Here is a 72,089-nt window from a genome sequence, read left to right on the forward strand (position 1 = left end):
GGGATGCGGTACGAGTCTGATAAGAGGGCGACATCTGTCCTCGACTCCGAGACCGACTGCCACAACAGCTGTTGGGCTGCTGCACAATGGTTAAGATTTAGCTGTGTAACGTTCACGGCTTCTTCTTATTTGCCTCACCGAAGGGACACGAAGGTCCGCCCATAGCATGTTTATGGGCTTGCTTCTTAGTGGTCTAGATAAGGCACTTGTACGCCTTAGTGCAGCCCCGCTCCTTATGCCCCTCCTCGCCGCAGCGACGACATAGTTTGCTCCTGTCTATGTTCTTGCACTCGTAGGCTTTGTGGCCGGACTCAAGGCACCGATAGCACCTATCCACTGAAGGCGGCTGGGGTATACTAATAGGGCATACCGACCAGCCGATCTTCAGCTTCCCTTTCTCGGTTACCTTTTTGGCATCCGCCTTCAGTAGCCTGAGGTAGGCTACTTGGGTGCCAGAGGGTCCATCTCTCAATCGCACAGAGGCCCGCTCGATTGTGACGTCGCAATGCTCCTTAACGGCTGCGACGACGTGTTCTGCGGTCGTGAACTCGTCCAAGTGCTTGCACTGGAGAGTCATTTCCGCCCCCAGCGACCTGATTTGGGCGCCCTCACCAAGGACCTCTTGGGCCAAGGCCTTATATACTGCACTTGATTGTGCGCCTCGCTTCAGCACCAGGAGCATCTCTCCCGTGTTGGTGCGTCTTACGCTACGCACATCCTTCCCAAGGGCCGAGAGACTTTCGGCCGCCTTCATCGATTTAAGGACATCGGCGTATTTGTCCTTGTCGGTTTTTAACCACAAGGCTTCGCCTCTGTCCTTGGCCTTCCTCGCAGGCCGCGGTACCTCCGGTTTCGGTGCCGGCTTTTTCTTGGTAACCAGCGTCCAGGGGTTTGAGCCCCCCTGCCCCGGTCGTGCCGGGTTGCTGGTACCATCGCTTGTGTGTATGTGTGTGTGTGTATGTGTGTGTGTGTGTATGTATGTGCGTATGTGTCAAATAATGTCACTCATTTTTCTCAGAGATGGCTGGACCGATTTGCCCAAACTTAGTCTCAAATGAAAGGTGCAACCTTCCCATCGGCTGCTATTGAATTTTGGATCGATCGGAATTCTGGTTCCGGAACTACGGGTTTCAGAGTGCGGCCACACAGAAATTTCTCATAAAAACTATAGGAAAAATTAAAAATAGAATTTTTATTTTTGATGCTAAATGTATTCAAGGTGCATAAAACGTCGATAATTAATGCAAACACGAAAAAAATTTGACGAAGATTCACTTTTTTGGATTTTGCACATTTTTGCCTTTCTCATATAGAAAGGTTATGCAATCACTCTGAAAAACGTCAACCTAATCCCGCTTATAATTTTTTTTTTGACTCGCATAAGGTTTCTGGATTTTAACAGGGGCGTAGTTGATGGTTTACAGAGAGGGGTTACACCCCCTCTACTGTTCACTCCCCTCCTTTAAAAATCTCCTTAAATCACCCCTCAGACCACCACATCATACCCCTCCCTTTCAACCCCGTCATCTTTAAACCACCACTATATTACAAAGCATACCAATTTAAGCTGGGGAGTCGTTCGTTCATGGGACTTTCGCCCTCCTCACATACCCATCCCCGCATGACAAAATGAGTTAGCAAGCAGATAACATTGATCTAATGCTGATTAGGCTAATGGAGTATGATATTTTTTTGTTTCAAGTGTTTCACTGTCGACACGTAGCTCATCAAGTTCGTGGCTGGCATGCCATTGTGTATAAGTGCCAAGTGTCCTAAGAATGTAATGGACATTTCCACAATTATGTTGAACATAAAAAGCCTCCGTGCCATAGTTTAGAGAAATGAGAAAGGCACAATTGCACCGCTAGGTGGATTAAAACAGGTTTTTTAGCACAAATGGGATGATCCAACACCCGTTCGGGGAAAATCCTAAGTACCGACGGGATACAACCTTAATCGTTTAGCCTGTTTAGCGGCCCCTGAATTTTGCTAGGGAAAAGTCTTATTTGTCACATTTCAAATAACTTGTTTGCAAAAATATTGTTGACAGTTAACAGAATGTAATATGATTTATCCTTTTGAACCTTGTATGTCGGTGACTTTTCACAAACTTGAATATCGTAGACAAAATTTTACAATTTTGTAACAATTTGTGACATGGGGGGGGGGGGAGGCAATGTATGCTAAAACATTACGTAGCATCAGGGAAAATAAATTTGACAATGAAAACTATAAATCTCTAAAGTTACATTGAAGCACAATAACAATTTTATATTAAACTATTTAAGTTCCTTCTATTCATTTCCAATTTAAAAATATCAGTGAATAAAAATGTCTATCCAAGCGTTTGAAAATGGTAAACCATCATCCACATCTTTTCATTTTCCCTGCTACACAAACAAACTGTTTCTCATTGTACATACGCCTATGTTTGCTAGAATTATTCATCAAAATAGTACATGAATAAATTTTCTAAAGGACACATAATTTTTCGATGAAAACGCAATACGAAACCAATCGCATTTCAATAAGTTTCAATAAGTATCGTTTGGATTGAATATTAATTTGTATTAATTGCTTTGTGCCTGAGCGTGGTGAATGATTTACGGATTTTTTCGTAAGAGTTGATCAGCTTATGTATAATGTACGTGCACCTTTGATTAATTTTTACAGTTTGCATACATAACGTATGTATACGAGTGAAAAATTTCTCATTTCTTTTGAGTTCTCTCAAAGAATTAAAGCCGGTGAAGAACCTCAAACAGCCTTTAACGGATATTGAGGATATTGTTATACCAGCAACAAGTACAGATCAAACTTGAAAAGAATCTAGAAATTAAGGAAGATGGGCAACAGCGACTGCAGAAAGATCGCTAGAAAACGGAGCACAATAAAAATTATGCTTTTTTATGAGTAAACGCCCCCTTAAATAAAAAATAATCTCAGGGATTAGGTTTCAACATAGAATGTGTATGCAAAGTTTGAAAGAAATCAGTTAAGCAGTTTTGGAATGGCTGGTAACACCGCTAATCATGATTTTCCAGAGACGCTCTACAAAAAGCTTCGTCACCGAGTCGTTTGTAGATATTTTTGCATAGAAAAATTGTTATACTATAATGTACACAAGTTTTGATAAATTTGCTTCACGCAATGTTCTGAAAAAATCGTAAAACGTGTGTTTTTTCACGCTGAAACCTTTACCCCTCCCCCTTAACCCTCGAGCACTCGCGCTGTTGTACTTTGTGTAACACTTTGGGATTTTTCGTTATCATTTAGTTGCAAAGACAATTATCAATGCCAAACCACTCTGTATTCCTCAGAAATCATGTTTTAGACAAGATACACTCATTTTAGTGCATTGATATACCTCAAGTGCAACAATACAATCTGAAATTGTTTGATGAAACCAGACCAATAGAACGCGCTATGTGGCAAGTTCGACCAAACAATATTCTGTTCAATATATCTCGTGATCTCGATCATGTGGAGGGTTATTTCCTTCGGCAAACTTGTTCAGAAGACCAAGAGCTAGTCACTGGAAGATAAAATAGTTTGATATTAAATTCTGCCGCTAGGTGACGCCAGTGAGCAAGTTATTTTTTCAGCTTACTGTATCTCAAGATCTAGATTTTTTAGAAAGTCAGTATCTTCGATGAAGTTGCTAAGCAGATCAAAACCTATGAGGTGGTATAACGGATGCTTCAGAAAACTACCGTTAGGCGGCGCTAGTGAGCTTGTCAGTTGTTCAACCAAATGTATATCAATTTCCTGATATTTTTAGCGAGTATGTGCATTCGGCAAAGTTGCTCACGAGATTAAAACCTTCGAGGTTGTACATCGAATAATATGGGATTCTTCCACTAGGAGGCGCTAGTGAACTTGAGCATGTAATTTTTTCGACCCACTGTATCTCAGTTTCCTGTCTCTTTGGAAGGTCGTTGTTCTATTTTTTCTTCGAACTAAAACCAAAAATGGTGAATATCACCAAGGGAAAGAATAAATCAATGATATTTTGAAAATAAGTTCACTAAATTGTCAGATGACGTTGCTCTAACTCAACTAAACTAATTTATTCATTTATAATTTTGGAATATGTACGCAAGAAATTAAGATTTGGAAGTCGTAAAACTCATGTGTACCATTTCTGTAACACCAATCAAACACTCACGGTGGTAATCTGTAAAATGGGTTGCTTATAACATGCACAGAAATAATGACACTACCTTCCTAAGTATAGAAAAATGCTAAACAAGCACAATTGATAGGTGATGTTACGACTGTCGTTGGTACAGAGGGGTATATTCGGCTTTTCAGTCAATAAATAATATCTAACCCTACTTTTTTATAATGTCTAGACGTTTCGACCGTTGGTTTCGGCCTTCTTCAGTGGAAATCTGTAATAGTTTTATTTTTCGAAAAGATTTTACACGGTATTCTTGGATTTCACATTTTAGGTATGACCAGAAATAGGTTGAAGACCAGAATATACGGTCCAACATCAACAAATTGGACGAGCTGATAAATTCTAGTCACGCATACACCGATCCAGAAATAGTTCAACTCAGTCAAAAAACTGCCCTCGTAGAACACTGCTTGAATCGCGAACACAGTTTGGATCAAGTCAAAATTATAGATCAAAACTTTCATCAACCCACATTCTCCATGCTAGAGTGCTTCCACATTTACAATACTTCAAACACTGTTAAAGCTCAAGCACAGATAACAGACGTTTAGGCTAGAGCAAAATTTCTTGAAAAACCTGTGTAAATTGATTTACGTTGAAAATCCGTGTTTTACTATTGCCATCTACGCAACTGTTTGCTACACTTGTTTGACAACTGCACTCCAGCTGCATTGCGTCGATTACTGCGCCATCTACAAACGTTTGTCAAACGTGTTTCAGAATCTGTTTTATTCGGAATTTCAGTAGCGGGTATTTACACACGTTTCGAATCGAGCCTAAACGTCTGTTATCTGTGGCTCAAGTTACCTCAAGGCTTAGTAGTGTGCGTAAGAAAAATTGTGTTCAGCGTTGCCACCAGATTATCCATTTAAACCTTTTCAAAACTCTAAAAGAAGAATATCAGTCGATTTATTAGATCATCACGATGCAATTCATGCAAAATACCTGCTGGAAAACCCATCGGCTTAGCTGAATGGTGCTATTGAAAAAGTGGCTGTGGTGTTTTCATTGCGCAGTTGTGTTGCGTACCCCAGTATGGTGTGGTAGTGTGACAAAAAATCACAGCCACTTTTTCAAAAGCACCATTTAGCGAAACCGATAGTTTTTCCAGCAGCTATTTTGTATGATTTGAATCGTTGTGATCTAATAAATCGGCTGATATTCTTCTTTTAGAGTTTTGAAAAAGTTTAAATAGATAATCTGGTGGCAAAGCTGAACACAATTTTTCCTACCCATACTACCCAGCGTTCAAATCTAGCACATGCTCAAAAAAGGTAACTTGAACCTTAATAGAAGGAATGATGTAGAAGGTATAAGTGCGACCTACGCTGGAGTACTTCATACAGTACGAAACAACATGGCAAAAACGAGCCCGACCAAATGTCCCACCACCCCGCTCTTCGACGACAGCACACAACTCAAGTCATTCAATTAACATTCAGTGATCATCCAAAATCTCTTCCCCAGTTTCTCTCTTCCTCTCTCTGAGCTACCAACCATAAGGAACCCCCTTTCGCTACTAACAGCCATTCGAATGATTTAGGAACTTTCCTTGTGCCCAAAAGTTAATAGTGCTTTAAAAAGAATTTCCGTGGTTTTTCCGATTAGAAGCAAATTAATGAAGCAAATGCGCAATATACTCTCACCGCTAAAACATTGGAAGCAAATATTTCCGACGATAGATCGCTTGTATGAAGCGAAGAACAAAAACGCTACCTATAGTGAGTTGACTGTGAAATCCAAGAATACCGTGTAAAATCTTTTCGTAAAATAAAACTATTACAGATTTCCACTGAAGAAGGCCGAAACCAACGGTCGACATTATAAAAAAGTAGTGTTAGATATTACTTATTGACTGAGAAGCCGAATATACCCCTCCCCGCAAGCACAATTGTTCTTCAATTTCTTCAACGTACTGATTTGATTCGAAAATAGTATAGCGCACTTATGACATGATTTATACTATCATACTTCTAAATAGTCGCAATATTGAGATTCAGAAATCATGAATATGCATGCGCTACCTAGTGGCAGAGTCCCAAACTAATCAGTGTTTCGCTTCGTAGGTATTTATCTCTTGTGCAACTATATCGAAGATACCATCCTGCTAACAAACCAAGGATTCGAGATACAGTAGGCCAAAAATGGTATGGCCACTAGCGCCACGTAGTAGCACAATATCAAACTATTTTGCATACCACCTCGTAGGCTTTGATCACCAGAACAACATTGCCGAAGACACATATCAGCGGAAAAATCAGACACTTTAGATACAGCAGATCAAAAGAAAAAAAAAATTAATGCTCACTAGCGTCGCCTGGCGGTAGAATTCCATCATGATAATTCGCCCATCCGAAAGCTCATTATCTACTGCCCAAGTTTGCAGAAGAAAGTAGTGCTCCAAATGATACGGATCACGAAGTATTCTAAAGACTATCTGTGTTGTACAAAGAACAACGCGCGAGTGCTCGTGTTACAAAATTTGCCGCAGGGTTAAAGCATAAATGTCGAATTTCAGAAAATTATCTTTCTTTTCGAAAATTTTCTAGGACGCCCACGCATCGAAGAGCAGCAACCGGAATTACTTAAAGCTATATGTGATATTGCACTCTATGGTTCTGCTGCCCACGAAAAACGCCGCGGTGAAAGCGTGAGAAACGTTAAAACTTTAAATTAACTTCAGCACAGCAAGGGAAAGAATTTTTCATAAAAAAGGCCAGCAACATACTTGCGATTGATTCCAAAACGAGCCGATTCTAACGAAGGTAAACGTCACGTGAATACCGTACCTGTGAAAGTGTTGTGTGCAAGCAATGCAAGTCATAAAGATCTTTCCGATGGTTGATTCTGTACTGTGACCATAAGGGCATTAGAAAAACTAGCTTCTTTATTAGGACCAAATGAAGTTGGAATTAACAGTCAGGATGATAAAGCGAGAGTGTCAATAGGCCTAACGGCTGCTAACAACCAGTCTCCCATGTTTGTTTATTTATTTATTTATCGCCCACATCAACACTCGGCCCCAATGATGGAAACTTAAACTAATTACATCTAAAAAAAAACTTCAGGAATCGCATTCTTAAAGATATCCGAGACAAATGAAAGTCGAACAGGTGCGACACACGATTGAAGAGGCGTTGTAGTCCCGTGATAGCGGCATTAGCTGTTTGGATAGTTCGTCGAAACGGCACTCTCATAGCCGTAAGCTGAAACGCGTACTAACTATTTTTAAACCGGACTAACTTTTAAACCGGCCTAAACTATTTGGTAAGCTTTAAACGATGCTGTCATTTATATGGCTGCGCTCTGATCTGCGATACACGACAATGTTAAAAAACAACAAATTCATGTTAAAGAAAATGAGTAAATTAGACAACATGGAGAATTGTTATTAATTCCGATATTTTCTTGCAGTAAAATAGCTTTTCTTCGTCATATGTCTCGTTCCATAGCGTGTGAGAACAATTTTATCAACATGTAACTGATATGTTTCTGAACTTAGAACGTTAACTTGGTGGATAGTTTATAGTTGGGCGATGATGTACTGCATTTTGTAGTGACATAATATTTAATGCACAAAAGAAAATAAGTTTAAAGTGGTTGAAACCTCGTTTGTAACTGGTGCCATGATAGTTATTTTAAACTTTGATTAAAAAATTGGTAGAAATATTTCAATTTGAATTAAAAATGAACTGTGAATATCATTCTAATTGAACACGATTCCTGTCGACACGGGAGGAGAATATTTATATTTGTTTCAAGCTAATTTTCACAAGTTTGGAATAAATATCAATTATAAATAAAGGTTAGATCACACTCTGCGAATTAAAATTGTACATGTTTTTTCAGCGAAGCTTGAATAAAAAGTAAACAAAGGTCAAACAAAAAATTACACTTTGACAGAATGATCAAAAGTGTTATATTTCATATTGTTGATTACATATTTCTGTAATGCATCAATGCAGATTGGAACGATTTTATTTGCTAACAAACTTTCTACGATTTTATAAATAAACAGAAATGAAAGTTTTGAGCATCCTAGTAATATATTTTTACGAAGAAATATATTGATCGCCATTGCGTTCGCAATCAATTTTAAAATATTTGGAAATATTTTATTTGGATATTTTATGTGAGGTTATTCATATAGGAAAAATGTGTATATTTAAAATCTTTTATTTAATCTTTGCTTAGGGTATTTATGGAGTTACTTTGTAAGCAGTTAACATTCTGATTCAATTTGTAAACTGGGAGTGAAAATAAGGAAATTTATAAAATAGTGCATTTTACGATCTACATCCGATTGTCATTTATTTGGATCTATCCAATGAAAAAAACTATTTTTTTCGTTATTCACTTTCTTTGATGTAAGATACGAAAGATGTATGGGTAATAATTCGTGATATGTTATTTATATTAAGGAATAAAAAGATCCCACTTATTCTCACAGCGATATGTAAAAGAAAATAATCAAACCAATTCTTATTGCAGTTTTGATTCTAATTCGCAAAAACAACTTTGATCTGAATATGCGATAATCGATTCGATGTATCCAAATGCTCTCCTGTAACTCTTCGATGAGCAATTGGAATCAAGCGTATAGAGAGAAGGAAAGAACAGAGAAATCAAAAATACAGGTAAATATAGTTCGACGGTGCTTGTCTTTCCTACCTGTTAAAACTGGCTTATTTATTGCAACCTTTATTGCGAGCAAAGAGAGCCATATTGATCCAGAAGAAAGCCGAAGAGAAGATTGAAAATAACGAAGTATGCGCAAGAGGAGCATGTCATATTTTTGTCTTTTCCGGTACCATGATGCTGCCATTTGCATTACTGCGTTCTGATCGGCAATATACGGCAATGTTAAAAACCGTACAATGAGGTTAAATGAAAATTTACTGTTTATGCCCTATATTAATATTTTTAAAATAATTTTGGAATCCTCGATTTAGCTTAAACAAAGTAGCATTACAATTATTTAAGATTCAAGTGGCTAATGCTACGTTCACACAACAAGTACAAACGTGTTTTAACGCTATCTCGATGACATTTTTCTTGTTGCTATTTATTATAACATGTTTTAACTCTGTAGTGTGAACATAGTATACAACGTTATTTCGCTATTTTGCTAATAATGGTGCATACTATCGTGAACGTTATAGAATTGTATTGTTAGTGTCTAGCCACTCCAAGAATTGAAAAAGCTTCTCTAACATTATATTTAGTAGTCAGACTGACTATTTCAAATTAAATCAAATGCTTACAGAACAATAATGGAAGCTTGCCTTTTTTGGAAACGTTTGTATTAGTTGCTGTTCTGTAGCACATGAAAAAGCCAAAAACAATGATTTATTTGCTTCAGATAATTATGTGGTGTTTGGAAAAGGAATCTGACATTTTAGCCTGGTAGGGCTTATTATACCATCCTACCCAACTACTCCACTAACCATGCATATAGAATTTGGCAGACCTACTTTGCTGAAAATGAAGTAATTCAAATTATCAGTACGAGCTGAGAATTTGACAACTCCAAAAACTGATTTTCAGCGAAGTAAATTTGTCAAATGGGTTATATCCAAATTGCTGAGCTTTCAACATCTTGGATTTCTAAAACGTTCTATTCAACGAAATTTTGCGACGTCATGCGAAAATTGAGAAAGCTTCAAATCCCGATTACAAAATAATAAATTACAATTAATTACTTCCTATAGTCTGCAATCTGTCTGATAATCAATTGACAGTTATAACTTAACAAATTAAACCTGACACTTGATGCAGACAGTGAATCTTCAGGAGGCACCTCGACAAAATGCGGTGTAAACCGTAACTCAAAATTTCCTCGACCAATCGTACTGAATTTTGCACAGTTTTTCTTCTTCACATCATTGCCCAGGTAACTACAAAAGCTTGCAAAATGCTTGATACTATTATTTTTTCAATAGCATTTTCATCGTTTTTTAGCAATAATCGGACTTGGGATTCAAAGTGCTAGGAAAAGTTCGAAAATCGACCAAGAAATTAAAGCTCCATTTGTTACTTGTGGAGTGATGTTAAAAACGGTAATTGTTTACTTTAGCTACTTTTCCCCCTGTAAGTGCAAAACATGTTTTTCTTTCGTGAATATGCTAGTTTAGTGTTGTAGATTCATCAAAATGGGGCGGAAAGCGAAAATTTTTAATAATTCATTAATTAGCTTTAGAGTAAGTTGCACCTAATAACTTTGTTCATAGGGTTATTGTGCTCCCGAAAGTGAGGTTTTTGGCGAAGCTAGTTTAATGCGGCTATGCCGCATAGCCGTAGTCCTCGTACTCGTCATCGGAAACGTAAGCGAACCTGTGATCCACTCGTTTGCCCGGTATACTCAAACATAGGGGCTATCCCTAGTTTAAGTCCCACTGAGCGGTAGCGAAGTCGGACAGCATGAGAAAAAAATCGATGTGGCGTAGCCACATTAGGCATTAACAATGTTTTATTTAGTAACAATAGGATTGTATTCATCAGCCTCCTGTCAAGGACGACGTCTCTGTACAGCCAGCATCACTACCATGAAAGGCAAAACATTGATTTTGAACCGAATGATTAGAAGCTGTATTTAGTTACAAAATGTCGATTTTCTGAATGATATGATATTAAATCATCCCACAAGATGCAAAACGTCGTGTGGAATGCTTGAATATCGAGCATAGTGCCGAACATAATTCTTTGTTTGGGGTTTTATAGCTATAACGCCCCATATATGTCGGTCGCTGTCAAACTCCATATGATGGTATAAGGTTGCCAGGGGGCTGGTATTCATCGACAAAAATTAAATTATTGTCACTGCCTAATGTGGCTACGCCACATCGTTTCAAGTGGGTGCTATCCGACTTCGCTGCCGCTCAGTCGGACTTAAACTAGGCATAGCCCCTATGTTTGAGTATACCGGGCAAACGAGTGGATCACAGGTTTGCTTGCGTTTCTGATGACAAGTACAAGGAAGGCTCGTCCAGCGTTAGTAGGTAGAACTTATTTTTAGTCTCATTAATAAATTATTAAAAAAAATTCGCTTTCCGCCTCTTTTTTATGAATCTGCAACACTAATCTAGCATATTCACGAAAGAAAAACATGTTTTCCACTTACAGGGGGAAAAGTAGCTAAAGTAAACAATTACCTTAAAAACAACTATGCAAATGTATCAACGATTGGTCCAGCAGATTTTGAGTTATGGTGTACACCGCAAAACCAGTTTTCGACGTGGTACCTGACTGAATAAACAATCTTTGCATCGAAAAAAATTAAGGAATCCATTTTTTTGCCGATAATACTTTACACAACCCCCTCAAGTTCCGACACGATTTAGGCGATTCTTCCGCATTCAACTTTTTGTGTCATTTTTCCAAGTCATCTGTCCAGTCTCAACTTTCACAACTTCTTTCAAACCCTGTGCATTTCTGTTCTGCCACTAAGAATTAAACGACAATTTGTTCTACAGTGGAAATGCTAATCGTCCAAGATCTGATAGAAAATTATAAATAGTGAAACAATATAAGCAAGTTTCGATATTATTTAAATAACGATCAAAATGAGAATATTTGTAGCAGATTGTTTGCCGTCATAGTGTTACATAGGTTGCATGGCATAGCTTTATTTACAATCTTTTAAATAATCTTAGTTTGGATTCTTTCGAAAGCAGTAAAAATATAAAAAAAAACTTCCACTTGCTTATTGTGGTCTTTGTGAGAAGATATAAGTAGACAAGGGTACACATTGTGATTATATATTCTTTTCTTTTCCTCTAGTTAAACTAACTAAAAAAATGTGGGTAAATTAAACAGCTTCACTCATTTTGATAGCCATAAGTAAACTAACAAACGCAAACAATTTTTATTTACTGCAGCTCTGCATCTAATTATAAAATTTTGTTCTACGGTTTGTTTCAAAATGATTCGACTTCTGCTAACCTGCAATATAACTCTTCGGCATGGCATTTTCAAATGAGCGTGCAGCACCTTATGGATAGGACGATAAAGAATATCAAAAAAATGACATTTAAAACTCGATTATACATGTTTTTCGCACGGAATAAAACTTGCTTACTTGCCCTCATATGGTTTGTGTGCAACATGGGCCATAATATTGCACATAAAGGTCGAAAAGTTGATTCAAATTATTGAGATGTATGCAAGAGGAATATGGCGCCCCTTTACACTGTTTTCATTTGGCTTCAGGATGCAGCCATTTCTGCGATGACAGGTACTAACATCTTAGACCGGACTAAACTCAGGCCTAAAATAAAAGATAGTACCGTGCGGCGGTACCAACTAGCTTCAAGCTTACCGCTATCAGAAGAACGTTTTCGCCAAACGTTCTGGACCTTGCTTGGATGTTGATTCGCTCTAGTAAATCTGGAGAATGGATGCGTCCTGACAGAAGATCAGAGATGAATAAGGCTCTTGCAGTTTCTCTACGACGCTGAAGGGTATCGAGCTGGATGAGTTGACACCGACTCTCGTAGCTTGGTAGATGAACAGGATCGCGCCAAGGCAGGCGTCGAAGAGCATACCGTATAAATTTTCGTTGAACGCCTTCAATTCGATTGCTGCTGTTCATATAATTCGGGTTCCAGACTGCCGAAAAATACTCCAGCGTGGAGCGCACTAAAGAGCAGTAGAGGCTTTTGAGACAATAAATGTCTGTGAAGGATTTAGCCGTACGGAAAATGAGGCCCAGGCTTCGCGATGCTTTACCAACAACATACGAAATGTGATTCTTAAATGTAAGTTTGTAATCTAACAGCACTACAACATCCTTAACGCAGCTCACCCGGGAAACAAGTGCCCAGACAAGTTATATTCAAACTCAATGGGATCTTTATTTCTGGAGAACGATATCATAGAACATTTCGCCGGATTCAGAATCATTTGGTTGTTTTCACACCATCTGCTGAAAGTGTCAAATTGCTGTTAGTTCTGTTGAAAATTTTTTAGGTCATCTGCATTCGACAACCGTGGCCCTTTCAGCTGATAGTTTACATCGTTGAAATAGAGAGTGAATATGAATGGTCCGAGATGACTTCCTTGCGGAATACCAGACGTTCCGGAGAACAGTTTGGAGTATGCTTCACCTATGTTCACACTGAGTTGACGGCCAACGAGATAGGATTGGAACCATCGCAGGAGTGATCCACTGAAGCCAAGTTTTTCCAATTTAGCGATTGCGATATCGTGATTGATGTTGTCGAAAGCTGCAGATAAGTCAGTATATATAACATCAGTTTGTTGATTCGCATCGAACCCTTCGGACACAAAAAAGGTTAAAGATAGTTGACGTCGATCGATTCGGCATGAATCCGTGTTGTTCTTTAAAAATATATTCCTTACAGTGAAAAAGCACTGACCCCACCACGACTAACTCAATGAGCTTAGAAATGGCACAGAGCGCAGAAATTCCTCGATAATTGTCAATGTTCCTCTTAACACCTTTTTTGTGGACAGGAAAGATGAAAGCTGCTTTCCACAATTGAGGAAAAATCGCGGTTGTCATTTTGAATAGTTGACAGAGTGGTTCCACCAAACCAGATATACACTTTTTCAAAAACACAGCAAGGACATCCTCTGGCCCGGGAGATGACGAAGCTTTAAGTTTGGATGCTACTGATACAATATCCGAGTGCTCCACACGAATCTCACTCACTGACCGTTCGAGTTGGACCACGCCGCTAGCTGCAACGTCAATCTGCTGCGAGGACAGTGTCTCACTGACGAACATACTCGCAAATTTAGAGGCGAACAATTTGCATATGGCTTGTGAATAATGCCCAGCTTCACCATTCAAAAACATTTGTAGAAGGCAAGCCGGTTTCTTTCCGCTGCTCATTGACGTATCTCCAAAACAATTTAGGATCCGACTTCAGCTTACGTTGCATTTTTCGTTGATAGTTTGAAAAACAAAAACTTTTCAGTTTTGCCTTTCTCATATAGAATGGTTATGCAATCACTCTGAAAAACGTCAACCTAATCCCGGGCCGGAGGGCCGAGTGTCATATCCCATTCGACTCAGTTCGTCGAGATCGGAAAAAGTCTGTATGTGTGTGTATGTGTGTGTATGTGTGTGTGTATGTATGTGCGTATGTGTCAAATAATGTCACTCATTTTTCTCAGAGATGGCTGGACCGATTTGCCCAAACTTAGTCTCAAATGAAAGGTGCAACCTTTCCATCGGCTACTATTGAATTTTGGATCGATCGGAATTCTGGTTCCGGAATTACGGGTTTCAGAGTGCGGCCACACTGAAATTTCTCATATAAACTATAGGAAAAATTAAAAATAGAATTTTTATTTTTGATGCTAAATGTGTTCAAGGTGCATGAAACATCGAGATTTGATGCAAACTGGAAAAAAAATTTGACGACGGTTCACTTTTTTGGATTTTGGCACATTTTTGCCTTTCTCATATAGAAAGGTTATGCAATCACTCTGAAAAACGTCAACCTAATCCCGGCCAAATTTTTTTTTTCGACTCGCATAAGGTTTCTGGATTTTAACAAGGGCGTAGTTGATGGTTTACGGAGAGGGGTTACACCCCCCCCCCCCCCTCTACTGTTCACTCCCATCCTTTAAAAATCTCTTTAAATCACCCCTCAGACCACCACCCCATCCAGCCCTCATACCAATTTAAGCTGGGGAGTCGTTCGTTCATGGGACTTTCGCCCTCCTCAAATACCCACCCCCGCATGACAAAATGAGTTAGCAAGCAGATAACATTGATCTAATGCTGATTAGGCTAATGGAGTATGATATTTTTTTGTTTCAAGTGTTTCACCGTCGTAATGTAGCTCATCAAGTTCGTGGCTGGCATGCCATTGTATATAAGTGCAAAGTGTACTAAGAATGTAATGGACATTTGCACAATTATGTTGAACATAAAAAGCCTCCGTGCCATAGTTTAGAGAAATGAGAAAGGCACAATTGCACCGCTAGGTGGATTAGAACAGGTTTTTTAAAATCTTTATTGAACCTTACATAATAAGTTCTCAGTGACAAGATACGGCGTTTGGAAAACTTTCGTAATGGTGCTCTTTTCGCAGTTTTTAGCTGACGTAACTCGGCTGTCTGCCAGGGGGATTGATCACTTCGTTGATTATGCTTTGGGACATGACGATCGATAAGGTAGCTCATATATAATGAGATTTTCAGCGGCGGAGTCCACGTCATCCTTGCTTAGCACAGAATCCCAGTTATGCATGTGGAATATAAAATCACGCTGTCTGACTATGATAGGATAGATAGGATAGTTGCAAACAAATACAAATTAATCCCATTCGTTTTCGCCGGTATTGCAATCAAACCAAATGGTCTTGAAAACCCGGATGCTGTTGGATATTCTGGCCTCACTTATATTGCCATTCGATCAGGCAAACATGCTTCCTCAACTGCATATTCTCATAGTCATGTTTTGATTTTCACCGTAGACGGTGGATCTGATGAAAATCCTCGGTACCGCAAGCTTATTCAGATAGCACTACATCATTTCAAAGAATATAATCTTGATGCAGTATTCATTGCAACGAACGTTCCAGGACGAAGTGCTTTTAACAGAGTGGAGCGACGTATGGCACCATTGAGTAAGGAACTTTCTGGTTAATTGGTAATACCACACGATCATTTCGGAAGTCATTTGGATAGTTGCAAACTACTGAGTCAACTTTGGAGAGGAAAAATTTTCAGTATGCTGGTGAAGTTGTAACGCATGTTTGGAACGATGTGATTATTGACGATCATCTGACATTTGCAGAATACATTGATCCTGATGCTTCAGAGGTAGATATAAGGTCTCTCCATGACTACGACCAAGATTGGTTATAGCTGTACATGTGAGAACAAGTTCGTATTTACTTCAGATAATGAAATACACAGATAGGTACAATATAATGATATATTTCTGGTTCTGATAAGGTAATAATTTTATGGTTTCAGAAACTTGTTCACCACTACGAAGTAGTATCGATCACGTGATCCTCAATGGTTTTTTACCTCCACCAGTCTCTCTGGCTGATGATCGGATCATCAAAGTACGAGAAGCCGAATTTCCTTTCAATATTTGTATTGAATTCGTTACAACTTGAAGAATCATTCGTTTTCGAGACACAAGTGTTTTGTTGCCAGTCCGTGCAGTGTATAGCGACAATGAATAGTGCTAATCCGTGTTCAAGGTGCGCACTCTCCGCCTCATCGAGGTTTCAGTATTTTTTCCATTGTTTTGTGTTTCTGTTTCTGAGTACCGATAGCCGGCCAGTGACCAGTGCAGCAGTGTTCTTCTAGAAAGCCGTTTGGATACCGTTGCATACACAAGTTAAGTATTATTTTACGTTTCCCCGCTTTTGTTCTCCTACTAACGTGCGATACGGGCGATAGATCCGTGCAAAGATGACTTCCCCTGACCGCGGTTCATCTCAAGGTGAGATGGACGTCGAAACAAAATCGGCTCTCCGGCTCAAAGTATACCCAAGCTCGGCCACCGGGCCCTTCGTGATCTTCTTACGGACCAAAGACAAAAACCTGTTTTTATCCACCTAGTGATACAATTGTGCCTTTCTCATTCGTCCAAACTACGATTCCATAGTTATGTGTTATGGTTATGTTCAGTACAATGGTGGAAATGTATATTACATATTCAGTACGATGCGCACATAGTACATACAACGGATCGACTGCCACGATTTTGCGATACTAAGTGTCGACACTGAAACATCGCTTGAAACCAACGGCGGATCAAGGAGGAAGATCCGTTAAGAAATTTAAACTAGTTATTATTTTAAAGTAGCAACCCCTTACTGCATACTCCTACCTAAGCCAATACAAACCAAAAAATTAGATGAGCCGGGATTAGGTTGACGATTTTTAGAGCGATTGCATAACATTTCTATATGAGAAAGGCAAAAATGTTTGAATCTGTTGCAGATTTCTCGAGTTCTGACGGATCGGTATTCAGCCGTAAGAGAAATATCGAAAACTCGCCCTGATAAGCTTCGGGTGATTGTAACCAGTTTAAATCAGGCAAATAATATTGTTGGTTACGGGCCTTTTACGAAGGAGTACAGGGTGTATATTCCAACTAACAGAGTTGAAGTCAGTGGAGTCGTTTCCGATTCGAGTCTGAGTTGCGTGGACCTGCTGAAACATGGCACTGACTGTTTTAAAGACGCTATGCTTAAGCCAGTGACGATACTGGAGTGCAAACGTTTGTATGCAGCATCAGGCGCAACTGATGGGTTCTACGTCAACTCAAACTCTTATCGGGTGACCTTCGCCGGTTCTGCTCGTCTCAACTACCTCCTCTTTGATAAGGTTCTTCTACCTGTTCATCTCTTTGTGCCGCGGGTCATGAACTGTACTAATTGCAAACAATCAGGACATACAGCCTCCCATTGTAGCAATAAGGCCCGTTGTGGGAAATGCAGTGGGAATCATGAGGATGATTTCTGTGCAAGTGATGTCGAAAAGTGTCTCTACTGTGGGGAAACCCACATGATCTCACTGCATGTCCCGCGTACAAACAGCGAGAGGAGAAGCGATCTTTTTCAGAAATGCTAAGATAGCTACGTCACCGGCCTCTACGAACGTCTACACCAACTTGTCTACTGACGAAAGCGACTGTGATAGGGGCATATCTTCTACTGTGCCAGAAGCAATAGAAAAAGGAGAAACATTTCCTCTCCCAAGCTTCCTCGTAAAGGCCAGAAGCTCTCCATGGCCCCCCTAAAATAAATACTCATGGAAGTACTGGTGCAAAACCGAAGCAAATCTCAGAAACCTGAGCTCAGGAAAGGAGTTCCCAGCACTTCCAGGAACATCGAAAACCCCAAGTGCTCCCATATCTCAGCAAGAGAAAGAAACCAGCGCTGGCTAAATTTCTCTGATATTGTGGACCGTATTTTTACAGCACTAAATATTTCTGATCCTCTTAAAAGCATCTTGATAAGCTTTCTCACCGCAGTAAAAAGATTTTTGATGCAGTTCACTGCGAAATGGCCCCTTCTTTCAGCGATTGTACCCTTATACTATGTTCACACCACAGAGTTAAAACATGTTATAATAATTGGCAACAAGAAAAACATCATCCAGATGGCGTTAAAACACGTTTTGTGAACGTAGTATTAGATGGCTAATTCATCGGACGCGATCACTGTTCTACAGTGAAATTGTAGAATCATTACATACTAAATGCACAAAAATGGCATATGCGTGCCAAACTGGAGGCGATATATGTACAAAGCTATTGAAATTGACGATGTCTGACAACAAGCGTTAAGCGCGATAATTCATTAAACGGATTCTACGATTGCATAAGCGACACAATCTCACATTATACACGATATCTGTAGTATACGATTCAATAACACTACATACGATTAACTCTGATTCGTCGGTAAAGAAGATCGAATTATAAGAAACTGTAATCGTTATATGAGATATGAGATACGTCGTACACAGTAAACTGGATGTACCTAGAGAATAGGTACTAGCGCTGTACCCAAACAGAAGGTATGATTTACCAACTAATAGATGGAAATTTCTATACTATGTATTCTTTTTCATGTATAAGGTAGTTGTAATAGATTCGTAATTACCTAATTTAGATAGAGTGAATATACCCACTTCTAAGTTCGTGCACTTTTCTGGACATCTAAGTAAATTGTACCTATATTCCATAAAACTGCATATACTCAGCAGTAGGTAACTTGGATCCACCTAAAATTTGGTAATTGGTTATCAAATCTCAGTGGATGTTACTTAAAAGTAGATAAATGTTATAGGGCTTGGAACCTATTCGTAGGTAATTTGTATCCATTTTATGGGTACTACCCCATTACCAATTTTCTAGGTATATCCAATTTATCGTGTAAGTAATTTCGCGAAATCGGTTTACTTATATGTTGTGATATATTAAGTCGTATTCAACTATTTGAAGTCATTGTGATGTACATCGAAGTCGTACATAAGTTTGTGTTGTATAATGACTACACACAGATTGAAAAACTATAAATCCGAAATCGTACACCGTACAAAACGATGAAATGTGAAAAAATACGATTTTGGTGAATTTGAATGTTTGTAGCTATATGAATGTAAGTTGCCAACGACCTACGACCAGTTCCGATTGAACTCGTTGTAATTTATACATCAATGAGATTCTGATCGAACTGTCGTTAAACAATCGCGTGTCTTTCAATAAACGATAATATAGACCTATTTTTAAATTTAAAGCATTTCTAAAACATGAAAGAATGATATTAATCGAAGAAGAAAGAAGGAATAGAAATTAGGAATTCGTAGGTGAAATTGTTGGTTCGAATCGTACTCTATCATCAATTCGAAAGCACAGAAAGCATCTGGCGTGATGTTGAATTTTGGAATTAAATTGTTTACTATGCTATGTCAGGATGACGAAAATCTTCCCGTATACAGCCAGCACCACTTAGGGAAGCAATCCACAAACGACATTCCTATATTTACTCTATACGGTACACTTTACCGATAATTGACAGAATCAACGTTCAGACAATGTTCTATTTGATAAGTCTTGCAGCAATCTCCAAAGCTGCCAGTCAGTCATCTTCTTACTGAATTAGAACTAGGGTGGTTCTGAAATGCTTATCGATATTACTACCTATCCATTACTTAGCACGTCTTAACGTCAACTCTGAAGTAGAGAGCTGTTGAACAGAAAATGGCGTGTTTAATCTGTACGACCGAATCGAACCGGGGGAGCACCAGCACCAGCTTATTCAAGCAGGCGAGTGCAAACATTTTCGGCTTCCGGCCGGAAGTTGCCACCAGCAAACAAACGTTGGCTAATATGCTTGAAGCTCTGTTTCTGCACGCAGCAGACCCCGTTCCTTTCTAGAACGCACAGCAAAAAGGCTTACCAAGCCCGAATGCCGGCAATGCCAACAACTTTAACCACATTAGGAGGTTTTCCTGTTTGTATGTCTTACAAATGAGAAGCTCTTTCCGAACGGTTCGGAACAACCCAGCAAAAGCTTCCTAAGCTGACAGTCCGAGTGAAATAAATACCGTCGGAGAAGTTTAGCTTTCGTTTCTGTGCGGGTTTGGGTAGGAAGCTGGTCCGTTGTCGTTTGCGCATTCCAAAGTGTGTGGTGTTAAAGTTCAGTGATATTTTGGGAGTAGGAGGTATAATACATGGAACACAGTGAAAAGCTCCGAAAAAGAAATCCAAAGTAAAATTAGCTGGAAAATGGTCAGCTGTAACTTCGAAATGCACTCAACCGCATCTTACAAGTGATATTATTTTCAAGAACAAGGATTTGCGCTCTCAACACAACACTGAACACATGCTGCAGATTACATTGATGAGTCGGTTTATAGACTTTACAGCAGCCGGGCAACATTGCCATAGCGGATGGTAGCCATGAAGAGCGAGAGAAATATAGAGAGTGCAACCGTATGTTTCCCGTACCCCCCGAACAATAACATGGCCGCGCCATTTACAAATCCTGACCAACATCCGTACCAGCTAGTAGCTGTACGAGCATCAAGCGAACGATTTAGCCATTTCAGCTTGGCACAATGTTTATTGAGGTGGCAAAAGCAAATCCGCCATCCTGTGTCGTGTGTCTACACGGGACACTACAGCGACAGCCTGCACCCAACAGCCAGCGCCACCCATTTCCTTCGTCTCGTTTCCGATGCAACTGCAAAGTGAAGTGTAATCCCCGATTCATGTTGACAACATTTTGCTTTCAATTGTTTTGCTCTTCAAATTTCTCTCTTCCATCATCGTCAGCGCCGTCATCGAATCGGCCAGCACTCCTAGCAGCCAGCACTATGGCAACCATCCAGCATCATCATCCACCCGCAGAGTAGGCTGTGAACTGAACAAACTGTAACTATGTTCCGGATTGTTCGATTCTGTTTAATGGCGGCCCTACCCTACCAATACTACACCGGGGCTTAGTCGTCGTCCTCGGATTCTGATGCCACTAAATCGCTTTGCTATGGAATGGAATGGGAGCCGACCGTTGGATGGCGTAGTAGAGCACTGCTAACACTGCTGGCGCCTGTGTATTAAGCGAGAGGCAGGAAACTACTGGCTGGTGCAGGTCTTTCAAAGTGAACATGTTCATGCCTCAGCTCTGCTAATCGCCCTCAAATGGTTACCAGAGTTCCGTTCATCGTATCCAATTGGAAGGTTGATCCTTGCTGTAGTGTACCATTGTGCTATGGGGATAGAGCGTGGTAGTGAGAAAAATGGGGGCTGCGTAATGCAATCTCCGTCAACATGGGTAAGTATTGAGTACGAACCAAAAAAAAAACGAACTATTCGAACGAAGAGAAATTAACAAAGGTGCTTTTAGGAATTCGGACAATAACTCTCTGCATTGACCCTAGAGTCTTTTAAAATGTTACTAAGTGATCCTATTAATTCTGGATGATGGAGATGGGTATGTTACACTCCCGTCAATATTCCATAGAATTTGAATGTTTTAGTTAGTGGGTGGTAAACTTATTACATAAGAACATTTTTGACGTACGACTACGACTTTGTAAACAAAAATTACATGTAGCGAAAATTTGCTAGGTTTTGTACGATTATTATTCAGTCAGTTCGCGACAAATTTGCGAAATGTTTGCACATATCGTTCGAAAATACTTTTAACCCTAGAACGTTGCACTGGGGTAAAAATGTACCCCACGCCTTCTTTGGAACCGTGTGAAAACGAGAATTCGGCATTTACCGACCTGGGACCCTAACCATAATTCAATTTAGAGTTCCTAGTAAGAGTAGGAAAAGGTGGTATAGCCAGTTTGCTTATAGCCTTTGTGGAAGCAGGTGTCCAAGTTGGCGTGGGGTACATTTGTACCCCAGTGTACGGTTGCCGTCAGTGTTTCGTCAGGTTTCGTGCTGTCAGTGGAAATGTGATTCGTGACAATATCAGTTTAAATACTGGTTGTTTTACTACGTTTGTAACAATTAGTATTATATAATCGGTTTTAATCATTTATTTAATTTAGGGGAACATGGGGAGACTTGACCAAGCGCAAAATTCTATTTTTGGCTATGGTGTTTTCTATTCGATTCTGAAAATTTTTTCAAAAATATTTTTATACTTGTTTCGATCCCTTAAGGTAACTTTAAAAGTTTGGAATGAAAAATCCTTTCCTTACAGAAAATATTACGTGATTAATAAATTTGCATTAAATGATGTAATTTTTTATCAAACTTTGTATGGACATATCTACTCGACTACTAACTACTAATAATGTACTAATATATCATCTTAATCTTTGTGAAGCAGTGAAATGATTATACATAAATTGGAACATTGGAATAGTTATTACTAGAATTTGAATGAAATTGAACGTAATAACTAATGTTGGGGAGACTTGACCAAGATTTTATGGGGAGACTTGACCAAGTGGCAATTAGCTGAAGAAAGATACAAAATTCCTGATATTTATTATGCTTTGGGTATCTACTGTTAATGTTAATCACGCCATAAAAAATCCCACCTCAAACATAAGTCTTTATATTTTAGTATTAGTAAACAAAGTTAGTAATAGTAGGACTGATTTCGTGATGTGTGAACATGCAATGCAAGCAGTACAGTTAATGCTTAAAAAGAAATGCATTATAAAAAATCTAAATTTATCAAATGCAACCCTTTTATATTTTTTACTGCTACCTAAAGATCTCGACAATATGGAAAAAAATAATTAGAGTATGTTTTATGTCATTATTTTTTGTTATGATTTTTAAAAAATCTCTTGGTCAAGTCTCCCCACGCCTTGGTCAAGTCTCCCCGCAGTGGGGAGACTTGACCAAAAAAACGATCTCTGAAAAACTTTTGTAACTTTTCAAAAATTAAATTAAAAATTCTGCAAAAAATCATGAAGACGCACAATAACTTTGCGCATTATATCTCAATGACTTTTAATGGATTGAAGACCTTTTAGAGATTTATGCAGTTTTAGCTGAAAACCTGGTCAAGTCTCCCCATGTTCCCCTATTTAGTTTAATATTGAAGCGGAACAAAAAATTGTTCTCATTTTTGCTGATTTTTATTATTTTATTGTTTATTTTTATAGTTTTTCAAAGCAATGGCTCGCAAGTATAATTTGCGCACAATAACTGCTGTAACAGTAACGTTGCGTGTTACCAACGTATTACTGGTCAGAAATATTTTTTCATTTCAATTTCCACCCCATTTCGTGGTATTTTCCAAAACACGATTTTTAAACTTTCACTCCTCAAAATAGTTGCACTTTTTCAAAAATGTCGAAATTCGATTTCATACCGTTTGAAGACCATTCTTTCAACTTTTGGAATCATTTGATTTTTTCAAATCGGTTGAAAATTCGCAAAGGTATAGTAATTTTTGTAAAAAAAAGTCCAAACCGCGAGTTTTTTTTCACTTTTTTGGTTCAAACCAATTTATGTATCATTGATACAATAAACTACTTACTTTCACTTACACAGCTGTTTTCGCCATTAAAAAACGAAGAAAATGATGTATTATACATTTCTTTTGTTTGCATTTTTACCTGTGAAAATTGCGATCAAATGCGTGGGGTACATTTATACCCCAGTGCAACGTTCTAGGGTGGAAAATTGTCCCAACCTATTTTTCGAAGAAAAAAAAATCCAATGAAGCAAACGCAAAACCCTGATCGGTAATAACATTTTAGTTACTTCTTAAATGTTTAAAATTATTTACGTTGCAATTTCGATGAAAACGATTCAATTTAAGATGGCCCAAAAATCTGCACAACAAAAGAATTTTCGCTCGTTTTTTGACACTGCTCAGTGCAGATATGGCAAGAATGAACTATAGCTTCAACTTGGCATAAAAAGTGAGCTACGATGGCAACACTGCATAGAAACGAAAATATCGATCTGTCCCAACCTTTACGACAATCCCTTACATTTTGCACCTATACACAATGGCTCTCCGGCCACGAACTTGATTGGCTACGTGTCGACAGGGAAACATTAATTAGCTCAATCGGCATTAGTGCAAAGCTATTTTCCTACTAACTAATTTTCACATGCGTTGGATGATATGTAAGGGATTGGGTGTGAATAACCCACAACCGAACCATCCCCAGCATATTTTGGTATGCCTGGTGATATTGGTCGTATAAAGATGATAGAGTTGAGAGGTACGGGTTATGATGGATGAATGGGGTGATGTTGATCTGAGGGGCGCTTAAAGCTATGGGAGAGTGTCAATCCCTCTCCGTATACCTCTAGCTACAACCCTGTGAAAATCCAGAAACCCTGCTCACTTAATTCTGCCCAATCTCAGCTTTTTTCGCATCTCTTGCCGAAATCTCAACAGCTGAGATCTCAGCTAACAATTTTTTTGCTGAGATCTCAGTAAAAGTGACGTTTCATAGCTGAGGCTCGGAAAATATTTCACTGAAAATCAGCAAACAAATTTCTCTTTACTGAGATATCAGTTTCTAAATTTTTCTGACTACACGGCTGTTCGGAAATTGCCGAACCGAATTGAGTGTGTATCTCAGTCGAACAAAAAATGGCCTAGATTAGGTTGACGATTTTCGGAGTGATTGCATAACCTTCTTAATAGGAAAAGCAAACAAGCCCCAAAATCCAAAAAAGGCAATTTTCGTCAAAAATTTTTTTGCGATATTTCATTCAATTTAATCGTTTTATGCATTTTAAAGACATTTGGAATCAAAAATGCAAATTCGATTTTTTAATTTTACTTTGCTCCCCTTTTTGAACATTATTCAGTTCCTGCTTCTATGGACTCAGGAAACGTCATAGAAGGCCAAAGCGACTTTGGTTTGTCATTGGTGATCTAGATTGGCAAATCCAAGTAATATTGTACTCGTTTTAATAAGTTATGCATCATTTTGATATCATAGTGGTACCCGTTTATATGGAAAAAACTTTGTGTGGCCGCACTGTTCAACCCGTAACTTCGGAACCGGAATTCCGATCGACACAAAATTCAATGGAAGGTTGTTCATTTGAGGCAACGTTTGTGCAAAAATCTTTGTGAAAAATGAGTGACATATACGGATTTTTTCCGATCTCGACGAATTGAGTCGAATAGTATATGACACTCGGCCCTCCGGCTCAGTATTAGGTTGACGATTTTCAAATTAACCTTTCTATTTGCGAAAACCAAAAAAGTGCAAAATCCGAGATGTTTTTGACTAAGTCCCAAAAGTCGATTTTCGTCCAAAAATTTATTTTCGAGTTAGCATCAAATCTCGACGTTTCTCGTTTCATGCATTTGGCATCAAAAATACGAATTCGATTTCTTAAATTTCATGTTCCGACATATATGAGAGTTTCATATGTGACCGGATGATGCAGTCTATATTTCCGGAACCATACCCCACACGAACGAAATTTTATAGCAGTCCATACAGATAATATCGCTTTCATTTGGGATAAATTTTGTTAAAATCGGCCCAACTATCTTCGAAAAATTGATGTGAGTTTATTAATTTTGATGGATGGCTATTTTTGCGGGACTACCGGATCCTTTTATGGAACACTGGGACAATGGGACAATGGAAGGGAAGGGGGAAGGAGTGTTTCATAGGGGGTGCAACCAATCGGTTCAGTCAACACCGAATAACCGATGTGACTTCAATTCTGGAATATGTCCGAGCCCCGGTGCTTCCGGAATTGTCGATAGTGGACAATAACTTTAAAGAATCTTCAATTGACCATCAGTGATCTAGATCTACGAAGTGAAGTAATTTGATGTGCATTTCAGTTGATTTTTAACCTCTGCGGTATTACAATTATAACGGTTTATATGGGAAATACCTTTGTGGCCCGTATTTAATAAACTATAACTCCGGAACCAAAACTCGGATCTGAATGAAATTCAGTAGCAGTTAACGGGAGTGTCAATCTTTCATTTGAAATTTAGCTTGTAAAAATCGCTGAATAATTCGCTGAGAAACAGATTGGGAATTCGCTTTTGATAATAAAGCATAATAAAAATAAACATTTACGATAAATTAGGGTGTCTCAAAAATATATATTTTATCGAAACTGTTAAATTTTTTTGCACATTAACTTTCATGTGCTAAATCGTTTTTGATATTAACACTTGTTAAAAAAAACTTTCAGTTTACATTAGGGTGGCTCAAAAATAATTATTTTGGATCATGTTTTTTTTCAAGATATTTTCGTGCGCTGAATTCATTTTTTGGCTATCAAAATATTAGAAATTAATTTTACTGCTTAATAGGGTGACTCAAAAGTAAATATTTTGCCTTTAATAATGATTTTTTCAATTGTAATTATGTTAAGCTAAATTTATTTTTCATATTGAAACGAATTGATTTACTTCTCATTATGGTGCTTCAGAAATGATTATTTAGTTTTTACGGATCAAATAAGATGTTTTTGACTAATTTTGGAACGTTAAATTTATCATTGGGTTACTTGAAATAAAAACTACATTTTCTTTAATTTTTAAAAATTTTATGGATAGTTAACGATTTTTTTTTCGCAGGTGTGTTTTTGAGTTACTTATCTTATATAAAAAATATGTCAAAAATCATTTTTCGCCCATGTGATCCATTTTAAAAGTGTCTTATTTTATTTGGTTAATAGGTATCGCTTCCCAGACAACCATTTCACACTTATATCACAATATATGATCGCATTGTGCGTACATTAATGCGTGAACATTAAATCGCACAAGGTGCTTCAAATGCGCCATATGCGTGCAAAAGTGGAGGCGATATATATGCATTATGAAAAAAAGTTCTACCACATGAGATGTAAAACATAAGTTTATGCGAATTATGTACTACATGTCGAGTAATTCAAATACTCATTGCGACATTAAAATCTCATATTTGCGATACAAAGGAATATTATAAACGAATTACTTTAGCAATATACGCGATGTGTGTCAGTTATAATTACGATGTTTTTCGATGTTTTATACGATTTACACAGTATTTCTTTTCAGTGCCAAAAAACAAAAAAAAAACTGAATTAGTTCCAAAACCAATATTGCTGTCCATGGCGTGGTGTTCTTGTCATTACCTTGGAAGCTGTGCACACATTATTTTTGTATTTGTTCCTCTTATATCCGACATATTTAGTCTTCCATCCAGACTCGAACTTTGAACTTCTTAGTCGTCCAGCGGCACCTCTTCTCTGATGTATCTCCTACTTATCGGAAATGTCGATTTTTGGCGATGGCATTCTTCTTTCATCATATATTTAACCAAATTATTTCGTATAACGGCAATATACTTGAGGATGTCATTACGTGATATAATTCGCTACTTTGTACGAGGAAAATATTGCACATATTGCATATATAATATGCATATGTTTGGTCATGATATATCGCTTAATTCCAATTTCATTGTATCTCATATCGCGAGTTAATTTGAATTTTTTTACAGGCAGATACATTACCTACATACCAACCATGCTGTGATTACCAACTCTTTTTAGGCTGAATATTGCAAAATCAAGACTAAGTTAAGAGTTAACATAAACTTTAAAACTATTTATGAAATATTTGCATGTGGTTTTTTTTTGTTTTGTTTCGATTATAGAGGTTTGAACCTTAAGGTCATTCGCCTCTTCGGGTTAGGAAAATTTCCTTTGAAAAATTTGTAACCCTATGTGCGGGGTCGGGGCTCGAACCCAGGTGCGCTGCGTACAAGGCAATCGATTTACCAACTACGCTAAGCCCACCCTTGCATGTGGTATCTTAAAGGGTTATACGCAATATTCTCTCACAAAATTTGTTGAAATCAATATATTCTCACGATAGGGCACGACATTAACTGAACTAACTCGTGTACTTGGTAAGTTGTGCTTTAGAAATTACATTATTTATACATCTGACGTAGTAAAAGGATTTTTCCTTTATATCTAATGAACTTATGAAAGTATATCTGTGCAGATATTTCTGGGACAATGGCAACTCTGCATTAATATATCAAAGAGGCCAAATCAAACAAAGGCCTGAAAAATTGTTGCTTCAATTTTCAAGAAAATCTAACAGTGGCAGATCCAGGGGGAGGACTACGTGTTCTTGCTGATCCGGTTTCGTGAGTTCGTGACGGATTTTTGATGTGACCGAAACTTTCTTCCAATGAAAAGCTGGACAAGCAAAGAACGGAAGTGTGCTACAAATAAAAATTTGGTTATAGTGGGTAGAAAATATAAAAGCCTGCAAGCCGCAGAAGACCTACCAAAGCAAGAAGTGTCCGACATCGAAAACAAACGAAATTCGTAAAGCTTAAACTACTGATTCGCGGATATACCACTGTACTAGCGATATGATCGTTTATAACTTTCGTCGTGGATTCTAGACAACCATGTTTACCATTAAAATTTATCACACGTATATTGATCAGTTTGAGGAATTCTGACGAGTTTCAGCATACATAACATGAATTCATGTGCATGGTTATGGGATTCTGTGATAATCGCAATAAGTTCATGTACAGTAATGTTTCGATTATATCACTATGCGTTTATATCAATACTCGTTTATATCACCCTCGATTATATCACGGTTTTATCTCGATTATATCACGCTTTTTGAAAAACAGACAAGGCACACTACGTTTTGATCCAATTAAGCCACAGGTTGTGTCCTGGCACTTTTAAGATATTTTTACAATTGATTTGCTGATTTACATGTAGGGTAATGAGCCTATTTTTGGGTTTCGGACTATTGCATTAAGGGTTTATATATGATGAGGTCGGTCAAAAAGTCAAACTTTTTTTATTCTTTTATCTTAAAGTATAGATTCTTTAGAATATATCTTAAATTTTTATAGAGGCCTAAGTAGTAGAAGCAAAATTATGGCGCTGTTCACCGTGGGCAGAGGGCGTGTCGCGAAGCTTTAAACGTGAATAATCTCAAAATCATGTTTTACTAAAAGCGTTGTTGCAATGACTAGGATAGGCCGAACATCTTTCGGCTGATTCCAATTTTTGTTTTGAATTCTTCGTAACTTATTTGCCGTGTCCTTAAGGAGGCGTCCGGTGCAGCGGGTAAAAAAATCAACTTCTTTTTTATTCGCTTAATTGTTAGTTATCCGCAGGAAAATCTAACAAAATAATGAAAAAACAAGTTACGCAAGATATGGTAGGAATGCCGAGATATGCGTTTTGTCTTGATTTGATGTGAATACTTTTCTTTTGCAAGAACAACATCAACGATTGGATACGGGACTATTTCTATGGATGTTGAAACAACGAGAACTGAATCGTAAGCCCTCCGAATACACTGATTTAATAGTCAAGATATTTGCCCAAAACCTTAACGTGCCAGATTTTTTCAAGTTTATTTTTGGGTGGTTCAACAATTTTAATAAACAGTACGGGATACGGAAAGTGAAACTGTGTGGGAAAAAATATCCATTTGACCCAATGCGTTGAACAAAGATGGCGGACGCTGCTCTAACCAACGACTTCAAATGGGTAGTGTGATAATAGAAACATGGCAAAAATAGGCTCATTACCCTACTATGATTTATTCTTTTTGACTAACTTTAACTTTTTAATACTTTTTGTTAATATAATTACATGGATTAATGCTTGAATGTATTTTTTTGTTTTGTTTTGAATATATCACGCTTCAAATATATCACGCTAAAATACAGACCGACCATGATATAATCGAAACATTACTGTAATATCATTATATGCGACAAAATATATACATGACCCATACAGATATACGATGATGATTTTAAACAGTTCTTTGTACGATGTACTCTATGCAACTTTATGCGACTTCTGGTTGCTTGGGTTACCCTTAAGAAAAATCACAAGTACAAATTCTCATCAAAATAGTTATACCAAATGACTAGAACTCAACTGTGTTCACTCAATTTGATAGTTACTGCGTATGTTAACAGGAAATAGTTCCAGAAACATTTAATAACATATTTCAATAGGTTGAAAATGTTTACTGAATTTTAAACATTCTGAATACCTTTACCATCTAAAAACATACTTTCCACTCGGCTCTTCCCGGCTGATCACTAGTGAAATTCTCGTAGATCGTGCTCTTGATGCTATTTGAACGTTATGCATGTTTTCGTGTCATTATTCTAGCTATGAAATTATTATTTAAATTTAATATTAACAATAACCATGCGTCTCCATTCACAGTTTTTTTGAAATTTTGACTGTTTTTTGCAAGTTTTATGCATATCTAACATAGACTCATTTTAAAGAGAAAATTAAAAGCTTCCCAATGAGAATAGTGTGATTGCGGGCATTCACGGGTGTCGTTGTTGTTATCGAATTAGAAGTTCGAATTTAAAAGAAATTTCTGATAGTTATCCAAAGAATAACTAAACCAACTAGTGAATTATTTTTGGTGATTTTACTATGTAATTTAATCACATGGATAATTTTGGTGAAGTAATGCAATGCACAAAATCAACCGTTTCCTCGAAAAACGAAAATAACCAGATGTAGTTCCTATGATCAAATCACGCAAAAAACACCTGAGTTATATTATATTTATATTATTGTATTTCCTGATTATACTAACAATGATTTAATCTGTTCCACAATATTCCGCCACGTCACTCGGTCAGTTGCTGCTTGTCTGCAACCTCTCAGGTCCCCGATACTCGCCAGGTTCTGCTTCACTAGGTCCAGCCACCGGGAACACTGCGCTCCTCTCCGTCTTGTACCTGCCGGGTTGGAGGTGGAAACCAACTTGGTGGGGTTGTTGTCTGGCATCCTCACATGCGCTGCCCACCGCATTCTTCCAGCTTGAGCTACTTTCCGGATGCTTGGCTCACCATAGAGTCGCGCAAGTTCGTGGTTCATCCTTCTTCTTCGAGTGCTTGCATATCCTCCTCAAGCATTGTCCACGTTTTGTGCCCGTAGAGAACCACCGGTCTAATCAGTGTGTAGTACGTGGCGTATTTCGTGCGGTGGTGAAGCTTCCCGGATCTCAAAGTTTTGTGGAGCCCATAGTAAGAACGACTTCCAGAGATAATACGCCTTCTGATCTCCCGGCTGGTGTTATTGTCCGTAGTCACCAATGAGCCTAGCTAGATGAACTCGTCAACCACCTCGAACTCGTCGCCGTCGGTCGTAATGCTACTGCCCAAGCGTTCCCTATCGCGATCGGTTCCGTAAGCCACCATGTACTTCGTCTTAGACACTTTTATCTTCAGTCCTACTCGTGCTGCTTCGCGCTTCAGTCGGGTATACAGATCTGCTATCGTCTCTTTGTTTCTACCGATTATGTGCACGTCGTCAGCGAAGCACACGAACTGTCTGGACCTCGTGAAAATCGTGCCCTGCCTGTTGAACCCCGCTCTTCGCATTACACCTGAGTTATGCCCTTCAAAAAGCTGTCCAAAATTCAGTTTACGTTCAAATCACCTAAAATCTCGCAAAAATGTCTCTGATAGCTCAGCTGATACGAGAAAAATACAAAAATATACAAGAATATCGCGCAACCTTCACATTCATATAAGTCCGGGCTCGTCCCACTGTGCATTGGCGTCGGCTAAGGTTACTATCTTCCTAGTCTCTCCGAAGCAGAGTAAGGCTAGAACACACTAGAGTTTCCGTGACTCAAAAGAGGACAAGAACCTCGCCAGGAGACGGAAGACCAGGCGGCCCCAAGAAACAGACGCTTGAGGATGATGTTACTATTGTCGAAGAAAAGGACGAAACCCAACAGGGAGAAGGTTGGAGTGGTAGGTAGCAGAAGGACGAGCAAAAAGAAGAAGAAAGGAAAATCTTCGGCTTGTCAGAAGACGCCAAAGGGAGATGCACTGATCATCGAAGCGCTCCTCAAGAAAGGGAGAGAGGACTCAGAGCTAAAGGAGTTTCGGAGAGAACGTTGTTAGAACGAGGCGCACTCAGAAGGGCGAGATGATCTTCGAGCTGAAGAGCGATCCTTCCGTCAAGAGCTCAACCTACCGCGAGCTTGTTGCTAAATTCTTGGGCAGCGAAGCGAACGTGAGAGCTCTGTTACAGGAGGCCGTAGTCGAGTGCAAGGGTCTAGACGAGATAATACCGGAGAAGAACTGAAGGGTGCAATGATCGAGCAATGTAAACTGGATGTATCGATAACTGTTCGGATTTGGAAATCGTATGGAGGAACTCAAACGGCGGCGATTCGATTACCGGTGGCCGCTGCCAACAAGCTGGCGGAGACCGGCAAGATAAAACTCACATGTTCGGTGTGATCGCTGAGAGTCACTCCGCGAGTTTCCAAGCAGATGGAGCGATGCTTCAGATGCTTTGACCTCGGAAACCTGGCGAGGAACTGCAAGGGCCCGGATAGGTGTAGAAAATGCGGAGGAAAGTTGCTAGAGACTGCACGAAAGCAGCCAAGGTGCATGATCTGCAAAACAGAGGACAGAAACGGCAACACGACGGGAGGCTTCAAATGCCCTGCGAACATAAAGACGAAGGCAGGCCAATGATGATGGAGATAACTCAGCCTAATCTCAATCATTGTGACAACTGTTGTGGCAGTCGACAACAGAAACTAAGTGTGTCGTTGCAATTATTGCAGAGCCGTATCGTTTTCCCCCCGATAACGTTAACTGGGTGGTGGATTGAGCAGGGATGGCCGCTATCCAAGTGTTGGGCGGTTTCCCTGTCCAAGAGTTGGTGGATAACACACACGAAGGCTTCGTGATCGCCAGGATCAACGGTGTATTCATCTGTAGCTACTATGCTCCCCCGAGATGGACACCAAAGCAGTAAAATCGGATGCTGGACATACTAACCGACTCGTTAGTTGGATGAACGCCGGTTGTCGTAGGGTAAGATTTTAACGCTTTGGCCGTGGAGTGGTGTAGTAAGCTGACCAACGTAAGAGGTTACAACTTGTTGCAATCCTTGGCGAAGCTGGATGTGAAACTGCAACGAAGGTTCCGCTACCACATTCCGTAAAGACGGTCGGGAATACATCACCGACAAAACATTCTGCATTCCTTCGTTGATGGATAACATGAATTGGTGAGTTAGTGAGCAGTACACACATAGTGACCACCAAGCGATCCACTAAATCATTAGTCGGCGAAATTGTACGGTAACACCGAGAGTGAGGACTGGCGAGCGGAAGTGGAAAATAAAGGACTTCGACAAGGACCTTTTTGTGGAAGCACTTCATGCTGACAGCGTCCCTCCAATTTCGAGTGGCGTGCGGCGTACTGGTAGAACGAAAGGTTCAGCATCCTCCGGGGTGCCTGCCTAAGAGCCAAAAGACGCGTTCAGAGAGCAAGACATTGCGGGAGGCTAGGGCCGTTTTTAAACGCTAGATAGTGCTAAGCAAGTCCATCTGCTACAAGGAGCTGTGCAGAGAAGTAGAAGACAACCCCTGGGGCAATGCTTACCGTGTCGTTATGGCCAGGATCAAGGTTCCAATGACGCCAGTCGAAATGTGCGCTCACAAACTGAAAATTATCGTGGAAGGTCTTTTCTCGAAGCACGACCCAACCGCTTGGCCGCCTATACCGTTCGTTGATACAGACGGTGGAAATGCTGGTGACAATGGAGTCTCCAACGGCGTGCTCCTTATTGTGGCAAAGGGGCTGAAAGCGAAGAAAGCTCCCGGACCGGATGGTATCCCAAACGTGGCACTGAAGACTACGATCGTGGCGTTTCCGGACATGTTCAGTATAGTCCTACAGAAATGCTTGGACGATGGCTATTTCCCGGATAGATGAAAGATCCAGCAGCTGGTGTTTCTGCCAAAACCAGGGAAACCACCAGGAAATTCAGCTTTGTATAGGTCTATATGCCTGCTGGATACTCTTGGTAAGCTCCTGAAAAGAGTCATCCTCAACAGGCTGACGACCTACGGTGAAAGTGAGAACGGATTATCGCAGAGGCAGTTCGGGTTCCGGAAAGGGATATCGACGGTGGACGCCATCCGCACAATCATCGCGAGCGCGAAGAAAGAATTGTAGCAAAATACCATCGACGTGAAGAACGCGAACAGTGCTAGTTGGAGGGACTAACGCCGTAGCGCTGCACTGAATGCGGGCTCCGGACTGTCTGTGCAAGGTTCTGAAAAGTTACTTCCAGAACCAAGTACTGGTCTACGAAACGAACGTGGGGCAGAAGTCGATTAGGGTTGCGGCGGGAGGACCTCAGGGCTTCATACTCGGCCCAACGCTCTGGAATATAATGTACAACGGTGTGTTAACACTGGAGCTGTCCAGAGAGGAGTTGAGATCGTCGGCTTTGCAGATGATGTTGTCCTGGCGATAACCGGCGAGACCCTTGAAGACGTGGAGATGTTGACGGCAGAGACTATAGGCATCGTGGAAACCTGGATAGCTGACGTAAAATTGCAGCTGGCTCACCATAACACAGGGGTAGTGCTGGTCCGCAACCGTAAAAAAATCCAGCGTGTCGTGATCAGTGTCGGTGGAGCAGCTGGGTTTGATGGTCGACGATCAGTTAAATTACAACAGTCATGTCGAATATGTATGTGAGAACGCCGCGAGGACAACTAATGCATTGGCTAGGATCATACCGAATCATGGAGGAGCAAGAAGCAGCACGAGACGTCTCTTGGCAGGTGTCTCACCCTCAATACTGAGGTATGGCGTACCAGCTTAAGTACGTTTCGCCTAATGGCTGTTCGTGCCGCGAGTGCGTACAGAACGATATCGTCGAAGGCGGTATGTGTAATTGCACATAATGCCGAGAGACTGGTCCGAGCGGACTCGTTAGCTAAGTGGCAGCTAGAGTGAACTTCCATTTGACGCAGTTTCTGTCCGGACACAGATGCTTCTGGAAGTATCTGCATCGGTTTGGACAAGCTTTGTCCGGAGTGTGTGAACGTGCAAGAGACACCGCAACACGTGGTTTCCGAATGCCCTAGGTTCGAAGAAGTTCGTAGGGGTATGTCTAGCGTGACAGTGGACAATATCGTCGAAGAGATGTGCCACGACGAGCATACCTGGGACGCTGTCAACAAAGTGGTTACGAGTATACTCTCTGAGCTGCAGATGAAGTGGCGAAGTGACATCGGAATCGGGAGCCATCTACCGCCGGCGAATTCATGGTAGGGTAGATTCGCCGCCGTGGACTATCCGACACAAACTCCGATACCGAGAGAAATTCCGCTGCCAGGGAACTCTCAGTCGGAGTAGAGTAGTTCACCGTCGGATAATATCCAAGTAGATCTCGATAAAGCTGGGATCTAAACGGCTCAAGGAAGCGGGTATCGTTGTTGGGAGAAATTCATCCGTCGGGGAACTACCGGTAGGAGTAGGGTGAGTTCACCGTCGGGGACTATCCGAGTAGATCGCATTAAGGCCGGGAGCTGAATGACTCACGGAAACAGGAGTTAAATGGCTCAAAAAATCAGCAAATAAACGGCTAACGGAGACGAGAGTTAAAAAGTGACATAATAGAAGGAGACAAGAGAAGAGTGGAGAGTTAAATCAAAGTTCAAAGGTACTTCGTAAATGAAGTGAGGCTCCGAGATAGAGCATAAGAAAGAGGTGCGACGAAAGCACAACGAGCCCTCCACGAAGTAATACCTTGATGTAGTTCCGTGAGGAAGAAGGGCGAAAAAAGCGTAAGGAATATTTTTTAGTAGTTAGGCACGAACGTGAGTCGTAAGTCCCACACAGTGCCAATACACTACAGGCCAGGTTTTTGAAGATTTTTAAACTTTACTATAAAAAAACGCACATACAAATATTTTCCGATCTCGACGATTTGAGTCGATTGGTATAAGATACTCGGCCCTCCGGGCCTAGGACCTTTCTATATGCGAAAGTCAAAAACTATACACAGTTTCCATTTTATGTTTCAGATTGGCTGGAGCGTGTCCGTTTGGGGACTGCAAAACGCTGCCTACTGCGTTAGATACTACGTCCCAGCTTCGTAAAATATAATCATTAAAACATTCATATCAATAATTTTAATTTAATAAATCGAACGCGTGTACATTCATATCTTAGTTGTAAAGAGTTGTGTATTTTACAAAAAATACGAAAAAAGCGGTTCCACTATAAATAGCTATAAATGACGTAAAAAACTATCGACGTTCAATACGATGCCCTGTTGTACATCAACAACAACATAAAATAGATAGCAAAATGATCTTGCTTCGATGTACGATGCCATTTTCCGAAAGTATGTTTTTCGCTCTTCCATAACCAAAAAGTGTACGAATAAAAAATTACAAAAAAAATCATTTGGAATGCACATCGACTGCGGCGGCTGTTACTGCTGCCTGGCCTGATATAATAGTGGCAACGGAAATGGAAGCAAAATAATTACGAGTAACCATCTTTGTGGAGAGAGAGAGAGAGAGTAAATTTCTTGGCCAACTGGAACTCGCACCGCACAGTTCCCAACAGAAGGACGGCCGGCATTCGAAAATCGAATTCCCTTTCCCGTGAACTGGTTCACAATGAAATTATAACCGCAGCGCTTCCTCGAAACTGTACACCAGGACTTGCCGGCAAAATGTTCCGAATAATAGGAAAAGTAATAAAATTAAAGAAACATGCTTCCATAAATTCAAGTGCTCATTAAGATATACACGAAGCGGTCCGTTTGCTTGCCTGGGACAACACGGAAAGGATTGCAACTGAATTCAGGAAAAATCTGAACTTTTTTTTAGCAACTGCAACTTTGTAGAAGCGAGCCAAACATTCGCAGTTAATTTGTAGCTTCGTCAGAGTGAAACTTGTGGTGTACGTCTTTTGGTGGAAAACATCCAAACCGCAATTCCTTCTCACTTCATCAGCCATTCGTTACTTCGCCAAGATTAATGAAAGAGTGAAAAATTATTCCAACGAACTCGTTTGGCGTGAATTTGATGTCCTGCGTAATGATGCGTGAATAATGGCACTTTTATGTACGGTCTGTGAACTGGAAAAAGAACCCCCCATCCCAACCCCACGTCGCTCACCCTGATAGGCTCAACAATTTGGCGTCGTGCCATCAGTTTTGCAAGCGTCTACCATGATGTTTTCCGCCCAAAAACAAGAAGCACTAGAAGGGACGCTACTACTGGGCAGTTCTGGACATGATGTTCTGTGCACCGAACCCGATGGCCGGACCTCGCTGGGAGTGAGTGCGAGACCAGGCCGAGTGAGTGGCAGGCAAATTAAACCGCTTCGTTTTGGTGTTGGATGGGTCTGAGATGTCTGGTTAGGAAACACTGGACTAATCGTTACTTAGGACGCTCTGATTGGATAGCGACTGAAGAGTTGCGTTAGTTTTTTTTGTTGGACTCGAGTGATTGCATTGGAGTGGCGTTTTTTGGCGGATGAGAAAAATTATAATTAGCCTGGCGAATAATAAAAAATCGGGACTTAGAAAACTAATTAAATTCAGCATTCAAGATTTGTTGGGTGAATATAACGCCTCTTAGTGCTTTTCTATTAAAGTGGAATAAATGCTCGAAAACTTTTCTAACGGGCAAGAACACATAATTTCGAAACCATCTGAGGAATTCCACGAAGATCCGTCCGAAAATCTTTAAAATCGTGACCGACCATCTTAGATTCCAATGAAACTTTACACGTTTCACCGTCATGCAAGACTAAATATTTTCCACAGGTAATAAGATTATTTTGACTCAAGAGCAACTTTTCAAAAGGGCGTAAACGTTTCTACATGGATGAATTTCAAATTTTTTTTGTTCGGTTACTGTATTTTATACAGCAAAACTATCTGAGAACGAGTTACAGGGAATGAATACTTCTGTCTGAAAAAATATACACTGAAAAAAATGTTGTGTCTTTTTTCAAAAAAACAAAACTTTATGATAAAAATTTAAATTGCGCGAGAGCCCATTTTTTTAAATTTTTTATATTTTGTTACCAAAAACCTAAAGAGAAAAGAAACATTTAAATGTGATTGCATGATGGAGAAAAAATCAGTAAAAAAGTTTTCCTAACAAAATTGTGTTGTTGTGAACTACTACATTTTAGAAATTTTTTGTTAAGAGCATTTCGATTTAAAATGGCGTTTAGAATCATATTCAAAAAGAAAATTGTATTTTTGACTGCAAATAGTAAGAATTATAAAAAAATTTCAAAAGTTGTTGTTAGGAAAACTTTTTTATTGAAAGCTTCTCCATGATCCAAATACACTAAAATGGTTGCTTTTACGTCTTTAAAACGATAAACATTAAATTTTTGACATTTTTTGATGGGGTAACGCGAATAACTTTTAAAAAGAGCATAATTACACGAATTAATTGTTTTTGAAGCAGCAAAATTTCAAATATTTCGAAAACTGTCGCATTTTGGAAGATTTTTGTTAAATGCATTTTGATTTTAAATGGTGCTTAGAATTATATTCTGTAATAAAATTACAATTTTGTATGTCAATTAGTATGAAATTTAAAAACATGTACGAAGTTATTGTTAGAAAAACTTTTTTACCGATTTTTTCTCCATCATGCAATCACAATCAAAATGTTTCTTCTCTTTAGGTTTTTGGTAACAAAATATAAAAAAATTAAAAAAATGGGTTTTTTCGCAATTTAAATTTTTATCATTAATTTTTGTTTTTTTGAAAAATGACACAACATTTTTTTCAGTGTATATTATTTTCGGACAGAAGTATTCATTCTCTGTAACTCGTTCTCAGATAGTTTTGCTGTATAAAATAAAGTAATCGAACAAAAAAATTTTGAAATTCATACACGTAGAAACGTTTACGCCCTTTTGAAAAATTACTCTTGTATCAAAATATTCCAATTTCCAGAGAATATCATGGAGATTCATACAGCGAACACACCTGCAAAGTTTCGTTCGAATCGACGATGGTCATATTTTGCGGTCGGCCGGTTTCTCATGGAATCCCTCATCTACTTTGATGGTTTAACAACTCTGAAGAAGTTTTTCAATATAAAAAGTGCAACCTTTGATATAATAAATTTAGTGAGTAGTTCTCCTAGAAGTAATTATGAAGTAAGTAATTAATTCTTCAAAAATAATGAGAGGCATGGTGTCCTCAGCAAAATTGTTGATGATGTCATTTGATACAGCGATATTTAGGAAATTATCTTGTATTTTGTATTTGTGTAAAAAAGTCCAACTGACAATTTGTCTAAATGAACTATACTAAACTAAGGTAAACTAAACATAATTAAAATAGTGACAATACACGACGACGAAACTGCGAAGAATTCATGACGAAGTCAAAAATTTCAGCAAACTCGTTGAAGCGACGACTTATTGTTCAAATTGGACTATTGCAGCAGGGCTCGAGGGCGAAGAGAACTGGTAGGCGCGTAGAGGTTGATTTGCGCTAGTAGCTCCGGATAATCATATTCAGCCAGCAAAATCTTTGACACGAAGGTAGCTTGCGCTGCACGTCTCCGGCGTATTAAAGTATTAAGTCCTAAAAGACGACAACGGTCCTCGTACGGTGGCAGGTTTAATGGATCGTTCCACGGAAATTCACGTAACGCACATCGTATGAATTTACGCTGGACTGCTTCGATCCTAAGGCTCCAAGTAGCTTGATAAGGGCACCAAACGACGTTTGCAAATTCCAACTGCGGGCGCACCAATGAGCAATAAAGAGCCTTAAAACATAGAGGATCCCGAAATTCGTTGGATATTTTGAAAATAAATCCTAGCAATCGATTGGCTTTGTCAATGGTCGCTGAGACGTGATAAGTATACGTTAGCTTTTCATCAAGAATGACTCCTAGATCCTTCACGTGGTCAACGCGTTGTAGCTGAGTTCCTGCGATGTTATAGTTGAAGGTAAGCATATTTCTCGTTCGATAATAGCTGATGACAAAGCATTTTGCAACGCTAAGGACCTTCATGTTTCTTACACACCAGCTATAAAAGGTGTCAATAAGATACTGTAGCTCACGGCAATCGGCTTCATTTCGTATAACAAGTAAAAAATTTCAAGTCGCCGGCAAAAAACAGCTTTCCTCCACGCCTTAGAACGAAAACCGCATCGTTCACGAACAGTGAAAAAATAGTGGACCTAGCGTACTACCTTGAGGAACTTCGGAAGTGTTGAAAAAAGATTCTGAAACAATATCGCCAATTTGAATAACGACTTCACGGTGCACAAGGTAGGATCGAAGCCAATGGCAGAATCTAATAGAACACCCTAGCTTATCAAGCTTTGTTATCAGTATCTCATGATTAACTCTATCAAAAACTGCCTTTAGATCAGTGTAAATAGTATCCACCTACAATTTCTTAGACATTTGTTCCATGCAAAATGACGTGAAGCATACGAGATTCGTCTCGACTGAACGTCCTGGGAAAAATCCGTGCTGGGATGTACTGATGTTGTGCCGACAAGCAGAAAATAACGCTTCGTTGATAATTGATCCAAACACTTTAGATTCGACTCCTAGCGAAGTGATTCCGCGATAGTTCGCTATGTTGCTATACAGTTATTACTACGTTCACACTACGAGTTAAAACGTGTTTTAACGCTATCTTGATGACATTTTTCTTGTTGCTAATTATTATAACGTGTTTTAACTCTGTAGTGTAAACGTAGTATAACTCTCTCTATGTCGATATTTTTCACTATCTCGATATCTCCCTATCTCGATGTACCTAGCTTTATATTTGCCTGCATTATTCTCTCTCTATGTCGATGTGTTTTTGTTTTCTCTCAGGACATCACAAAACATATACATAATGAAATGAAAATTGGTGATCAGGGCGCTAAGTCCTATATCAATATTCTGCATGTAGGGCAGTAAAGACATGATTTGCGGTAAAGTGGATATTCAATGTTTTCCTACGAGACTTTGTAAAACGAATTCATCTTAATCTGCATATATCGAGGTTTTCTAGAAATTATGCAATTTTGGGTTCAAAGTTTTGACTTTAACGTGCTATAAAAATATTTAAAATGCAGCCATCTGTAGCACGGAAATCATACTTTCGTGGTCAAAAAAATTTCAATTAGGGGAACATGGGGAGATTTGACCAAGCGCAGAATTCGATTATTGGATATGACGTGTTCTATTAGGTTCTTAAATTTTTTTCAAAAATATTTTATGCTAGTTTCGGTCCGTTAAGGTAATTTTAAAAGTTTGGAATGAAAAATTCTTTCCTTATAGAAAAGATTCCGTATTTAATAAATTCGCGTTGAATGATGTAATTTTTTATCAAACTTTGTATGGACATATCTACTAGCCTAATAATTACTTCTAAAATACTCATACATTATATATACTTTATGAACTAGTGAAATGATTTTACATATTTCGGGATATTTATATAGGGTAGACGCTCCCTTATTCATCTCATTAGTAGCACGTTTGGGAAAAAGTTCGATTATTCTGCAATATATTTAACATATAATGAATGTTTTTCGCAAACATAGCTTGCTACATATAGATACACGACCTACAAAGCTTAAAAATTAAAACTTTCACACCAATTTCATTTAAAAAAGTTTTAAAGTTGTGACTATCGTGCCTCTGATTTCATCTCAATGCTCCTAAGAGTTCGTCTTACAGTTCCCAAATTCGGCTCAATTAATGAATGTAAAAAAAAGAATAAAAACCTCCCTGTCATACTCAACTGGAATTTGAATTGGATTTTCGAATGACTTTCGTCGAAATTCCAACTCAAATGAAACGACCGATTCCGAGTGGGGATCGGTTGTGTCATTTGTGCAGGATTTCTGACAGAAACCAGCCCATTATATTCCGACTAAATTCAATGGGGTGTACTGAACTACTAACACACATGTAAAAATCATCAGAATAATTTTCGAAAGGGCCTAATACAATATGTAGTTCCGCTGAGTGAAGATATCTTGTAATTTTCAAGATTTAGATCCAAAGTCATTAATAAACCAGACACTGATCCGTCGTTTTGACATTCTTGACATTCACTTCACATATGGTTCGCGATAGCGTTATTCTTCGTCAGTTACGAGATCAATAGAAACAAAATTTAAAATTGAAATCTTGTCTTCTTCAGGTTTGCTCTTTAACAAAATAACCTCAACTCTTTAAAATGATCATTAAGCGAACTGTCCGGCTGCTTGGAGAATATATTTTCGAAGATACAGTGCAGATCACATCAGTAGTAGTAAAATTTGTAGAAATAATTTTTCGTTTGAAAAATTTGTGCTATGAAGTGATGATTTGTCTGTAATTTTCCTCCAAAATATTTTATCATATTGAATAAAGAAAGACTGTGAAGACATATTCGCAATGTTTGCAAAATATAATTTACGTATACATTACCTAGATAATTATTCCTATTTTAATCATCCTTCTTCTAATTACAAGTATAGTACCCTCCGTGCGATAGAAGTCAAATTAATGTTTTCAATATTAATGGTAGAGTACGTACTAGAGATGGGCAAATCGATTCAGTTTGGTGAGTGAACCGTTTCCGATTCACTCACTAAAATCGACTCTTATGTTTTATGTTTCTCAAATACTATTAGAGAGAATGTTGACGTTGAAAGCACGTATAGCCGTTTTAGCATAATTTCGAAAAGAGTAGGGTAAACTAATTTTCTTTCCTTCCATCAAACAGTTGGATCATTTGTAAGTGTGAGAGGAGGTTCTGCTATTATTTGACATTCTCCAATATAGCTGCAACCGTTGGATTTGACGAGACTTCCCATTTTGGCGCGATCTTTTAAAAATGTTTTCAAATGCTCCATCTAGCAGTAGCTGTGCCAATTTGGAAACCAAGAGAGGGCTTTGCTTCACATTGGGTTGATTGAAACACACATTTTACCATTATGTTGGATATGACAGCGGTTTTGTTGATGTTTTATTTCGTGAAAACAAATAGTGTTCAATGTTTGTCATTCATTTCGTTTCATTCACTCTAAAGATACATAATCTTGGCAAACTGTCAAATCCATTCATTCAGTTCTTGTTGGATCTCATTGGGCTCATAATAATTAGTCACTTTTGCAGTTAATCGCAGTTTTTAAAAAAGAATCTCGGTTCATTCATTCTTTTTGAAGAGTCGATTTTTTATCGATTCGTGATTCATTCGCCCATCTCTAGTACGCACATATTTTCCTTCCATATTCCTACATGTGTGTGTCAACGATAAATATGAAAATCGCCGACCAGAAATGACAAGCGCTCCAAAATATCCAAATAGATCCAGCGACCTTTTTTTTTGGTTGGAAAACTAGGATTTACTATTTAATCGATTATTAATCTTAGTCGATTATCTTGGTCGTTTAATCATATCAATTAATCAAGCTTTCGACGCACAATAATAAATCACGAACTACGAAACTCTCATTTTCATATGGATTATGAGTGTGTGTGTGCGTGTGTAAAGCGAATGACAACTATCATACACGGAACAATACCTAATACTAGATGTATTAGAGAAGTCGTTTGTTTGATTAGATTGACACTGGCGACTAATCATTGTTCCTTATTTCATAGTTTTTTTTTTTTTTTTTTTATTCATTTCGTTTATTTGATAGGCACAAATGCGTTAGCTTGGCGGTGCCGAATTCTTTTGTTTTTACATTTTGAATATCTTAAAACTAGGAGGTTACAATGTTGAAATATTTTTTTTTATAAAAGAGAAAAAATTTACAGCTATCTTAAGACTAGAAAAAAAAAATTCTATATATAAGAGAGGGGGCAAAAGATTTTTTTTTTATGAAAAATTTTAAAACAAGGAATTCAATAGTAATAGTTTTTTAGGAAATATTTACAGTTATCTTAAAACTAACAATATAGTTTGGTACACAAAAGGGGGAACAAATATTTATGAAAAATTTCACAGATGTTTTAAAACTAGGGATACAATTCTATTTACAAGATGGGGGACAATAGTTTTAACAAAGAGTAGAAATTACAACTATCTTAAAACTAGGAATACGGAATACAAATTTGATTTTTTATCGGATACTTATGCTTGGTCATTTCCAAAATCGGTGTAGAAGTAGCTGTATCAAGGACAGGGGAGAGAAGGCGTAGATGGTGACCGGGAGAGAAGAGCAAAACTTGCAACTTTCGGGCAAACGGGAGATCAGCGAAACAAATTTGCGCCTCAGTCTAGTAGGTCGGATTGGCGGATGGTATTCTTCGGACCCGCGGGGAATCCTTCAAAGGGAATCCTTCGGACCTCGAGTCGCTCTCGCTTCAGATTCCGTAGTGATAAGGGCGACGGCGGTTATATAGTGGCAGTCTGAAGCATATCGGTTCCACACGGCAAGAGGAAACTTCTAAAAACGAGAAATAAAAAGAGAGGGGCTAAATTGGGATATTTATCGTTTTTATGAAAGTATAAATAAGGGACATATAGGGGAAATCACGATTTGCCAGCATATCTCGGACTGGGACATTGGGTGGTCTACCTCGGGCCCGAAGGGAATCCTTTAACTGAGACCTGGCGTCCAAATACCCGGCGCATACCCAGACAACGTGCTCGATGTCATGATAGCCCTCGTCACAAGCGCACAGACTACTCTCCGCAAGCCCAATACGCCGCAAATGTGCATCTAAGGTGTAGTGGTTGGACATAAGTCGGGACATTACACGAATAAAATCCCGACCCACATCCATCCCCCTGAACCAAGGCTTCGTTGATACCTTTGGGATAATCGAATGTAGCCATCGTCCAAGTTCACCATTGCTCCACGAGGTTTGCCAACTGTTGAGTGTCCTCTGACGACAAATACTAAAAAATTCGTTGAAGCAGATTGGTCTTTCGTATATGTCACCATTTAATGCGCCCACCTTTGCTAATGAGTCGGCCTTTTCATTGCCCGGGATAGAACAATGAGAGGGGACCCAAACAAAGGTAATCTGATAAGATTTTTCAGATAACGTACACAAGGACTCCTGTATCTTCCCCAGAAAATACGGGAATTGCTTTTTAGGCTTCACCGCACGAAGAGCCTCGATAGAGCTGAGGCTGTCCGAAATGATGAAGTAGTGATCTGTGGGCAGAGTGTCGATGATCCCAAGGGTGTACTGAATTGCAGCTAACTCTGCGACGTAAACTGAAGCGGGATCATTGAGCTTGAATGAAGCGGTGATAGTATTGTTGAAGATACCGAAGCCAGTGGACCCATCGAGATTTGATCCGTCAGTGTAGAACATTTTGTCACAGTCGACTTCTCGGAATTTATTATAAAATATATTGGGGATCACTTGCGGGCGTATATGGTCCGGGATTCCACGAATCTCTTCCTTCATGGATGTGTCGAAGAATACAGTAGAATCAGAAGTATCTAGGAAACGAACACGGCTGGGAGTATATGAAGAAGGATTAATGCTCTGTGCCATGTAGTCGAAGTACAAGGCCATAAATCGGGTTTGAGAATTAAGCTCGACGAGCCTCTCGAAGTTTTCAATCACCAACGGGTTCAGAATGTCGCATCGGATGAGCAATCGATATGAGAGTTCCCAAAATCGATTTTTTAGCGGAAGAACGCCCGCCAGCACTTCGAGACTCATCGTATGGGTCGAGTGCATGCAACCCAAGGCAATGCGCAAGCAACGATACTGGATTCTCTCCAGTTTGATGAAGTGTATGTTCGCAGCGGAGCGGAAACAGAAACACCCGTACTCCATCACCGACAATATCGTTGTTTGGTATAACCTGATCAGGTCTCCTGGGTGAGCACCCCACCATGTTCCAGTTATTGTTCGGAGAAAATTGATCCTTTGTTGGCATTTCTGTTTCAGATACCTAATGTGACATCCCCAGGTACCTTTAGAGTCGAACCAGACCCCGAGATATTTAAATGTGAAAACCTGGTTGATCGTTGCACCCATTAATAGAAGCTGGAGTTGCGCCGGCTCACGCTTCCTAGAAAAAACAACCAACTCAGTTTTCTCCGTGGAGAACTCAATACCCAGCTGAAGAGCCCAAGCAGACAAATTGTCCAAGGTATTTTGTAATGGTCCTTGCAAGTCGGCAGCTTTGGGCCCTGTGACAGAGACCACGCCATCGTCTGCAAGTTGCCTTAGCGTGCATGAATTGGCAAGACAATCGTCAATGTCATTCACGTAGAAATTGTAGAGCAGGGGACTTAGACATGAGCCCTGGGGAAGACCCATGTAGCTAAATCGCAATGTTGTTAAATCGCCATGCGAAAAGTGCATGTGCTTTTCAGACAACAGGTTTAGCAAAAAGTTATTTAAAATTGGCGAAAGACCATGCTGGTGCAGCTTCTCTGACAGAATGTTGATAGAAACTGAGTCAAAAGCCCCCTTAATATCCAAGAAGACTGATGCCATCTGCTCTTTGTTAGCATAGGCCATTTGGATTTCTGTAGAAAGCAACGCAAGGCAATCGTTCGTCCCTTTGCCTTTGCGGAAGCCAAATTGTGTATCTGACAGTAAGCCATTTGCTTCAACCCAATTGTCGAGGCGAAACAAGATCATTTTCTCGAACAACTTCCGAATACAGGACAGCATTGCAATCGGCCGATATGAGTTGTGGTCGGAGGCTGGTTTTCCTGGTTTTTGGATGGCGATGACCTTCACTTGCCTCCAGTCATGAGGGACAATGTTACCCTCAAGAAACTTGTTAAATAAATTCAACAAGCGCCTTTTTGCAGTGTCAGGTAGATTCTTCAGCAAGTTGAATTTGATTCTGTTTAACCCTGGGGCGTTATTGTTGCATGATAAGAGAGCAAGTGAGAACTCCACCATCGAAAACGGTGTTTCGTTCGCGGTATCGTGAGGAGACGCGGCGCGGTACGTTTTCTGTACCGGGACAGAGTCCGGACAGATCTTCTTGGCGAAAGCAAATATCCAACGGTTTGAATATTCCACGTTCTCGTTGGTACTATTACGGTTACGCATACGTCGAGCCGTACCCCAAAGAGTGCTCATCGCTGTTTCTCTCGTTAACCCGTCGACGAACCGGCGCCAATAACTACGTTTTTTGGCTTTCATTAGACTCTTCATTCGCCTTTCTAACGACGCGTACTGTAGATAGCTAGCGGGTAACCCGTCTTCCCGGAAGGCCTTATATGCAGTGGACTTTTCCGCGTACAGCTCTGAGCACTCTTTATCCCACCACAGGGTGGGAGACCGTCCATGGGTATTCGCGCTGGGTACTGGTTTAGTCTGAGCTTGATTCGCACTGTCGAGAATCAAGCCAGCCAAAAACCTGTACTCTTCCTCCGGAGGAAGCTCTTGGGTGGATTCGATTTTAACGGATATCGCGGTCGCGTAACTCTTCCAATCAATGTTCCGTGTGAGGTCATACGAGACATTGATTGTTTCCGATGGTCTTGAACCGTTAGCAATTGAAATCACGATAGGCAAATGATCGCTACCGTGGGGATCAGGGATCACCTTCCACATGCAATCTAACTGTAGCGATGTCGAGCAAAGCGACAAATCCAACGCGCTTGCGCGTGCTGGTGGTGTAGGAATCCGCGTCATTTCTCCCGTGTTCAAGATGGTCATGTTGAAATTATCGCAAAGATCTTGGATTAATGTTGATCTATTATCATCATGAAGACAGCCCCATACCGTACCGTGCGAGTTAAAGTCTCCCAGAACTAGCCGCGGTGCCGGTAAGGATTCCGTGATATTACAAAGCGTTCGGTGCCCTACCGAGGCTCTAGGAGGAATGTAGATGGAAGCAATGCAAAGGTCTTTACCTTTGATTAAAACTTGACAAGCGACAATTTCAATGCCTGGTGTCGAAGGGAGGTTAATTCGGTTGAAAGAATAGCACTTTTTGATCCCCAAAAGTACTCCTCCATAGGGGTTTTCTCGATCCAGACGAATTATATTAAAGTCGTGGAAGTTGAGATTTATATCGGAAGTTAACCAAGTTTCACATAATGCGAAAGCATCACATTTTAAACTATTTAGTAAAAATTTAAAGGAATCGATTTTCGGGAGGATACTTCTGCTGTTCCACTGTAGAACAGTGATCGAATCGGTGACCTCGTTCGATGACTTAGCCATCGAAGGATACGATCGCTGCAAGGAGGGGCCATTTAGTAGTCAACTGCTTCAAAAATGTTTGCACTATAGGGAGAAAACGTATCAGAAGGCTTTTAAGAGGATCAGTAACATTGAAAGCTGTGAAAATTAAGTCCACTATGTCAGAAAATTTCATTAGTCCGCTACTGGACTGAGTATCTGATTGAAAAAAGGGGACACTTGGGGTTTTTGGTGTCCCTGGAAGTGGTGGGTACTCCTTGTTAGAATTAATATTTCCAAGTCCTGGAGCAAATTGCTTCGGCTTTTGTGCATCACTTCCGTTGGATTTATTGATTGCGGTTGGCGCACTCTGAGTGGACGACACCTTGGCACCCTTACGAGGCAATGTAGGGGAGGCTAGATTTCTCCTCTTCCTGGATTCCCCTGGGTTAACCAATGATGTTCCCTCTTGTGGGTCGTCAGATTCTTGCTCAACGCCAGCCAAAAGAGCAAAGGAATTTTCGGAAGGGACAGATGGCGAAGCATTCTTTAGCATTTCTGCATAAGAGTGCCTCGAGCGATCCTTAAGGGAGCGCTTAATTTTATCCCCGCGCTGCTTGTACGCCGGGCATGACTTAAGAGCATGCGGATGGCCCCCGCAGTAAATACACTTCTCAGTTTCTCCACCGCAAGCGTCATCCTCATGCTCTCCCTCGCATTTGCCGCACCGTTTTTTATTGCCACAATAAGTGGCTGTGTGGCCCAGTTGCTTGCAATTGCTGCAGTTCATTACCCGCGGTACAAATAGGCGAACAGGTAGGCGAACCTTATCCAGGAGGACATAGTTGGGAAGAGCAGATCCGGAGAAAGTCACCCGAATCGAGTCTGACGGAGAATAAGTTGTCTTATCATCTTCAGTTTTTGCGGAATACAATTGCTTGCATTCCAGAATTTTCACCTTTTGAAGTGAAGGGTCCTTAAAGCAGCCAACCCCGTACTTCAACAGGTCTTCGCACTTTAGACCCGGTTCGGCGACGACCCCATCGATCTCCACAACTCTACAAGGCACATACACTTTGAATTGCTTCGTAAAACGCTCGCTGCGAGCAATCTGGTTTGCCTGGTCGAGGTCATTTACTATAACGCGTATCTTATTAGCTCGAACACGTGTTATCTGAGCCACGGACGGGTAGTTGGCAGTCAGCTCCCGTGAGATTTCTAGAATATTGGGCGATTTCGTGTTGGGCCGGAAATACACCACCCAGGGTCCAGTCGAACTGGCTGGGTATGTTTTAATACGGGGAGGACTGGGGGAATCAGGGGAGGGAGTAATTTCGGGTTTATCCGGTATATCCATGGGAATATCATTCCCATCCAATGTTACTTCGCCCTCGGCCATTTAGGCACGAGGATAACACGTGGTGTAAACGAGAGATGAAACTTATATTCAGGGGAAAGGGCAGAAGTAGAGACCGATCGGGGAAAGGGAAATGAAAGAAAAAAAAAAATACTTAGCTTATATAGCGGCGATTCCGGCTATTCTGGTATTCACTTCACCAGCCTGGGCACCGGCGAACAAAGACTGCCTCGAACAATGGTTGACCTTCACTGACAATTTATTCTTGTTCACTTTATGCACAGCACCAGAAAACGAACTGCTTCGATCGAGAGCTCGGAGAGTTATGATATTATTTCATAGTTGTCGTCACTCTCCTTACATACACTCTGTAAATTACTTAAACAAAGAAAGCAGCTTGCTCTGACTTAAATCCTAGAAAACAAAACAGCGCACTATCAGTAACCACATTCCCCTGAACTATCATATTCATTTGCTAAAAAAGGTTAAAATTGTGACTTGCAATTTAAAACTTTTTATCATAGGCCCTTTCATGAATATCATTGCACGGGGAAACGTCTAATGCCACCCACTGAGAAATCACAAACAAGTGCTTGAAAACCGTCCTACACGGGTCTCATATAGGAACGGTTGACCAACAGAAGACCTGCATCAGACCACAATAAAACAGACTGTTATAGAGGGAGAACGTAAGCCGGCCGAAATCAGTGCGGCCAAACAAACCAACATGGAAAATGATAAACATTGTAATAGATTTCTATTTCATGCAACCTTTAATAAATTTGGCTTAATAAGTAAAAGTTACCAATCAAAATTCTCTATGAAATTAGTCGTTATGATTTATTAACATTGGAATGCATATTACTATGTCAATTATCGATATGCTGTTTGGAATATTTTTTTGGAAATCAACAATCGCATGTATCGCTTTGGCAACATTGTTCGTGCTTTATAGTGTGTGTAATTAGTTTTTTGAGATGAATCTAGGAAAAATCATATAAAAAAATTAGAAGAAATTCATCTCATAGTTTTCATATCATAAAAAAACTATTTTAAATTTCTGAAGTGAGTGTTTTATTCGGAATTTAGTGAAGAATCGTTCTGTGGAACAGTAGAAGTGAGTAAAGTTCGAATTGTTGTGCAATTAAGTGAAATATGTCGGTGTTTATAGTGAAGATTTAGCTAGTAGCGATGAAGAAAATTGTCTCATCGCTAATTTCAAAGTAAGAAATCGGAAAAAAATAATGAGTGCTTTCTTTTCAAATTATTATAAGTTCGCTGTACCTATTTTAGGAAAGTGATAAATGGTAAAATATAAGTTAAGTTCCAAAGATTTTTTTTCGTCATTGAAAAAGTTCATTCTATAAAGTCGTGTTGTATAATAAATGTTCAAAGCTGAGTAATCAGGAAATGAGATGAATAGAGGTGCTGAGATGAATAAGGGAGCGTCAACCCTAGTTATTACTAAAATTTGCACGAGATTGAATGCAATAACTAATGATGGGGAGACTTGACCAAGATTTTATGGGAAGACGTGACCAAGTGGCAATAGGCCGATGAAAGATAAAATTTATCTGATATTTACTATGCTGTCGTACCTCCTGTTAGTGTTAATCACCTCACAAAAAATCCCACATCAAACATCAGTCTATATCTTGTTGTACTAGTGAACAAAGTTAGTAGTAATATGGCTGATTTCGTGACGTGTTAATATGCAATGTAAGCAGAACAGTTAATCCTTAAAAGGAAATGCATTAAACACAGTCGAAATTTATGAAATGCAACCCTTTTTATATTTTTTACTGCTACCTAATGGCCTCGACAATATGGAAAAAAAGGATTATTTATGTCATTATTTTTTGCTCTGATTTTTCAAAATTCTCCTGGTCAAGTCTCCCCAGGCATTGGTCAGGTCTACCCGCATTGGGGAGACTTGACAAAAAAACGATCTCAAACTTTTATAACTTTTGAAAAAGTAAATTAAAAATTCCGCAAAAAATTATGAACATGAATAATACCTTCACCCAAAACAAAAACCTCTTGCAATAATTGTAAGTGACAATCGCTTGCAAATAATGTTAGCATCGCTTGCAATTTTGCAGTTAAAGCCGCTTGCAATGCTTGCAAGCATATAAAACACTTCATCTCTTGCTATATCTACATACGTTTCTTCAACACACTGTCACAAGATTGCCACCACATTCACGTGCCTATGCCGGTTTGTATGGCAACGCACGCCGAGTTTTTATTTACCGTCTGCTTTTTATTCATTTCTCACCAACATCTTCAAACGCAATATTGTGGCTTATTCATTACACACGAGGCAGCATCGAATTCCGGATGTGCTGATTGTACGAATTTTAACGCTCGGCTTTTATGTGTAAGAATAGATCAGTGCCTATGGTCTGTGCTACGATACTCAATGGCATGAGTTCAAATCTGGGGCGTGCTTTACTTTTTTCATTAATCGTGAATTCATCCAAATATTTATATATGACTTTTATCCACTTACAATTATCTGATAGCATGGTTGGATGGATAAGGTATTGATTAGTGATCTGTTTGTGTAGGGTTCGTTTTTCAATACCAGCTGTCTTTTTTATCTAACGCATATTGGTCACCAATACACATGCATCGCTAATACATAGGCAAAACTCGTTTTTTCTGTTTCTTGCATTACATGCAAGGAAGCTTCTTGCAATTTTTGCACATTACCAGAACGCTTGCAATTTTCGCACGCATTTATTGCAATAATGTAAGCGAATCTTACCGGGTATGTTTTGGGTGTTTTTACATTATATCTCAATAACTTTGGAAGGATTGAAAACTTTTTTAGAGATTTATGTAGGTTTAGCTGAAAACCTGGTCAAATCTCCCCATGTTCCCCTACATGTGGGGCAGAATGATAAAATGCAAATAAGGGATTCCTTCTCAAACGGTAAACTTGATGTTTTAGAGTGCGTGTGCACTTTACCTCGTCTTCTACTACCCTACTCCCCACAATACGAGCATCTATCTTCATTTCCCGGTATGCATTATGATGTCCTGAAGGAAAAGTTGTTTCATTGTGTTCTATATGTCGATCTCTCGCTGTGTCGATGGTCCCTTCAATATCGACATAGAGAGAGAGAGAGAGAGTTAACTGTATCTTAAATCTAGTTCTTTTCAACTTTCTATTCTATGCTTCAGAGACTCATACCTTGAAAATAATGTGGATGTGGATTTTATTGCGTTGCGTTGCGTCGCGTAAGCCCGGTATACCTCGTAGATTGCAGACTGATGACTTTCATTTCTACCCAGACTACTTGGGAATAACAATTGATCCAGTCCAAGCGAGAATTGCGTCTCAGAATCACCATTGCGGGCCACGACCATCTTTGCCGTAACTTGGGATACGAGAAAGGAAGTGTTGATGTGGTACTTACTTAACAGTAGGCACCGACTCAGTTACACTCCCATAAGTACCACGGATTGGGTAGTGGGTAGGTTGTTGGTCAGGATTCGCCTCAAGCAAGGGATGCGACTGAGAATATATTTTCGTGCATAAAAATTAAAGGGTTGTGTACAGGACACAATTACAATGACATTGAAAATGCAGTTTTTTCAAGAGCGTGCGTGACTTCAGTAAAAACAGGTTACGGCACAAGCTAGTTTACTCCTCAGCTCTATATGTTACAATTTTTTATACACCCTTCCCGTAAACATAATTTATTATTTGTCTTCCAACAACAGCAAATTCTATTACAACAACATGCTCTCTGCTATGTTTATAATCTAATCGATTACGTCAATTAATCAATTATCTCTTAGCATTTAATCGATTATAATTAGCCACTTTGTGAAACTTAATCGATACACTCAGTGCTCCACTGATGGTAAGCCCACGCTCTCTAATTTAGATATTTGGTTTTGCAACGAAATATGAAATATAATATTTTCCAATTAAATTTTCCATAGTTCCTTTTTTTCATAAAATGTTTATTTGATACGGCATTTGCAAAAGTATGCTATTGAAATACAAAAACAGTATAGCAATAAAACATAATTCCAGTTCATTCCGAATTGTTTGGTGATAACCAGACGAAAATTCGTTCATAAATTACAAAGTTATTACCGTTCAAAAAACCTGTTTAATCCACCTAGAGGTGCAATGGTGCCTTTCTCATTTCTCCAAACTATGATTTAATAGCTGGTTCGTACAATATAACATTATGGAAATGTCTTTCATTCTTATTACACTTGGTAAGTATATATAAGAGCACCTTTTTGCATTCATCGCGGTATCGGTTTGAATCGGAGTTTTCTATGTGATCGCACTCCACAACCCTTAACTCCGGAGCTGGAAGTCGGATGGTAATTTAATATCAGTTTCCGGGGACGCAACACCTTTCATTTAAGACTAAGTTGATCAAATCGTTCTAGCCATTTTCGAGAAACTAATATAACCGTTATTCTGAATTTGGATGCGTTCGGATCCGTCGATGGTGGCCAGTGTGGCCAAAGAGACTTTGAATGACTGTTGGTGACCTAGATTTACAAATTCAACAGTTATGTTTATATTTTGGAAAAAAAATTTCACCTTTTTAGATTCATCGCAGAATTCGTTAGAATCGGGATTTGCTGCGTGATCGTGCGTATCACCCTGTAATTCAGGAACCAGAACTCGGATCCACACAAAATTCAACAGCAGCTGATGGACCTTTCATTTAAAATCAAATTTGTCAAAATCGGTTCAGAAAATTCCGAGAAACCGATGTGGACAAATCAACAAATTTTGTTTTGTAACCATACTCTTCAACTCGCAAACCGAAACAAGATGTCGGTTGAAAATCAAATTCAATAGCAACCTATGGGAATATTATACCTTTCATTTGAATCTTAGTTTGCAAAAATCGGTTCAGCCATCTCCGAGAAACCGATGTGGACATTTTGTTAACAAATCCGCACATACACATACATACATACATACATACATACATACATACATACATACATACACACATACATACACACATACATACACGCAGATATTTTGCGATCTCGGCGAACTGAGTCGAATGTTATATGAGACTCGGCCCTCCGGGCCTCGGTTAGAAAGTCGGTTTTTGAAGCAATTGCATAACCTTTCTATTTGAGAAAGGCAAAAGAATAATATTGAATTAGCTTAATCAGCATGAGTTCAATGTTATCTTCATGTGATTATATTTTGAAATGTTGGTGGAATGGGTTTGAAAGTGGAGGGAATGGGGGGTTAGTAGAGTGGGAGTGGAGGATGCGTCAGAAATCCTTCATCTTATTTCGGTATACGGGGTGGATAAAGGAAATGCGGACGTGAGGGTGGTACAAGGGGAGGGGAGTGATGAAGAAAGGAGGTGCAAGGGCAAGGCGGGGGGAGGGGAGGCGACGGAATACTCAACTGCATATTTTGCCTTCCATTTGAGACTTGGTTTGAGAAAATCGGTTCAGTCATCACCGAAGAACCGATGTGACTTTAATTGTGGAATATGCCCGGAATTCCGGACTTCCGGAATCGTCGATAGTGGACAATACATTCAAAGAATGTTTGATTGGCAATCAGTGATCTAGATCTGCGATTAGAAGTAATTTGGTGACCATTTCAATAGTTTTTAGCCTCTGGGGTATTACGATTGTACCGATTTATATGGGAAATTCCAGTGTATCCTTACTAACACCCCTGTAACTCCGGAAGCAAGAGTCATAACCGAATGAAATTCAGCAGCAGTCAACGGTATTACTGTATCTTTCATTTGAAATCAAGTTTGTAAAAATCGGTAGAGAATTCGTTGGGGAATGGGTGTGATATTAGCTTAGGAACTTGGCGAGTTCCCCGGGGGCGTAATGAATCGTCATAGGTGGCCAATGTGGTCAAAGCTGCTTTAATTGATCATTAGTGATCCAGACCCGCAAACTAGAGTAATGTTACATCAATTTTAATATGTTTTACATCATTTGAACATCATGGTGGTACCAGTTTATATGGGAATTTGCTGTATGACCGCACTCTTCAACCCGTAACTCCGGAACCGGAAGTCGGATCAACTAAAAATTCAATAGCAGCTTATGGAGCGTTTCAGATGAAACTAAGTTTGCGAAAATCGGTTCAGCCATCTCTGAGAAAATTGTGTGAGTTTAAATGACACACACACATACACACACACATACACACACACACATACATACACACACAGACATTTGCCGATCTCGACGAACTGAATCGAATGGTGTATGACACTCGGCCCTCCGGGCCTCGGTTAAAAAGTCGATTTTTACAGTGATTGCATAGCCTTTCTTTATATGAGAAAGGCAAAACGTGACATTGTTTGATTTTAGATTCTAGAATGACACCCTGCTCCAGATGGTGCAGTAAGACATTGTCAATGTCAAAAGTTCGAAAACAAACTCGAAGAAAGGATTAATCAATAAACTTTCGACTTACAACTAAAAGAATACCGATTGTCTTGCGACGAAAATATGAAACAATTTTGAGCGGCCCAAAAGAAGCATGAATTGTACATAAATACTGACTTATTTTTTATGAACGTGGCTTTAAAATTCATTCGTCACGCAGTTACTATACTGAAAACCGAACTTTGTATGACCGGCATACTAGCAAAGGCGAGCGAGCAGGTTTATCATGAATGGATAGGAAGAATGATTAGAATTAATTTACTTATTTTTTCGTTGTTCTACTGGAGCTGTAGAGCTAGGTTCTCAGAAGAGCTCCCCGTCAGAATCACATAAACGAGACAGGCAACGTCGCTCACTAATACACTGCTTTAGATCAATTGCAGCGGGACGTGATTCTGAATGTGATATTCATTGTACGATTGTGTATCATCGCGAACGGTTTGATCGTTTGTACGTTAACGTGTTCGATCGCGTGTGCATTTGTATGTCGCGTATGGAAAGTGTACGTAACTTCGCGTGTATAAATTCTATTTTATAACCGTGTGCCTTTTGCCTATTCGCGTGTGTTCCGGAATGTTCGCGCGCGGGTCGTGAATCTGATACATGATTTCTGGTGTACGATTCAGATTATAGAAGAAAGTGGGTTCTTCAATATCACTAGAGTTCCCAGTCATGTTGCCATGGAACGTGTTGGTTAGTGGCTATGAGCTTTTGGTCGGTTATACTGATTGTATGGACCTAAGCTGCTAGTATGGAGGGTAAAGAGTTCCCGACATGACCGATACATTATAACGCGAACACGGACATTTGCGGGTTCGCGTTTGAGATCGCGTTTGGAACTTCGTAAGTACTATAACGTTCACCTTATTACCGGAGTGTTATCAAGTTTGCACGATCGCGGGCATAGGTGTGCGTAGATGATCGCGCAGGGCTTAAGCCTTCGTATGTTGACGTGTTTATCGCTTGAGCTCGTATGTACGTGACTTGGCGTGTACGATGTTGTAACCCATTTACATATTCGCGGGTGTTCTTGTATGGTGACAGGGAGTGATATCACTGGAGTTCCCGGTAATGTGGCCATGGAACGTGTTGTCCAGTGGATATGAGAGCTTACTTTTTTTTAATTGGTTCAATTGAAGGCATGGAGCTAGACTGCTGGTAACGAGAATAGAAACTTCCGGAAGTGACCGATTCTTGATCTTGCGAGCGCAGGAGTTTGTAGGTTTATAAGTGCTGAGACGTTTACCCTACCACCGGGATGTTTGCGAGATCGCGGGTATAGGTTGCGTAAATGATTGCGAAGGGCTCAAGCATTTATATTTTAACGTGTTTGTCGCGTATATAAACTCGACCTTATAACCGTGTGCCCATTCGCATATTCGCGTGCTTTTAGATGATTGCACGGACTGTGAATCTGATATCTAATTTTCAGTGCGCGGGTTCAGATACTAGAAGAGAGTTAATTCTCCTATATCACTAGAGTTCCCGGTCATGTTGTCTAGTGTATATATGCGTCTTTATTCATTGGCCCAACATAAGGCATGAGTCTAGGCAGCTAGGATCGAGGGTAAAGACTTCTGGACGGGAGTGATTCATAATCGTGCGAGCAATGGGTTAATGCTAGAGACCGCGTTAGTAAATTTATAAGCGCTAAAACATCCGGGGTGTGTTGATGTTGGCAAGATCGCGGGTGTATGTGTGGATGATGGCAATGGCAAGTTCGCGTTTGTGACTAGGTTTGTGTTACCGCTAAATTCACGAGCTTTGGTAAATTTAGAACACACTTAAATCGGCTCGGCAATTTCTCAACAGTTGTGTAGTCAGCAAATTTTAAAACTGAAGTCTTAGTAAAGTGAAATTTGTTTGCTGATTTTCAGTGAAATATTTTCCGAGACTCAGCAATCAAACGTCACTTTTACTGAGATCTCAGCTAAAAAGTTGTTTGCTGAGGTATCAGCTGTTGAGATTTCGACAAAAGATGCGAGAAAAGCTGAGATTCGGCAGAAAAAATTAAGTGTTAATTAATGTGAGAGATTGTGAGTGTATATGAGAGAATATGCAATTTATTGTGTTAGTGAGTGTTAGTATTAATCTGATTTAAGATATAGTAGTAAAAGGAAAAAAAAGTTAAGCAAAGATAGATGGAGGTAGAACACAAATATAGATTATTTTTATTATGCATTGATAGTGTTAAGGCAGAGTAAATTGATCTATAAAGTAGGGAATACAGATTATCTGTACTATTTAGTAGATGAAAATAAATTAGCTACGAAAAGAAATAGATATTACATGCATCTAAACTACTTTTAGGTATTTGGTAATGTGGTTCGCGTGTGTGAATTTCTTCAAAAACTACGTGTTTCAGTTCATTATGTTGGGCTAGTTGAGCACCAACTAGTGGATGAACAATATGTTTAAGAAAGAGGTACCGTCCCTGTTTCTGAAAACTGCGAATCCGATTCGTTATAGACGAGTGTTACACACCATCTTCACGAGCTAGAGCGATAGTTCGAGCGAGTTAAGAGATAAAAACACCCATCTTCAGTCTGATCATCTCTTATTGATTACAGTCCATTGATCTGAATCAAATGATTCGATCACAATGTCCAAGATCAAATGAATCTTCAATCAGCTGAACTAATATTCCCATTGGAACGAAGAAACATCCATATCAGCTGTCCGCGAAAACACTCGATCTAATAATTATGAGTCATTAGATTCGGAGATCGAAGAACCAGCGCTCGCTCGGATTTCCCACACTTATCCCCCACCCAAGAGTACGTGTCCTTTGGCTCATCACCGAAGCCCAGGGAGAGTACCTCCAGAGAGAACTTGGCCCTAAACCCACATTTTACATTATTTCGACCATGGCATAAGTGGGTAACTAAGGTCGCCACGTTAAGGTTAAAAAGAAGATAATCGTATCCCAAGTTTCTATGTGATTTAATCATTGTAATACTGCTTTGGTGGAAAAGCCACCGGACCACATCAAGGTGGTGCCGAGGGTTGAAAATAGTGTGGACTTTATTGTTTCTACAGAAGATTATTTATCAATTACAGTAATGTCAAAAAAACTTTTTTCAAAGGTTTTTTTTTCACATATAGTCTAATATATTTCGATACTCTGTACAGAGTATTCATATCATCAACAACGTTATATGAAATAGTATTTTCGAGAACTTTGCTGAAGACATTAAGTACCGAACTAAATTTTCTTGAAGAGTAAATTCTCTATAATTACTTCTAGAAGGAATAACCGCCGAATAAAGTTATTAACTAAAGAAGCAGCATGACTTCAAAACAAGTGGATTTTATTATTAATCATAGCAACCCTGTGTGAATAGCTGTATCTGCCACAAGGGAGCGGTGGGTGGTAAGCCTAGCTTACATTTTGTATAACGATGGAGCTATTCAAACAGGGTTGCTATGATTAATAATAAAATCCACTTGTTTTGAAGTCATGCTGCTTCTTTAGTTAATAACTTTTCTCAGCGAATTTTCACAAACTTACAATGTTCCACGAATGTGTTCAGTAGAAGAATACCTTTAGAAACATATAGTGTTCTCATGAATTGATTGATGAGGTGATTTTTTATGAATTTATTTTCAATTTTAACCGATTTTCCATACTAATCTCCATATAAACTTTGAAATTTTTGGAGGGTTCATAGACGCAACCGATCGGTACCAAAATTTGCACAATTACTAAGGGCCATAAAAGGAATCAGTAGAGCGTGGTGGAGCTAAAAGTCAAAAATTGAACAAGTCTAGTGGACAAGGATGACAGGGGGAGAAAATTACAAACTTTCAGTTTCTGGAATCGGGAGATCCACGTCATAGGTTACAGATTCGGGTAGCCTTTATCAGGAAGAATTTTGTACTGGGATCAGGGATGCCATTATGCCAGATTTATCTGGCACAGCAAGAGTTTTTTGCAGCTTCCAGACAAAAAGACAAATCTCTCATTCTGTCAGATTTTTAAATTAAAGAAGTGTTTGCACACACATTTTGGAAATTTGGGGCATATTTTCCAAAATTTATCAAAAATCAATTGATAAATATTAATGACTTTGAGGTCGCTGTTAAGTGACAGATTATGCCAGACATTTTTAATTGATCTGCCAGATATTCTTTGAAAAATAGTGGCAACCCTGACTGGGACGCCGGGTGGTCCTCCTTGAGTTGGCAGGGGTTCCCCCAGACGATTTCGTACTATGGCTCAGATGCGGATTGGAAAGACTTCGAGTTGAGCGTATGATGTTCGTGCTGTAGGCCCCGTGTTTGTTGGCTCATTCGACAGAGATGTTTTGTGTCGCCTTGGAGTCGCATAAAACCATCGTGGGTGTATGGTACAGGCGGAAAATGGCAGTTCTAAGTTTGTATATTGATGGCTTTTAGGAAGGTGTATACGAGGGACATATAGAGTAGATCGCGGCTTGCCAGTACATCTCGAACCGGAACGTTGGTTGGTCTTCCTCGGGCCCGGAGGGTATCCATTAGCTGAGACCTGGTGGAACTGTACTTGGTGCACGCCCAGACAACGTGCTCGATATCGTGATAGCCGTCACCACAAGCGCAGATACCACTATCCACTAGCACAATACGCCGGAGATGTGCATCCAGCGTGTAATGGTTTGCCATGAGTCGGGACATCACACGAATGAAGTCACGACCTACATCCATCTCCTTGAACCAAGGTTTCGTCGATAGCTTAGGGATTATCGAATGCAGCCACCTTCTTAGTTCCCCGTCGCTCTATGAAGTTTGCCAACTTTCGAGGGTTCTCTGGTGAGTAATACTGAAAAATTCGTTGAAGCAAATTGGTCTTTCATAAAGATCACCTTCTAGGGCATCCACCTTAGGTAAGGAGTCCGCCTTCTCTTTGCCCATAACGGAGCAATGAGAAGGTACCCAAACCAAGGTAATCTGGAAGGATTTGTCAGATAAAGCACGCAGTAGCTCCCGTATTTTCCCCAAAAAATACGAGGAGTGCTTTCCATGTTTCATCGAGCGAATAGCGTCAATAGAACTCAGACTATCCGAAACGATGAAGCAACGGTCTGCGGGTAATGTGTCAATGACTCCAAGGGTATACTGAAGTGCAACCAGTTCTGCGGCGTAAACTGAAGCAGGGTCACGAGTTCGAGTTTGTAGGAGGCGGTGAACATTTGATTGAAAATACCGAAGCCAGAGGACCCTTCGAGGTTTGATCCGTCAGTATAAAGCAGTTGAATTCTCGGAATTTATTATAAAAAATGTTTGGAACCACTTGTGGGTGTATGTGGGCGAGAATTCCACAGATATCGGTTTTCATGGATGTGTCGAAGAAAACAGTACATTGAGAAGTATTTATGAAATGCACACGGTTGGGATTGTAAGAAGAAGGATTCATATTCTGCGCCATGTAGTCAAAGCACAGGGATATGAAACGGGTATGAGAATTGAGCTCAACAAGCCTTTCGAAATTTTCAATCACCACCGGGTTCAAGATATCGCATCGAATGAGCAATCGATATGAGAGTTCCCAAAATTGATTTTTCAGCGGGAGAACGCCCAACAGGAATTCGTGACTCATCGTATGGGTTGACTGCATGCACCCTAAGGCGATACACAAACAATGATGCTGAATTCTTTCGAGTTTGATGAAATATATGTTCGCGGCGGAGCGAAAGCAGAAGCATCCGTATTCCATTACCGACAGCATCGTTGTTTGATTAGGTCTTCTGGGTGGGCACCCAACCATGTTCCAGTTATTGTACGAAGAAAGTTGATCCTTTGTTGGCATTTCTGTTTCAGATACCTAATATGGCATCCCCAAATACCTTCCGAGTCGAACCAGACCTCTAGATATTTTACTGTGAAGACCTGAGCTATAGTTTGACCCATTAATAGAAGCTGTAGTTGTGCTGGTTCACGCGTCCTAGAAAATACAAGAAGCTTAGTTTTCTCCTTAGAGAATTCGATACCCAGCTTAATAGCCCAAGCAGACAAGTTGTCCAAAGTATTCTGTAATGGTTCTTGTAGATCTACAGCAGAAAACACGCCATCGTCTGCAAGTTGCCTTAACGTGCAGGAATTGTCAACATATTCATCAATGTCGTTGATATAGAAATTGTATAGCAGGGGGCTTAAACATGAGCCCTAGGGAAGGCCCATGTAGCTAAATCGTGATGTCGATAAGTCACTATGCGAAAAATGCATGTGCTTTTCCGACAACAAGTTTAGTAAAAAGTTGTTTAAAGTCGCTGGTGCAGCTTTTCTGAAAGAATGTTGATAGAAACTGAGTCGAAAGTCCCCTTAATATCCAAGAAGACTGATGCCATCTGCTCTTTGTTAGCATAGGTCATTTGGATTTTTGTAGAAAGCAACGCAAGGCAATCATTCGTCCCTTTGCCTTTGCGAAAGCCAAACTGTGTATCTGACAGTAAGCCATTTGCTTCGATCCAATTGTTGAGGCGAAACAGGATAATTTTCTCAAACAACTTCCGAATACAGGACAGCATAGCGATCGGTCGATGCGAATTGTGGTCGGAGGTTGGTTTTCCTAATTTTTGGATGGCGATGACCTTCAATTGTCTCCAATCGTGTGGGACAATGTTAGCCTCAAGAAACTTATTAAATAAGTTCAACATGCGTCTCCTGGCAGAGTTTGGTAGATTCTTTAACAAGTTCAATTTGATGCTTTCTGGCCCTGGAGTTTTGTTGGTACATGACAAGAGAGCAAGTGAGAACTCCACCATCGAAAAAGGTGTTTCGTTCGCGCTATCGTGAGGGGACGCGGCGCGATAGATCTTCTGTGCCGGGGCGAAATCCGGACAATCCTTCTTGGCGAAATCGAATATCCAACGGTTTGGATATTCCGCGCTCTCGTTAGCACTGTTTCGCAAAAGCCGGGCCGTGCCCCAAAGAGTACTCATCGATGTTTCTCTTGTTAGTCCGTCAGCGAACCGGCGCCACGGACGTTTCTTGGCTTTCATCAAACTCTTCACTAGCGTTTCTAACGTCGTATATTGTCGAAAGCTACCCGATCAGAAACACATACCAAAAAGATTTCAAAACTATATCTCACGTTGTTACTTGTTATAATTTTCTGTTATTTTAACTACTAACGAGACCACATTTATAACACAATTTGATACGAAAATTTTATTGTGTTATAATCTTGTTATTTCATTTTGATCGGGTAGCGGGTAACCCGTCGTCTCGGAAGGTCTTATACGTGGCGGCCTTCTCCGCGTACACGTCTGAGCTCTCTTTGTCCCACCACGGATTATGAGAATGTTTTTTGTATGTTCCCGCCGGTACTGGTTTAGTCTGAGCTTGATTCGCGCTGTCGAGAATCAAGCCACCCAAAAAACTGTACTCTTCCTCCGGAGTAAGTTCTTGGGTAGATTCGATGTTGTCGGATATCGCGGCAGCATAGCTCTTCCAATCGATATTTCGTGTGAGATCATACGAAATATTGATTGATTCCAATGGTCTTGAGCTGTTGGTGATTGAAACTACGATCGGCAGATGGTCGCTATGCTACCGTTCCCTCTTGTGGGTCATCAGGCTCGTCCTCGCCAGGAAGCAAGTGAGCATAGATGTTTGTTGAGGTGAGGTGGCGTAGCTTTCTTTAGCATTTATGCTCAAAAAGTTATATGAAAAAAAAAAGATTCATGTACAAATGCTTGTCCAACACAATCTCATCAGCTGGCATTCGTTTCCAAATAAAACATACAAAAATGGCAAGCACAGACAGCGTCGTATGTTTTCGAAACATGCCTGGCAATAATTCATCTTATCATAAGAAGCCATAACAAACAGCGCTGGCAGTTTCCACCGAGCGCTATCTTTTCTGCGGTGGCAGCCTGACTAGTCCCGATACAGAAAACTCAACCCTCCGCAACCATATCGCGCTTACAGCAACGCTCCTCCCGATGGGTATGCAAATAAAATAACGCACATTTTGTAGCTCACGAGCCTTTCAACGCGCAAATAAATCAGCGTGCTAACGACATAAACGCTGTCAAATTAAGAGAAAATATTTATGGCCGTACAGATTTCGAAGCTGCTCTAGATGAAATTATGCAGAACTCGTCCTACACTGGTGCCACATGATCCTTGTGTGACATTATGGCAAGCACTCGGGAGATTTGGTCGTGAAGTAGATGGCATCTGCGCCAAGAGAGTGCATGGTCCCATGCGTATAGGACAATGGCAGCACCCGGTAGGTAGATCTTCGTGGTAGAATTCAGATTCGCTGCTATTTTCACGCACTTCTTTGTTATCGCGTGGTGGGGATGGTTCAAGTGCAGAGTTCCGAAAAGCGCTAGTTGCAACCCCACTCCAGTAGTTGGTCCTGGTCCACCATCAATTTAATCACTGGAGACGCAGTGAGGGGCACCGGGAAACAAAATTCGATGCACCCTGGGCCATTTTGTGCTGCTGTCCAATGCAATGGGGACCAGCCGTAATTGTGAAATAACGCATGTAAGAGCACTCGCGAAAATCATGTGGGCTTTTCAACCAGCAACAACGCGTTTCTGTAGCCACCGACCGACGCGAGCGCGAAATGAAAACTCGACGCAACTAATGCGGTAGCCGTGATGTACGTGGAATAATTTCCTGCATGATTACCCAGCCGCGTGTGTGGTGGTTCCGAGGTCCCGGGATGCTGCGAATAATTTATCGCTGATAACAGGATCACGAGATGTAGTGGCAATATAAGAGGTGTGAAATTATGTTCCATTCTGTTTTGGGCAGCAGCTGGGCCCGTTCGGTGCGTGCATGCTTACCCTGCGAATGAACCAGGTCCGTGCTTGAAATTGGAATATTTGTTGGCCTGCCAAAATTGTGGGTTTGCTTTTGACACGTCTATGAGTGGCATGCTGGTAGATTGAAACTGTGCTACGGTTTTCGCTGGTGGAAGTTGAAATTTATTTCAATGGTTAAACAATTTGACGAGTCAGGAACATATATTAATTTTCAGAAACTGAAGTCATTTAAAGACATCTCTATAGTTGCTAACCACTACTTCAAGCAATATATATTTCTATTTTATAATTCAGAAAATAAACCAACGTTCGCTGGATTATATAATTGCCACTTCCAACGCAGTCGTAGTAGCTCAAAATGCTTATCTTTCAATGATTAATCACAAAATTATTTCTTCTAACAAAACCTGAGAATTAAGACGAGTAATTAGATTATTGAATTTCAGTTGTTCCTTTCATTTGTTCATGGTAAGTTGTCGAAAAATGAATTGTAGCATAAAAAGAGGGTAGAAACAATTATTCACTCTGTTCATTATGGGTACACTCAGCTATTTTCCTGGAGTTGCATGGTAACAGTAGTGTATTTCAATCAATAGATTAATTTCGAAGCCACCTTCACATCCATTTCAACACACATAGTAAGTTGATAATTACTGTAAGTAAACGTTTACCATAAAATGAATCACTAAACAAACAAATGCGCGCCCCGAATGGCCCCACACAATCCATTTGGTTGCAAATCAGCATTCGATCCATCTACAGTTTAATTGCAACTATCTGCGGTTTTATTGACGACCGGCGATCAAACATTGAACCGTGTGCAAGCGCATAATTAACACTGATATCCCTCGTACCTCCAGCGGCACTGTTTCAAACCGCAGCGAAGGGTACCGTGAACGGTACCATCTTCACCACCACCGGGAGAAGCTGCGTACAGGGAGTGATTTTTCATCACATTCACAATCTCATCGGGGCGCTGGTGCAACCGGAATAGGAATGATTTCCGTGGCATTCCTTCCGCTTGTGCTTTCGTCAGCAGATAGGCGACATCGGTTCTATAGTGCAGCATCAAATACTCCTGAGTTTCTCGGTTCAGGAAATACGAAAAATTCCCTTCGTACCGTTCGATGGACCAAAGCGCCGTAGAACTGCGGTTGTGGGATAACCAGGCGAAGGTAAAGTAGCTGTTGTTCGGGTCCACCGTTTTCGTCGATTGCAGGTACTGATTAGTTTGGTGGTTGATGATATGCCAGCAGTTCTGAGAGCAGGTCGACAGTATGGTGCTGCCTATCGTTAAGATCCAGATTGACCATGGCGGCGGACTCATGTCCGCGGCTGGACTGGGCTGACTGTGGTCATGTGCACTTTGGAGTTGTTCTATTTATAGCGTTGGCTGTCAATGTGTCGCACTACTTTTTAATGCTCCATTACTATTTAGCTTAGGAATGCTTCAATTGCTTCTTTACGATATTCTTGAAATTGTATTGGCAAATCAGGGGTAAGTTATTTTTAATTTCACTACTCGACTTGCTACTAGGCAGCATTGCTTTCCAGCAAGTAATACTTTGGATACTTCGTAGGTTGCACTATGTAGTTGTAATTTATTAGCAAAACGTCAGCCAAAATAACTAATAACCAAATGATGAAATATGAAATAAGAATTTGTGCCCTCAAGTGCAAAGACTGGTTTTACCAACAAATTTTCCCCCTGGTGAGAAATTTTGGTTTTTACCAAATTTTCCTCCTTAGGGTGAAATATAGCATAGTAATAACCATGCCAAGGAATTGGATGGAATGTCCATTACGGTTTTAAGTTCTTTTAGTCATTATAACCCAAATTGAACAATGCGTCTTGACTGTTAAAAATACTATTTGAATATCTGGAATGAAGACAAAACGTAATTTGTGAAATGTCGCATAAGATCAGAGATTTTCCTTGTTCGAAACAAGAGGTGAATGGTTTCAATAAACGAAAAAATCTGTATTTAAAATTAGATACAGGTCGGACTCGATTATCTGGGGATTCGATTATCTGGGGAAAATGATTCGATTATCCGGGTGTTTTGAAAAAAATCAAATTTCAACTATAATGTCTTATTATAGTGCTAATTCGATCATTGCAGCCAATAGAACATTTTTTCGGGCAATTTGGAGGTCTAGGGTTAACCTCCTCTCAAATTTTAACCTACCTCAAAAATAGCTTATATATGGGTTATTCCGCGCAAAGTGACCTAAAAAACAAAACTTGGAACCGACCTTCATGGATTGGAACCAGTTTTGAAGAAATTGTTCATTTAGAGCCAATATATAATAACCTAAATTGTTGTGTCGTTTAAACAGCCCCTCAGTCCATGGGAACACTCTTAACCGTTATGTGTCCGACGCGGTACCCGGATACCTTTTTAGGTTGAAAAATAATGAAATTCCGATGTTTTATCCGTAGCTGGAAATTGAAACTTTGTGACATCTTGGAACTTCACTAAGTCAAGTTTTTGGGGTAATAATGTTTTTGATGTAGTAAGAAGGCAGTGAGGAGGGGCTCCTGAATTTTTTACTACGTCACAGGCCGACGTGGATACCCGGGTACCCCCAAAACTGAAATGCCAATAGCTAAGGTAATTTCCAACCGATTTTGATGCTTTTGGGTGTTTTGGATTCAAGAACTCACCCACTTTTAGACTTGGTAAAAATGAATCGGGTTATTTCAACCGGTTCTCGGGAATCCGGATTTCCGGAAGCATGTTCCAGTGCTTGGATACTATTTGTGAATATCAATGGAATACTAGCAAAATGGGTATCAAAATCCTTGGCATAGCATCAATAGACTGTATCTCATGGTATTGGAACCATTTGGTGATTTCACCACGGAACGGACATTCCGGAGCAGGTTCCCGTAGGGCCGTGAATGGCCATTCCATTCCAATTCCATTTTTCAAACTACCATAGGGTCCCGTAACAATAAATAATAGACTTCCGAGACAATTTGAAGTGTTTTGATACTCATTTTGCTAGGGCATTATTTAAATTTACAAATCATACCCTAGTACTGGAACATTACTCAGGAAAATCCGGATCACCAAGAACCAGATCCATTCATCCGGTTCAATGTTACAGAATCCAAAAGTGGACGAGTTCCTGAATCTATAACATCTAAAAGTGTCAAAATCGGTTAAAGGAAGCCATAGTTATGAGCATTTTAATTTGTGGGTACCCGGGTACCATCGATGGCCTGTTATATGCGTTTTTTGTTGGACATATAACAGTTTATTTTAACAAATTGTTTAAAAAAATGTTTTTCTTCGGATTATATCTCTGGTACTGTTTGCACTAGAATCAATCAGCGAGATATTTTTTTTAAAGATTTGTGTAGGGATTCCAAAAAAATGAAAAGTTTTTAATGCCAATATTGCCAAATATGCAACTTCTTAATTTTACACTAAAAGTACATTTTCCTCGTAATACATCGGTTACTGTAGGCCACATAAAACGTCATTATACCTACATTGCTCGGTCGGTTTCTGGCTATCTCTTGGGATAATGATGACATGCTTCTCAGGATTCTGTTTGGATACTTTTCAAGATTCTGATCGAAGTTGTCTTAGCATCCCAATGGAATCTATTTCAGAACTTCGATTCAATATTTATCCGTATTTCTACGGCTTTTTCTCTGAATTTTGGTGTAGGATTCTAGAGAAAAGCTTCTTAAATGTCTAGTGGAATATTTCTCAAGATAGAATTCTGCTGAAGATTATGCTTTATTTCAGATACTGACAGAATCATGGTCCTATTATCATTGGAATCCGGTGTAATATTCTGATGAATATCCTGCTTTGAGTTCCAGTGGACTTTGACACAAACAATATTGCTCTTCTCCCATTATCCCCTTCAATAAGTGATTCCTGCTCAAATTCCAATAGCATCTTTAACCCGTTCGTGCCCTTCTGGTTGATGAACAACCATGTTTCTATATGACTATAACTTTTGGTTTACACAACGTCAAGTAAGGCTAATAACTGCGACTAAGATCTTTCATTTGAGCACAAAAAGTTATAAATATTAGCATTAGAACAGAAGTTATTACAATTAATCTGATAGGGTTCCGCTGAAGCAGTGCTGCCAGGAATAGTTTCTGTTAATGGCTAAAATGACATTTTGGAATATTTTCTTAGCCTGGGAATATTATTGAAAACTGCTAAAACTTTCTAATTTAGATTGCCCTCAATTACCTTTTTCATGCAATTGGACTAGATCGGAAGGTAAATATTGAGCAGCAGCAAAAGAAGCACCTATCTTTCTTAAACCAGGTTTTTCGTGTTTCTTGACGCCAACAGTTTTAAGGAAAAATAGTTTTGGGACCCTATACGTGGTAGAAAAAAGTTGGTCAAGAAATGGTTAACGAGATTCTGAAAAGAGACCCGGCCGTCACTGGAGGTGATTTCAATTCTTGGGTAGCTCAAGCAAAGATGGATGATAGGCTATGTAAAGAGGGCGCCAGCAGTACTTCTCGCTGAGGCGCCCGGGAACCTGGCAGTCCTTCGCTAGTGACAAGTATGAGTGGTACAGTTTGCGAAGACTACACGCGTAGTTATTACTTGACAATCCAGCATATGTCAACTAAATGATGCTACAAGGACAAGGATCTCTTTGTGGGTGCGCAACACGCACTCTTCTAATTAGAATGACTAGACATGTTAGCTGTGATATGTGACACTCCACGTAAATTAAACTGGAGCCAAGAAACAGACGATCCCCAGTTTACTTATTAAATTTTTTTCTGGTATTCGAGTAATCGAATCAGTTACCTCGGAAAATCTAAGCCCTGGGTAAACGAGTTTGACTTGTATTGCAAAAGACATACCTTATTAAAAAGTTTATCTTCGAATTCTTGTACAAATAGCTATAAGCAACTGATACATATCGTTAACTCGTTACCAATATGAATAATAAATGAAAACCAACTGAAAATACAAATCACACCCTGAAAGTCTGAAAAATCGACTAGGGCCAAAATAGGTACATTTATATTTACCATAATAGGAAAATTTGTCCTGGTCATTTTATTTCCAATTTCTCCAAGAATAAAGCTTAAATTCATGAAAAAACGCAAAAAGAAATTTGATTCGATTATCCGGGTGATTCGATTATCCGGGGTGAGATTTTTTTCAAATCCCCGGATAATCGAGTCCGACCTGTATACAGATGAGTACTAAAATATCGTATCTATTAAGCTTCCCTATATTAGGCCATCATCTCGTTTCTTTCGGTGTCTCCAAAATCGAATAATTCTCGATAATCTAAGTTTGGTGTTATGGTCAAATTATAATTTATCAAGAGCTATATGAACATAGCAAAAAAATAATTGCATTGATTTGATACAGGATAAAAGTTACATATTAGATTATCCTCATCACTGAAACCAAAACATATGAAAACATTCAATTACTCCGATCCGTTCAGCCCTGCACAAAAGAGGAACGACTGTATTATATGTTGTACGCAAGTGTTCATACGCTTACTCGATTCCGATTAACAACGATGGTACACACGCTACTCAAGACAGTGTGCATTTAGGCGAATACTGAACGAATTGAGCTTTCGTGATGTTGATTACATTACAGTTATGAACGAAAGTACTGTCTGATAAGTAGTAAGTTGGTAAGAGTATAGCCTATTGCAGTAATAGACCTGCGATTGCAAAAACCGTAAATCTAGCATATTAATCTGGTGGCACTCGAAAATGAACAAGCTCCTAAGTGGCCTTGTTTTACGAACACTCGCATAGAGCTTCTGGAATCGAATTATTTTCAAGTCGATTCAGCGGTGGCCAGCTATCTTCGTCCGCGGTCCGTGTCACCTATTTTTATATGGTGACTTGTCAACAGTGCCATCTATGAAATTGAACCACCTTTCTTATGTGAATAATTTTTTCCCATTTCATTTTAAAGCAAAATAAGCATTAGTTATCATTTTAATGTTTTCAAAATAGCACATTTTGGTTGCATGTAATTTTAAATGAACATTGATTTGATGGGATTGTAAGGGAACACGTATCCGTCGGATGATGCTAATAGAGCTGAAATATCTTCGAACTGAGCGAACTAAATCTCTTGTTCGTTTAGTGTTTATTAGGCCAACTAGGGAACTTATCAAGAGGGTATTTAATGTTCGTGGGAAATACGCATGACAATTTGCGAAGAGACTGGAAAATCAGTTACCAATTTGCGGCTGTTATGTCAAGATGAGGAACAAATGTTTTATTGAAACATTATTCTGTTTGCTTTTTTCCTTAAAATTCATTGTTCTCATTGTGTTGATTGTTTTCGTATGCTCATTAGCATATCATTTTGAGTATCACTTGCACTATATTATTAATTTCCGTATTAAGCATATTTCATCATGTGCATAATAATATAATAGCTTCATTACGCTTGCACTACAGTAAGGAATAGTTAATGTGATCGGTAGCTTCCAGATAGGTATGGTTTGGTAATATTTAGTCCACTGCAACGCTAATCACCATGCGTTATATACAACCCCCTGGCAATCCTATTCCATCATATGGAGTTTGACAGCGATCAACATATATGGGGCGCTATAGCTATAAAGCCCCAAACAAAGGATTATGCTCGGCTCTCTACACGATATTCAAGCATTCCACACGATGATTTGCATCTTGTGTGATGATTTAAAACCATATTATTCAGAAAATCTACATTTATTAACTAATTACAGCTTTTAATCATTCGATTCAAAATTAATGTTTTGATTTTCATGGCAGTGAGGCTGGCTGTACAGAGACGTCGTCCTTGACAGGGGCTGGTTATATGTATAAATCTACTGTATTGCATCTAATAAATAAATATAAATAGTACATGATACGGTTAGCTTTTGAAGCAATCCTTTATTAAGGATCGCTTCAAAAGCTAACTTACTTATTCTTACCTGTTTGTAAGAAAAATTTCAAGAAAGTTTGAATTTGCGTAAAGGCTTGCTTTAGATTTCATTACATCAACCTTATAGTATTTTGGTAGTAAATTTTTCAGTGAAATAAACAAGCATAAATTTATAAAAATATATTAATAACTGGCGGAATTAAACCACCTGAATTCACGGCTGCGGTACGGAAAGATTAAAATTGTTGTACATCCAGGTTTTTTTACGTATTTTTTGCGCGGTTTTTTTACGAGGTTTTTTGTATGCGGATTTTCCAATCAACGCGGCTTTTTTACGTGGATTTTCAAATTAACGCGTTTTTTTACGCGGATTTTCCAATTAACGCGGTTTTTTTACGCGGAGTTTCCAATTAACACGGTTTTTGCAAAAATATTTTAAGTCCTTTTGAATGCAAAAACTTAGACTTTTTTCTGAAAAAAATTTCTAAGTCCTTTTAAATGCAAAGAACTTAGAAGAATTTTGGCAGTTTTTATTTTGCGCGGATTTCGCAATTAACACGGTTTCTGCAAAACATTCTAAGTCCATTTGAATGCAAAAGACTTAGAAGATTTTCG

This window comes from Topomyia yanbarensis, chromosome 2 (genome assembly GCF_030247195.1).
Source record: "Topomyia yanbarensis strain Yona2022 chromosome 2, ASM3024719v1, whole genome shotgun sequence".
In the NCBI taxonomy this organism is placed as follows: Eukaryota; Metazoa; Arthropoda; class Insecta; order Diptera; family Culicidae; genus Topomyia; species Topomyia yanbarensis.